This window comes from Quercus robur, chromosome 2, assembly GCF_932294415.1.
Source record: "Quercus robur chromosome 2, dhQueRobu3.1, whole genome shotgun sequence".
Classification (NCBI taxonomy): Eukaryota; Viridiplantae; Streptophyta; class Magnoliopsida; order Fagales; family Fagaceae; genus Quercus; species Quercus robur.
In genome coordinates this window covers 11,081,311-11,138,528 of record NC_065535.1, presented here as the reverse complement: position 1 = coordinate 11,138,528, position 57,218 = coordinate 11,081,311, and the positions used below count along the sequence as shown (strand labels likewise).

Sequence of the window (57,218 nt, the reverse complement as noted above, 5' to 3'; positions counted from 1 at the left end):
TTGCCAATAATTTTTTCTTTTTTATTATTTATGAAAATGGTAATTTTGAAAAGGATATTGATATTAATTATCCAATTATTTAATTTATACATAATTGAACGTTAAGTAAGACCTACAAAGATTGTAGGTACGTATCATTCTATAAAGGTATTTTAGGAAGTTTGATTGGAATATAATTCCATTCTATTATTTTATTATGCTGTATCATATTGTGAGATATAGATTTAGAGTTATATTTCTATGTTATTACCAAATATTTACATAGAAATCATTATATTCCATTAAAGTTGATTGTATTCCTTGCAATACTTACTCTAGTTGCTTCTATTCTCAAATAATCATTATTACAATGCACCAAATATGCACTTAAATATCTAGAGGTGCCTAAAGCAAAATGGATTGAGTTATTATTTTTGTGTCAGTTGTGTGCAATCTATGATTTAGCAAATAAAAATGACAAACAACATTCTGAAATGAATTTTTGACTTATATTCTATGTATCCTTTTATATATATTGATTGCTATGTCAACTTTAGACTTTATATATATATATATATATAAACTTGAATAATAATTGGGATTAAGGCTTAGTTAAGTTTAGTTAATAACACTTGAATAATAACATTAACCAGGTAACAATAATATAATAAAGATCACCTTGTCTCAATCATTTTCTGAGAGGATGACATAAGATCTAAGCTAACCGATAAGCTTTTTGTTATAAACGCCTACTTTAACAACATGTACACTTGCGCTTCTAATCGCAATGACATTGCCCTTTTTTCTTGGATTTCATCATTGTGTCCATTTCTTCGCTAAATGCGGCATTCACATCGATCATTCACACCAATCAAATTGCTAGATTCCTTCAAATTATTCCATCATGTTAGTTCTTGATCCAAGTTGAAATTCCATATAGGAAAATTTTGGGAATGGTGGTGTGGCTCATAATGAAGAAATCCAATTGCCTAGGTATCTCTGGCATATAATAATTTGATGGAAAAAATGGAGATATGACTGGAGCTGTTTTAGGAGTGTCCTTTAATCCAACATGAGAAAAAAATCACTGATATTCTAATACTATACATTGGCTTTTCTATATTTTATTTTCTGTTTTGTTTTTTTAGACATGGTAAACATGAGCACGTAACTTCCACTAAGCACTGATCTTGATAGAATTTGGGTTGTACAGTCAGATATTTTCTTATTATCTAACTCGATCTACAATTTCCCAAGCAAATTATGTACATTAAGATCCTCTGTGAAGCCAATTACTTTGCTGCACAAAAAGTTTATAGTTCGTAAAACTTTGTTCTTGTTCAAAGTTCCTTGCAAGTTGCAACGACATATCTTAATTATATATGAAACTATGTAAGGGTTCGAGAGAAAACTTTTATAGATTGTGTATATTATGCCTCGATTAGCTTACTAGTTGCATGGCTTTTAATTTGTCGAGATAAGACTAATAAAGCTGAACTACTTGAGCTTGTGATTGACAATAAAAAGACGTCACGTAACAATAATAGGTGGTGCCTCATCGATTGAATGTTTGAACAAGAAGATTATGCCTAGCTAGAACAAGAGAGAGAGGCCTTATTGAGCATGAATATATGGTCACTAATGTGTCTCCCACTCCCACTGATTCAACTTTGCCAGACCCACAGAACAACGATATTTGATGGTCTTGATAATAACCAACTAGGAATCTTCCTTGTCAGCTTTGGAAGATTTTTCTTTGTACATAGCATCTTTTTTTCTTAAAGATTCCAATGCTATCTTCTCAAAGAAAACGAGCAATTGATGATCAAGGCCCAGGGATAAACTTCACTTGGACTTTATATGGTATTGGTGGGCAGAGGGGTACCCCAGTCAAGGGGACCCTAGTTGCACAATCGTGCATTTTAATGGAGACTTTTATTACTCCCATGAACGTGGATGCCAAAAGTGAGAGTCTAGCTAATAAATGAAGAGAGAGATAGAGAGAGAGAGAGAGTTGGATAGTCAAAAATGGTCTCGATTGGAAAATGCAAGAGTGGTCCTGCCACTTTATATTCTTAGATCAACAAACAGACACTTAAAGATGATCATTGCCATTAGTTTGAGTGAAACTCTGCTAATTCTTTTTGTTCTTTCTTCTTTCTCGAGTCTCTTAATCAATCTACGTTGGCCACGTGTATATGAAGGTCATTATCAAGTTAATATCAAACAGTTTTGTTCTCCATTTTGGAAGAGGATTGTCGGTTATAGATAGATAAGAAAATTCGGCAAGTCTATGGAAAAAAAAAAAAATCAAAACTTTGTTCATAGTTATTGAGTTTGTACGCAATTTCGTATGTTTTAATTGGCGTATATAAAAATGGTGTCGCTTGTAAGTGTCATAGCTAGGCCATGTAAAAATGATAGCATAATAATAGCAATCTATGATCTATCACCTCAATAGCCAATGGCTTCTCTGTCAAATGATATTCTTTTATGTTTCTAAAGGAGTCTAAGGCTTGAATACTCACTCCCCATTTAAAATAAAAAGCACTTATCAACTCAATAATTTGAGATTTTTATTTTTTGTTTGTAAATATTTCTAACATTGTTCTTCGTACGCAAATATGAACAACGTATGTTAATTAGTAAATTTTATTTTTTATATTTAATAAACGAATAAAGGTGAGCAGTGTATGCGAGTGCTATCTTTTCCCATGAAAGCTCTGTAAAAGGTCAATTGGAAACAAAGCTCAAGTTTAACAATCTTCTATTTTTATTTTTGTTTTACCGGGTAAATTAATAGTATAATTTCTTTAATTTCCTTAGTGTTGTTGTCAACTATCGGTGAATTAATGAATATGTTCCCCTTGTTTTTGATAGAAAGCATTTTCTAAAAAATGACTCACTTTATGAAAAACGTATTCTTTTTTTTCTTTTTCTTTTTTAAAGCTTATTCGTTTCCATGATTGCAATCAATCATTTTTCTATGTGTGGTTGCTTTCATGAAAATGAGATATAAAAAAAAAAAAAAAATTATATGTTTTGCTTGCATAGATGTCAATAATATTTCATCTAGATTCTAGAGGGAAGCAACAAATATAAAGAACATTAGTATATTGTAGCGCAATGTATTTTGAAGGTGGCAACTTGTTTTAGAGCATTCATATTGGAAATGTTATGTGCCATATGTTGGTTTAATTTAGCATACAAGTCCAAAATAACCTCTGCATCCGGAATTGTAAAAGGCTACTATTGCAAAAATATTTGGAATTGTGCTACAGTGCAATTCTATGTTTAGAATTGCATTGTAACTCAATTCTAAAACAAAATATAATATTTTATTCGTTTCTCTCTCTCTCTCTCCCACTCAACTATTCCTTTCTTTCTTTTTCTTTTTTTTTTTTAATTTTTTTTTAATTTTTTTTATTCTCCCTTTCTTTCAACCTAATCAATACTCTCTCTCTCTCTCTCTCTCTCTCTCTCTCTCGTTCAAAGCATGCCACCGGAGTTGAGTTGGATTCGACGTGGTCACGAACTCACGACGTGGGTGCAACGGTGGAGATCGGCGAGGTCATGGCAAGATCAGTCCCTCTCTCACAGCGGTGACGACATGGGTTTCTGATCAGTGGCGTGGGTTTTTGATTTGGTGTCTTTGTGTTTCCTCGTGGTGGGTTTCTTTGATTTTTTTTTTTTCTCTTGGTGGTTTTTATGGTGGCAGTGTCTTGTGGTTGTGGTTGTTGGTGGTGGTTTTTGGCAATTTTTTGTATTTTTTTTCCTCTTGGTGGTTGTTTCTTGTGGTTGTTGTTGGTGGTGAGTTTGGTTGTGGTGGTGGTTGCTGGCCGGTGGCGTGGTGGTGGCAAGGTGGCCATTTTCATGTGGTTGTTCTTGCTATGGTTGGGGTTTGGGTTTGTTCACAGTGGAGAGAGAGAGACGGGGGAGGAAGGAAGAGAGAGAAAATTAGAGAGAGGATATATATTTTTTTGTTATATATTTTAGTGGATAATATATATTATTTTAATGAGTAGAATATGAAAATAAAAGTTGGGATGCTGGATGTATTATAAAATGGTATTATATAATTGATAAAGTAACTTTTTGAGATAGTAAAATAAGATATGATTGAATTTCTTGATGCAAATGTTCTAAGAGTGGGGTGTGCCACTACCAATCACTATGGTTTTAATTTTCTTTTTAGAAAATTAACGCATTTATGATGATAATTCAATTGACATGTCTCTTAGAAACTTGAAGAAAGGACTTCTCATATTACAAGCAATCGTTGATCTGTCTAGGCCTCAAGTATAAAGGGAAGCTCACATCCTAAGCAAGGACACACGTCTTAGACTAATTCTTTCTTTATTTCACGTGTATTTTATTATTTTAGATTCTGTGTTGTCTTGTTAATGCTTTAATGCTAGTAAGTAGTTATATTAATTACAGTTTATAGTTTTCCAGATAGATTTTTAACTATCAATTTTGTTTACTTGGATAATGATATTGATACTTGAAGTTTCATTTTTTTTTTTTTTTTTTTTTTTTTTTTTTTTTTTTTTAAGAACGAAGTTTCATAATCTAGTAGTTTAGATAATTCTGTTTTCTTAGTTGCGTGGCATAGTTAGAAACTTAGAATATCCTCTCCATTGATTTAGTTGCTACTTGGTATATATCTCAAATAATTGATGTAGTGTAGTTAATGTATTTACTATCGATATGAAAGAATCATCATCAATAAAAGAAAACTCATCTTCATTGAGACAAAATATACTCTTTTAAAAACAATGCCAAATTATAAAATCTTCTTAACAAAGGCCATCGATATGTAGTCTACAATCAAATTGAAGCTATATATAAATTAAATTGATCACAAATAAATTTCAAATAAACTTATGAACAAAGACTTTCATTTATGAAAACATACTCTAAGCAGGAAAACATTTTCTATTTTTGGGCTATTTTTGAGTCTCAAATTGGAAAAAGACACAAAATTTGAATTTCCACAGAAATTTAAGTTGGAAAGAAAAAGGATTTTAGCAAAAAATGTTGTTTGAAAAAAGTTTAAATAGTTGGTCAACAACCAATCAATGTCAATTAACAACAACCTAGCTATGGAGTATGGAGTTTATTTGTGGTGGTCTATTGATTAGGTAAAGTTTCAGAAATTGTTCTCTACTACTCAATGTGAAAAACACGTTCAACTCTGTCATTCTCGTTTTTCATTGACTATAAAAATACATTTTTGGTTCACTTGCACTTTCCGCCATACCAAATACCATGAGACATAAGAAATATTTTTCATCCAAATAAATGGAGAACCATAAAAGTTTATAGTGACAAAAAGAAAAAGCCATGAGATCGTTGGGCGTATGTCATGGTCACTTAAATATTCAAACCATTAATTATAGAAATCTTTTTTTTTTTTTTTTTTTTTGAGAGAGAGAGGGAGAGCTTAATCTGTGGATGTTGATCCTATATATATTTGAGATTTCAGACTTGCTATGATAATTATCTTGAAATTTTTTTTGACATTTTAGAAGGAATGATAACAAAAAAATAAAAATGCAACAGGCTATATGACTTAAACGAATATATTGAAAAATCAATAAAATGGATCTCAAATCAACCAAACATTGAAAAAAGGATCTTGTTAATAAGTACCCTAAGGGCATAGGTTAAATAGTAATAATTACTCAATTATGAGTTGTCAGGCATATGTTTCAAAAAAAAAAAAAACACATCACATTTGTCAATAATTAATTAATTTTCACACATAAATTCATTATGTTTAGGTATGATTTTTCTAAAATTTGTGCACAATTTCACTTTCTTTAAAAAAAATGTATAAAAAATATTTTTTTAGTATAGTATTAAATGTACCTTGACATGTATCCTAATGTTAGTAATACTACAGTTACTACTCGAGACATGAGCTTTGCCTAGGGATTTATGAAAGAATTTCTTTATCCATTTTTTTTTTTTTTTTTTTTTTTTTTGTGTGTGTAGGAAAGATTTTTATTTTATTTTATTTTTGAGAGGTACATAAGAAAAGACATTGGATCATATATTCGAGTGAATAGGTCAAAATATGCTGCTGATTGACAGATTAATTGGGCTGTATGCATTGGGGCTGGTTTTGTAGAAGTATTTTGAAATTTTCCAATTTGATAAAAAATTTGTAGTTATCAATAATTCCAAAAGTCATTTGGAACATCCAAATCAACTTGCTTTGCAATTACAAGTGGATTTTCCTAGCTAAACCGTCATGCAAGTCTTCCATACTTTTGGTATTAAATTAAAAAGGCATTGTAAAATTGATGTATATATTTTTTGGCTAAGTGTAAATGAATAATGTATATCATAGATATTTTCATAAACTGTAACGCTACAAGACAAGCATGAAATTAAGAACAATGCAAATGAGTAATTCAGTCAATTTTGACGACCCTTAAGTCTTAATGCCTTAATCATCACGAAAGATTTCCAGTCAAAAAGGAGGAATCGATCAACCTCAAAGGATATGCATTATGGGTCCTTTTTATTTTTTATTTTTCATAATACTATTGCACATGCAATTCATGAAATTACATGTACCTGTCTAATCAATGTTGTGTACATCTTCTCTCTTAACAAAAGCAAGTGAAAATTAATTTTCACCAAATATCTCTGCAAGTCTTAGCTCTTGTATGGTGTGCGAGTTGGGTGGAATCACTTTATGTGCCAAAAGAGCCAAACAAAAGGCAATAAAGAAAAGCACAAGTGGGTTTTATCTGCTAGCAAGTGAAAAAACGTGGAAAGAACCAAAGAACATAAAGCTAGAGAGATCTTTCCAAGGAATGGAAAAACTGGTTTAATCCGGTCGTGTCTTTGAGCTCAATCTCACTTCATAGTTCATTCACCAATGGTTAAAAAATAGGTTTTCACACTTTCTTTATTGACTTATTGTTGTATTTTTTATGTCTAAAAGCAATAGGGTTTTGGAAAAGAGGGTCATGAAAATTAGTTCCTTTAGTAATACTCAAATAATTAAGTACTGCGACTGATATGGTTATTCACTATATTATGAAAGTTTGCAAGAGAATCTCTACCCTATTAGAAAACAAGAGGAAAACAAGAAATACAAAAAAATATTCCTTCTTTGTTGTTATAATTGTGCTATCATATAAAATCTTCGGGAAGGAGATTGCTACATTATAATTCTGTAGCACTAGCACTATGAGTCAATATGCTTATTGTTTATCATTGATCTAAGTGTTAAGTGGGTCACATCACATGTAACAATACACTATAGTCAAAAGAAGGGCACAATGTTGAGAAGGGCATTTCTTTAGTTCACGCAAGTATCAAAAGATTAAAAATGCAAAGGTTCAATTTAAGGCCATCAACAGAAACGCGTTTTTATTTATTAAAAAAAAAAAACAGAAAACCTTTTTTTTTAAAAATTTATAGTCAAATGAAGGGCACAATATTGAGAAGGGCATTTCTTTAGTTAACGCAAGTATCAAAAGATTAAAAATGCAAACATTTAATTTAAGGCCACCAACAGACACGTTTTTTTATTTATTAAAAAAAAAACAGAAACACGTTCTTTTTAGATATATATATATATATATTATGGTTAAATGAAGGGCACAATATTCCCTTCAAATCCGTATCAAAAGATTCAAAATGCAAACGTCCAATTTAAAAGCACCAACAGAAACGCGTTTTTATTTATTATCAAAAAAGAAAAAAGAAAAAAAAGAAGCACATTTCTATTTTATGTATATTTTCCTTGTATGATTATTTATGTTGCATGATTGGCACCTACTATCTCCGATTTCCCATGCGAGAAGTTCGACTTCAACCTGCCTCCCCCTAAAAGATAAAAGATTAAAAGAAAAAACAGAAACACGTTTTATTTATTTATTTTATATTAACTTTTCCTTGTAATTAATTATGTTACATGATTGGCACCAACCACTGTCTCCCATCTATATATATATATATATATATATAAAATCGAAACTTTTACTAGCTCCATAGTTTTCTACGTCAACATTTTTTTTTAAAATTTTTAAATCTGGTTTTTTTTTTCTTTTTATTAAATATATATACTCTCCGTGTATGAATAATCTCCTCTTTTTAAAGCAAACCTTTTAAGTTTTTTTTTTTTTTTTTTTTTTTTCATCACTCTCTCTCTCTCACAATGGCTGACACCACTGGCAACGCCACCGCCACTGCCACCGCTACCACAGTGCGCCACCACCTCATGAAAACACCATGGCTGCTGCTCCGCCGCCGCTACAGGAAATCTCTGTTCCAAAGACGGAGACGAAATGCTGGGGCGACGAAGAAGATGACGAGCCTTTGGAGGACACAGCTACTTCGTCAACTTCGCAGTAGGACAAAGTCGCCGCCGAACTCAATGTTGATACCACGTATACATCGGCGAGTACTTTCGAGGACTTGAATCTGTCAAAAGAACTGTCGAAGGGTTTATATATTGAGATGAAATTCCAGAAGCCAAGTAAAATTCAAGCTATTAGTTTGCCCATGATTTTGATTCCTCCCTATAAGGATTTGATAGCCCAGGCGCATAATAGTTTTTCTATCAATTTAAGGATTTCGTTTTTAATTAGGTTTTTCTGTTAATTTAAGGATTTCAATTCTTAACCCTTTTTTCTCTCTATTCATTTTTGTTTAAGTCAGGGAAACATTCATAGAAAATCAAATTCTACAAGTTTTGTAAGAAAGTAGAGATAGTTTCCTATATGACAAAAGCTCGACCTTCCTCTCCCTTAAAAGGAAAAAAAAATGTTGTATGCATATGTAGGTCCCTGAGGACAATAATTATCTCAATTTCACATATAATTCAAATTTTATTTATCATATATATTACCATGTTACTTAAAATATGAAGCTAAATATATATATATATATGTGTGTGTGTGTGGGGGGGGGGGGGGGGGGGTAAAAGACCCGGGGGCCCATGTCAATGTCTGCATTGGGCCAAGGGCCCAGCTAAAGGGAAAACCCCTCCTTGGCCATGGGGAGAATCCTCCTCGGCATAGATGTAGTCAAGGATAAAGGAGACACCCTACCACTAGTAATGACACTTCAAATCGTTCCACGGAACAGAAAAAGTACTAAAAGTAGAAAAGGACAACAGAGAAAAGGGAAATGTCTAAGAGAAAGGCTGCTATCATTACGTTCAGTGCCTTGTGCCTAACATGGTCATGCCTTTCTGCCTTTACAACCACTCCCAACAACTAAAGGGAATGGCGGATAGGACAAGTACCTACCCTAGGGACCCTATTCAGGGAGAAGGAAATGACTATAAAGAGGGAGTAGAAGGAAACAGGATGTTGGGGGCGGAGACCCCCCAACACACCAGAGGCACCAGAAAAAGCTCATCGGATCGTGCCAAGGACCAAATTCTCTCTGGTAAACTCAGTCCATGGAGAACACCATGATAACCTGCGCCTATACGCCAAGGCCTAGCTCTTTGGCCCACTCTCTACAAATTCATTGTACCGGGCTCATTGGTCTAAGGTCCAATGCATCTTGGGCCTGGCCTGAAAAACGTGGCCCTACAATTGGCGCCGTCTATGGGGAGAGCTTGTGTGTTAGCAAGTGCAACGGCTAATCACAGTGGGATCAAGCTCCTGTTAGTAAGAGTCCCTCAGGAAGACCATTGCGGCGGTGGTACAAGCTAGACGAAAGTCTCCCCATTATTTCCTAAAACACACCGTCATTGTCATAACTCAGCTTCCACTTAGGTCCACACTTCGAAGCGTTAATTACGCGGGAAGGGTTGCTGAGCGAAACATGGTCCCAAGGGCTTCTGACGTTAGATATGTGCCCTGTGCACTTGACAATGGGCTAATTCTCGCGGGCCTAATAGTCCAGTTTGCTGAATCCCCTCTAGAGAAAGAAGCTGAGGGCCACTCCAACAGCCTATGGGGAAACTAGTCACTCCAACAGTCTAAGTGCTAGACAGAACCAAGGTCTTACATGGTCCTCGGACTCAAACCTATGGGGAAACTAGTCACTCCAAAAGCCTAAGTGCTAGACATAACCAAGGTCTTGCATGGTCCTCGGACTCAAACCTATGGGGAAACTAGTCACTCCAAAAGCCTAAGTGCTAGACAGAACCAAGGTCTTGCGTGGTCCTCGGACTCAAACCTATGGGGAAACTAGTCACTCCAACAGCCTAAGTGCTGGACAGAACCAAGGTCTTGCATGGTCCTCGGACTGAAACCTATGGGGAAACTAGTCACTCCAACAGCCTAAGTGCTAGACAGAACCAAGGTCTTGCATGGTCCTCGGACTTAAACCTATGGGGAAACTAGTCACTCCAAAAGTCTAAGTGCTAGACAGAACCAAGGTCTTGCATGGTCCTCGGACTCAAACCTATGGGGAAACTAGTCACTCCAAAAGTCTAAGTGCTAGACAGAACCAAGGTCTTGCATGGTCCTCGGACTCAAACCTATGGGGAAACTAGTCACTCCATGAGCCTAAGTGCTAGACAGAACTAAGGTCTTGCATGGTCCTCGGACTCAAACCTATGGGGAAACTAGTCACTCCAAAAGCCTAAGTGCTAGACAGAACCAAGGTCTTGCATGGTCCTCGGACTCAAACCTATGGGGAAACTAGTCACTCCAACAGCCTAAGTACTAGACAGAACCAAGATCTTGCATGGTTCTCGGACTCAAACCTATAGGGAAACTAGTCACTCCAAAAGCCTAAGTGCTGGACAGAACCAAGGTCTTGCATGGTCCTCGGACTCAAACCTATGGGGAAACTAGTCACTCCAACAGCCTAAGTGCTAGACAGAACCAAGGTCTTGCATGGTCCTCGGACTTAAACCTATGGGGAAACTAGTCACTCCAAAAGTCTAAGTGCTAGACAGAACCAAGGTCTTGCATGGTCCTCGGACTCAAACCTATGGGGAAACTAGTCACTCCATGAGCCTAAGTGCTAGACAGAACTAAGGTCTTGCATGGTCCTCGGACTCAAACCTATGGGGAAACTAGTCACTCCAAAAGCCTAAGTGCTAGACAGAACCAAGGTCTTGCATGGTCCTCGGACTCAAACCTATGGGGAAACTAGTCACTCCAACAGCCTAAGTACTAGACAGAACCAAGATCTTGCATGGTTCTCGGACTCAAACCTATAGGGAAACTAGTCACTCCAAAAGCCTAAGTGCTGGACAGAACCAAGGTCTTGCATGGTCCTCGGACTCAAACCTATGGGGAAACTAGTCACTCCAACAGCCTAAGTGCTAGACAGAACCAAGGTCTTGCATGGTCCTCGGACTTAAACCTATGGGGAAACTAGTCACTCCAAAAGTCTAAGTGCTAGACAGAACCAAGGTCTTGCATGGTCCTCGGACTCAAACCTATGGGGAAACTAGTCACTCCATGAGCCTAAGTGCTAGATAGAACTAAGGTCTTGCATGGTCCTCGGACTCAAACCTATGGGGAAACTAGTCACTCCAAAAACCTAAGTACTAGACGGGACGAAAGTCTTGCGTGATCCTCAGACCTCAAGCTTTGTGGAAACTAACACGCGATGGTACCTTTCTAAACGTTCAAGCTAAGTTCAATCATGCCTCGGTCCTCGAACCAGACGCCTAAAGCAGGTTAAAGCTATAAATATCATCAGAAACATGGAAAAGAACCCTATTACCTGGTGATCCCCTCGGACAGCTTACTTTAGGTTACACGCCCTCGGGCGGTCACTCTGTTCGCAACACAGAACATGTGGATGTTTTTCCCGGTTAGTCTTATATAATCAACCTACTTAAAGTCGGCGTTGCTGTACCCGTCAGTTTCGATAGGTTCAAAGTGACGACTCTCTACCATCAATGGCATCAGTTCTAAGTACTATTCGAAAGAAAAGACACCAGCACATCCATTCATAAAACAATTATTGCAGGAAAGAAAGGGTACGCAAAATGAAATAAAAACACCTTTTTATTAAATAAATGAAAAGTACAATGTATATAAAAAGACTTAGACAAGCCTATATCAGAAGCTAACTATAAAAAAAAAGGTACACGGGAACGATAAATCCTCAATCTAGCTCCAGCAGCAATAGAGCAAGTACGGATGGCACCGGCAGTGGAAGAGAAGAAGAAGTAGAGGCGCTCGATCCACGACCTTGCTCTAGTAGCAACCAAGCAAGTCTGGATGGTACCAACGGTGGAAGAGAAGAAGAAGCAGGAACGCCAAATCCCCATACTTGCTCTAGCAGCAATTAAGCAAGTATTGCTCTAGCAGCAATCGAGCAAGTATGGATGGTACCGGCGATGGGAAACCCAAACCCTCGCATGCGTGACACACGATGCCGGATGAAAGTCCCAATGGTGTCGCACCAAAAATCTAATACGACCTACATCTACTTCAGATTTTGGCTGAAGGAAGAGAGACTCCTTTCTTGTCCAGTCGAGGGGGAGAAATATCTTTAGTCTTTGCCTCCCTTGTCCTGACTAGGTCATTCTGAATCTCGGAGACACCCGAGACTTCTGAAGAGGGTTTAGTTCCTTCACCCTCACCCTAACCTTGACCATTTCACTCCCTAAATCTCAGTCACTCTCACAGTGGGAACTTTGGGAGCATTTGGGGAGTTAGAAACCTGAAAAAACTCAAGGATCTGCGAATAAAGGAGAATGATTTCTCCATGTGTCTAATATAGGGGGTAAGCCCGGTGGCAATCAATTCGCCCAAATCTCCAAGAAGGAATTACAAGCGAGATAAATCTCGCTCAATTTCCAAAGTAGCCTTCAGCCATTGGATTTGCGTCGCCTTGTGAAGAGATCCTAATAAAAGCGCGCCTCATACACTGAAATGACAGGAACGCGGCTTGGATAGACTAAGAGAATGTCTCACAGCCAGGAGCGTGCCTCAGGCAAGCGAAGAGGCTCTGGCATTAATGAAGGGCAAGACTTGGCAGGCCGTGACTGAGGCTCGATGTCACCAAAACCCTCCTCTCTATCCGAGGAGTCGGATAGCAGAATTTTGAGGGGCTATTGTGGGGGGTAAAAGACCCGGGGGCCCATGTCAATGTCTGCATTGGGCCACGGGCCCAGCCTAAGGGAAAACCCTCCTCGGCCATGGGGAGAATCCTCCTCGGCATAGATGTAATCGAGGATAGAGGAGACACCCATCCACTGATAATGACACTTCAAATCGTTCCACGGAACAGGAAAAGTACTAAAAACAGAAAAGGATAACAGAGAAAAGGGAAATGTCTGAGGGAAAGGCTGCCATAATTACGTTCAGTGCCTTGTGCCTGACATGGCCATGCCTTTCTGCTTTTACAACCACTCCCAACAACTGAAGGGAATGGCGGATGGGACAAGTACCTACCCTAGGGACCCCATTCAAGGAGAAGGAAACGACCATAAAAAGGGAGTAGAGGGAAACAGGATGTTGGGAGTGGAGACCCCCCAACACACCAGAGGCACCAGAAAAGCTCCTTGGATCGTGCCGAGGACCAAATTCTCTCTGGTAAACTCGGTCCATGGAGAACATCGTAATAACCTGCGCCCATACGCCAAGGCCTAGCTCTTTGGCCCACTCTCTACAAATTCATTGTACTAGGCTCACTGGTCTAAGGTCCCATGCATCTTGGGTCTGGCCTGAAAAACGTGATCCTACAATATATATATATATATATATATAGTTTTAATAATGAAATTAGGATTATAAACTAGCAGAACCAAGCTAGGTATTAAAATTTTGTATTTTTTACATAATCCAATATCAAATTTACATAAATATATTTTTTTAGACAAATATATGTATAAAAATATAATATTATATATAGTTAAATTGAGTTTTATGTTTATAAGCTTATTTACAAACATATTATTATGTTTGAGTTTGACTCGTTTATCAGTCGAGCCTAAATTTCAAAATTTCCAATAATGAGGAAGAAGTAAAACTTTGAAACTTCACGAGCAAGTTATGACTATAAAGGCTGGGAGAGGTAAGCCGAGGAAGAGTATTTCCTCAGCTAAATGAAAAAGAGGTTAGAAAGTGAGTTTTGTCGTCCAGGATGACGCTCCAGGAAGTTTTATTAATAAGGATATGCACTGCAAATGTACAGGACAAATGGGAGCCAAGAAATATCTAAGAAAAAGCTACTACCACCACATTGAATGCTCTCCAGCTAACTCTCTTGCCATATTTTTGTGGAGAAGACCCTAAACAGTGCTGCCTTGATCGCCCTAACTCACAGAGGGCCTATAAGGGTGTCCGATGGGACAAACACTCAAGTAGTGGCTTAAACGATCGACAAGTGGAAGGTCAAGATCATTCAAATAGAGATATATAATGTAAGAGACCCCTGAGGAAAAAGGGATCAAGAAAATCAAGAAAGAAATATTGTAGCAATCAAAAACTGAACTTGTAATTAAACTTGAGAGGAATATATAAGAACTGATCTCCTCGGACTATGCCGATTACGATTTTTCTAAGATTAAACTAGTCAATCTTCATTTTCTTGTCATCTGAATCCACTTTACATGTTGTCCGATTCATTAAAACCCAGTTTTCTAACTCACTCTCTACAAATTCATTGTATTGGGCTTTTGGGGCCTAAGTTCATTCATCCTTTGGGCTAGGGACTCAAATAAGGTCCTTACACTCTTTTATGTAAATCAGGAATAAGGACTTGTCCAAATACAAAAAAAAATAAAATAAAATAAATTCTAACACACACACATATATATATATATATATATATATATATATAGATCTAAAGTTACTTGAAAAGAAAAAGAAAAAGAAAAATACTCACAAAAAATTCTAACACATTGACGCTGCAACATCTCAACACTTTGCCTCCACAAGTCATTGTTTTGCCACCTCAACTCACTGGTTGTACTGTAGGACTCAACAAAAGTACCGCTGTTGAAATCTCTCTGAGTCTTTGTTGGTATATATGTTTTGAGTGTTTATGGTTAATTTAGGAGTTTTTGTTTGTTGTTTTATTGTTTATTCTCTTACTGTTATAGATGACACGTAGTTGATATTTGTAGTATATTGTGTTTTATTATATTTAAAATATAAACGAGCGGTTAGCAACTAGCATTTTTTTTATGATCTACAATTTTTATTTTATTTTTAAATTTGATATTTTTTATGGTTTATTTGATGTTTATATTTGATAACAACGGTTTGAGTAATTCTACTAAGTTTGTTTTTTTTTTTTTTCAAAATAAGTTATTGGTATTTGCTTGTTTATTACATTATATAATTATATTTGATCAAATAGCATGTATAATTTCTTTATTGATACAAATTTACACCTCAATTGTTTGGTTTTTTCTAACTGCACATATAAAAATTACTAAAAAAAATTAGTTTAGAATCAATTATAAATTTCCAAAAGCCTTATAAGTTAACAATTTTTTTAATATACAATTAACTTGGCCCTCCAAAAAAAAAAAAAATTCTGACTTCGCCCCTAAATGAAGGAATCTTACTCTATTGGGCGAGGAACATTCTTAATTTGTATTGTTGCATCCAAGCAATGATCCACTCGGATGAATCAATGAGGGGATTAATTCAGCTTGTAATACTTGTTTACCTAATATAAAGCAAAACCATCTAGACCCAGAGGTTCAAAGGTTCAAACTCCAAAGCCTAGAATTGAGTGTCTAGACATAGACGTTAGACCTAGAAATTTCAACAAATTCTGTATAAATGTGAGATTCATACAAGGATCCCCGACACTGAGGCTGACTTGACATGAGCACTAAATGCGATCCAAAAACTGCATTGGCCATGCTGAATAGATAACAACGCACGTAACAACTATGGAAAACACTCGGTTCTGGTTGTTCCGAAAGTGCTCAACATTGTGTTAAGGCGTGAGGGAAAAGAATTTGACGCATTGATCAATTGGGTTGATTTGATTCCTATTGTCACTCCAGCTTTTCTAACATCTTAATCATGGATGTTTGACATGATTTATTACAGGTAACTTGGGTCAACTTGCAATTGATAATGAAGGGTTAACTCGTAAACATTAATCTATGTAGTACTCCACGTTATTAATTAAAGCGTGACAAAATTATTAATGCTAATTATTATAAGCCATTATGAATCCAGAAACCCCTGCTTTGACTGAGAAACATGCACATACAAACCTGATCCCAAACCAAGCTAAAGAAAATCCTCTAGACCCACTTTACCAACTAAAAATCTGGATGTTTGTGGTTCAACAAAATTGTCACACTTCTTCATCTAATATTCTTATTTCTGTCTATTTGAGAGGGTGAAGTTCGTTAATCCAATACTTTTTAATATTCGATCATCTTTAACAGATGAGCTTCGATTATGTGAGAGATGTGGATGTTGAAGTTTAGATAAAGAAAAAACCCCATATCTTATTAAGAATTGACCTTTCTCCTACATAATATACAAGACGTTAAAATGTCACTAGTCACTTCAACTCAAAGTTGCTACCTGTAAATGTAAAGCATCCTTTAGTCCTAGAATTTAAAGTTCAAAGAAACCGACACACGTAGAGAGAGCTACCACCTCGTGGTTTTAGTTTTATTGAAACAACTCAAACAAGTCTGCATCGTGGCCTATATGATAGGAACCCAAGAAATGCAAGGGACACATCTATTTTCATACCCAAATTCACATCCTGCTCATATGTTAACTCTCAAGTAAATTTCAACACTTTCTTATAGGTCTATTATATGTACTTGAAAAAACTGAATTCTAATCAAGAGTTAATAGATGCATGATGTAGATTTACGTGTGAAAATGAGTGCGTCTCTAGAATTTCTTTAAAACCCCCAATGGGTAGTATAAATTTGAACCACAATGTATGTATTAGTGTGACACGTTACCTTGATGCACATGTAATGTTGGTGTCATAATATACGCAATTCATTCGACTTTCATGGTACTACCAAATCAACAATGGTGTTTCTTTTTTCCTTATAAAAAAAGAGATTTTATTTTAGCTGTATCACTCAAGGGATAGATATCCTTCACACATTCCCACTAGGTCACTTTATTCTTTTTCCATTAAAGGCTGAATTAGTATATGAAATGAAAGTCCCCTATATTGTTTACTCAAATACTCGTTAACAAAATAAAGAAAGTCCACCATACATGCTCTCCTTTGGTCTTTTGCCCTACCATTGTGAACATCGGTCACCGGATCTTCTTTTTTTTTTTAATTTTTTCCGGCCCCAAAATCCAGATAAAGACTAAAAGTAAGTGAATTATATAGAAATCCCATGTTCTTTAATCATTCTTTTTTTTAATTAATAAAAAACTTTCAGTAGTTATCAACAAAAAAAATGTATATGTATTTCTATGTAGGAAAAAGCTGAATAAAAAATCTTATTATTTATAAGTAGAAGTCTACGATTATGTACAATAATTTTTCTATTTCATAAAGTTAAGAATTATTTAAAGATTTCCATTACGAAAGAAATGTTAAACTGAGTCAAAGGAGTCAATCCTGGACTCCTCGACCAGAGCCTGGGTTTGAAGATTCTCTCGTGCATATAAAATCTACACACTAGCTGTCAGGCTTGTACTTATGCAACCCTAAAGAGCATGAAGCTCAGCAAATGCAATTAACACCACAACTGGCTTGGTCAGGGTGGTGTCCGGCCTGTTCATACAGGCCGGGTCAGACCCAGTCCTTCTCTTCTGAAACCCCATCATCTTCTTCTTTTTTTTCTTTTTTTCTTTTCCTTTCTTTCTAAGTGTAAATATTATGACAAAGCAGGCTGTCAGATATGGAAGAACTTTTTATTAAGATCAAACTTCAAAGGCTTAAAATATATTCTTCTTGGACAGGGCCTCTTCTTTTGAATATTAGAATGATGGTGGTCTCAATTGAGGGGGGGCAACATGTCTCTTAAAGTGAAGGGATAGATATCTGAAACAAAGTTACAATTTAATTAACTTTAGCAGTGGGAAACCTTAGTGGAAACACTTCATTAGCTTTCTTAAGAGGATAATCAACATCTCACAAAACAATTGATAATGACCCTTTAATTCAATTTACTAAGATGAGATCCAACATCAAATATCTTTTTATTCATATAATAAAAGAAAAAGGCCTACAAAAGATGGATTCCTCCTGTTGGCTACTACTTTTTTTTCCCCCATGCGGTCCTGTAGCAAAGTAGTGTACATTTTTTTTTCGCTTTCCTAAAAAATATAGGGAGGACCATATTCTAAAAGAAGGCTATCTTAACTGTCTGATGATTGAATTTATTTTAAAGTTTACTTTTATTTTTTTGGATGAATTATAATTATTGATCTTTTGAATGACCGTAATAGTTTTATTCAGTAAAAGTTTTGATTGTATAATTAATCATATAAATTCTTTCAAACGGTTTGTAAGAGTCTAGTTAGTAATATAGTAATATTGTTGCAAAAAATCTTGTAGTTTTGTGGGATTACTCGATTCTTTTGAGTCTAAAGTTCAAATTCTGCTTCTTATACTTATTACAAGAAGGAAAAAAAAAAAAAAAAAATTAAAACTAAGTAGTAGTGTCTGATTCTTCTAGATAAGAATTTGGATTAGAATCCTTTACCAAAACAAAATCTTTCAACTTATACTTATCATAAGAAGAATAAAAACTAAGTAGTAGTGTTTGATTCTTTGAAATAAGAATTTGGATCAGAAGCCTTTACCCCCAAAAAAAAAAAAAAAAAAAAAAAATCACTGAAATTTTTAGATTTAGACCCTACACAACTTGTGCAGCAAATTTTATCAAGTTGTGAATTATTCCATGTAGACGGTGCAAACAAATATCTTAACCATATTTAAATTCCAAATTAATAAAAAAAAACTGTAAATATATACATACAAAATTTAAATAAAAAAATAAAAAAACTAGGAACGCAATCTACTTAGAAAATTCACTAAAAAAGAAACAATTAAAAATAATTTACTTACAAAACCTTTGAAAGTAGTATAATATAATCTCTACTAAAGCAAAACCTTCTATATGAATCTTCTCCATGGACAAATAGCAAAACCTCCAACACTCCAAGGAATTCCTCGCAGATTTGTTGTAGTGGTGAACTCACTAAAATCGAAATCTAGGGTTTCAAGAAAGAAGGTTTAAGGCTCAAAGTATCAAAAACTAATTAACACTCAACTTTTTTTATAATCAAAGTACAAGAGTGATTTTTTCTTTCCTGTTTAGGCTCAAGAAGAATGGTTCAAGATATGATTTTATCAGCTTCTCCAAATAAATAAATAAATGAGTGTATTAGCTTTGGTATGGAAGCCTTTCTTAGAGATAAAAAAAATCCTTGCATCACATTATTTATATAAGTGCACTATATAGGATAAAAGACTAATAGGAATCCTTCTAGCAAAATATATACAGATCGCAACTCCTAACGATTTTTCTCGAGTGAGAGTCAAGCTAACAAATTTGTTCGAGTGAAAATCCAATTCTTAGTGTTTTCAATCGCAACTCTTAACAATTTTTTTATTAAACTTTGATGCCATGAAATTAGCCAATACTTACAACCTAATAACAAAATGCAATCCAATCCCATAATAAAAGCAGGTATCCGCCACCAATGGTTAATCATTATTGGATGGTTGAGAATGGTGGAAATGTGTGGAACCCGAAAGGCTAGGGCCTAGTGTTATAATTATTGTACATAAGATAAAAGGGTAAAGCTATACTGATTACCAAATACTAATATTATAATCTCTTTAAGACTATAACAAAGAAAAAAATACAAGAAGGAAAAATACAAAGCCCCATATAGTGTAAGGTGGGGGGATCATGCAGTGGGGTTGAAGGACTTGAAGGCTTTGATAGGGTATGAGAACGCATGGGTTGTACCCACCACCACCGCTCGTGCGCTCAATCTATCAATGGCGGCTTTAGCCTCTCCTCATCAATTATCATCATGAATGGCATGGTGCCAAAATAGATCCTGTTAGATAATAGTAGTCCCTCTCTCACTCTCTTTCTCTCTCACTTACTCATTCACTTTTTTCACAATTTTTAACCTAGTGCGATTGGGGGTTGTCTTGTCAGCCAAGGAGGGTGGAATAGAGAAGAATGTGGGAGACAACCCAAAAACATTTGAAGGGCTATCAACAGTTGACATAACGTCTTTTTAGGGCCACTCTGTGGGCCACACTCTTCCATACACACATACTCACTAACTTGCATACCCTTTTCCTCTCTCACTTTTCCACTATATTTATAGCTCCTAATCTTTCCCTACCTCTTCATCACTTCAACAGACAACTTCTTTCTTCACTTCCCAAGTCTATATTCTGTAACTCTTTTGATTTCATCTCTGTGTTTGTTTGTGTTTTTTTTTGGCGGCTTCAATGGCCGATTCTAGTTCTGCTTCCCCAAGGAGAATGTGGTGCTCTATACCCGAAAGACTCCAGCTGCATGGGGCTATGCTGGCCTTGCAGTTTGGCTATGCTGGGTTCCATGTGGTTTCAAGGGCCGCCCTAAACATGGGCATTAGCAAATTGGTGTTCCCAGTCTATAGGAACGTCATCGCTTTGCTTTTGCTCCTTCCCTTTGCTTATTTTCTAGAGAAGTAAATCACTCGTCACAAACCCATTTGCCTTATTCTCTTTTTTTTTTTTTTTTTTTTTTTTTTTTTTTTCTTTTTTATTTATTTATTTTTTTTTAAATTACTTCATGATCTATGTGTATAAATTATAACAAATTCTCCTAATCCTTTGACCAGGAAGGAGAGGCCTCCAATTTCTCTAAACTTTCTCGTTCAATTCTTCCTCCTCGCACTTGTTGGGTACGTATGATACATTAATAAAATAAAATAAAATAAAAAAGACTTTGTCAGTTTTTAAAGATAATTACTCATTGTTACACACTTTTGCATGACAGAATCACAGCAAACCAAGGATTCTACTTGCTGGGATTAGACAACACATCTCCAACTTTTGCATCAGCAATTCAAAACTCAGTCCCAGCCATTACCTTTCTCATGGCAGCTTTACTCAGGTAAGTTCACACTCTCTCTCTCTCTCTCTCTCTAAAAAGTTAGAGACATTCACACATGCACGCGCACATGCATGCTTGATTCTTTATAATGATAAAAAAAAACACGTGAAATATTTTAATCATATAACACATCTTTGTTTGCGTAAATGCAGGATTGAGAAAGTGAGGCTAGACCGAAAAGATGGTATCGCAAAAGTGGCTGGAACAATATTCTGTGTAGCCGGAGCCACAGTGATTACTCTATACAAAGGTCCAACCATTTACAGCCCAAAGCCACCAGTAGTACTACATAGCATAACACCTGCACCTTATGTTTCAACACTAGGAGATGAAGCTGGAAAGAGCTGGACCCTGGGTTGCATCTACCTTATTGGCCATTGCTTGACATGGTCCGGGTGGCTCGTGTTGCAAGCCCCAGTCCTTAAGAAGTACCCCGCTCGCTTGTCGGTTACCTCCTATACTTGTTTCTTCGGTCTCATACAGTTTGTGATTATTGCTCTGATTGCTGAGAGAGACCCACAGGCTTGGATTTTTCACTCTGGTGGAGAGCTCTTCACTATCGTCTATGCGGTCAGTGACTCCCTATAACTCAAGTTTACTCTTTTCCTTCTTATAACAAGTGGGGAGAGAGATGTAATCTCAACCAAAATTCTCCTATACCTAGTCAACACCCAATTTCACAATATGTTAATATGTACGATTTTGAGTTGTGGACATTTTTTACCTACTCTTGATTAATGACCCATCACTTTGAGTCAAATCACTCAATTCCACAAATAAAAAGTTGAAATTTGTGAAAATGGGTGTGTAGTAATGTTGAACAACTAAAGTCTTAAAGTGTGTCTTAGCCTATCTCCTAAAACTTAGAAGTGTACATGTTTGGGTTATTTTTTTTATTAAAAAAAGTGTTTATTTGGTTTTTTACTTTTTTCCTAGGTACAACTATGTATATTGGGTACTTAGAGACACCTAACTTAACATATTTCAATTAACTTTTTTAAGGTTTATGTTAAGTACAGTTTTTTAAAAATGCATTTTTTATAAGAATATAACTAAACTTGTACTCAAATTATTTTGCAAGGAAAGGAAAAAAAAAAAAAAAAAAAAAAAAAAAAAAAAACAAAGGAAATAAGCTAATGCACACTTCAAAGTTTCATTTAACTGAAGAAACATGCCCCTCTACCTGTATCTTCTTGTGTTGCTTGCTGTTGTTTATTGTGGGAAAGTGATCAAGCTAGAATTGCCAGCCTAACTCAAACTTTAGCCAAAACCAAGCCTATCTTTAAATTGATGACAAATTCCACTCTCACGCAGTAGAGCGTGATGCATACCCTAAAGTAAGTTCAACGACATAAACTCTGCTTTGATCTATTACATGCTCAAAGTTCATCTACGAGAGCTGTATGTGAGAAAGTGGGTGTGTTCCATTTTCTTCTTTACATGAAAAGGGCTTGTCAAGAGTCAAGACCTAAGAGGAGAGGAGCCCCTACACTTTGGGGTCGACTTCGTTAAAAGGTCTGTCAAGTCTTGTTCCTCTGAGTTAAAAGGGCGACTTTTTTTTCTTTTTTTCCTTTTTTTTTTTTTTTTTTGGTTGAGAATCCGAGTTAAAAGGGTGACTTTGTTCATGTGCGAAGCCAGTTTCAGATTGTGTTATGTCTTTTTTTATTAGGTAAACTGTTTGTGTTATGTCACACCAAGTTTTATTGGACACATACTTGATAACTTTATTTGTTTATATATGTTCTAAACTTCGCTTTAGTTGTTGTATAGTACAAAAGTGGTTATGCAATAATGTTAGGGGTGGTGGGTATGGAAAATGAAATGAGTAAAGAAAAGTTTGTGTGGAAATAATATTTGCAGGGAGTGGTAGCATCAGGCGTAGCCTTCGCTGTACAAATATGGTGCATTGACAGAGGAGGCCCCGTCTTTGTTGCTGTGTATCAACCTGTTCAGACTCTTGTTGTCGCTATCATGGCCTCCCTTGCTTTGGGTGAAGAATTCTACTTGGGCGGGTGGGTCCCCTCATCTTCCAACTTCACCTTTCTCTTTCTCTTTCATATTTACTTTCTTCTTGTCTGCAAAGGAATCTTATCAATCATGCATTATAAAGTCCCTAGCCCTAGGATTACATATTTTAAGAAAAATATATGGAGAGAGAGAGAGTTTAAAGATACAATTTTTAGATACTAAATTACGATTGGTAAATAATAAAATAGCGATAATAAAGAGCCCGTGAAAAATGGAATTGGACATATTTCCCTTTAATCACAAATTATTGAGATATATAGAGTGTTTTTGAAGGAAATTTGACTGCATATACTCGCAACTTTGACAAATGGGAATCACCAAATTATATTTTGCTGTGTTTGGTAGCATGAAATTGGATGCAATTGTAGGACTCAAAATTTTATTTTTTGGTACATGAGGGCTTCAATTCCATTCAAACATGAATGAATGTTATGAGGACAAGGTGAGGCCTAAAAAAAACAAGAACATGCATTTGAGCAGAACATCAAGTTTCATAATTTTATACATCTTATGGAATATACTTGTTAATTTTGTGTAATTAATGTACAGGGTCATTGGGGCAATATTGATCATTTTGGGATTGTACGGTGTCCTGTGGGGTAAAAGTGAAGAAAAGAAGTTTGCACAGCAGGAAAAACCTTTGATTCAGTCCACACCAGAGCATGGGAACAACAGGACAACAAGCCACATCAAGTCATCCCTTGCTCAGCCACTGCTCCCACCTTCATCAGAAAATGTTTGACCATCATGTTCCTGACTTTTAACTACAGCTTTGCCTGGAGAGAGAGGCAAAAAAAGAAGAAAGAAGAAGAAGAAAGTACTACTCTATATCTGAAAGTTTGTGTGTGTATGGATTTTTTTTTTTTTTTTTCCTTTTCTTTTTTGAATGGTTTTCTTAGTAGGAGAGAGAGAGAGAAAAAAAAGAGAGAGACTTCAGGGGGATGAATATGATGATCGTTGTCACCCATGTAGGGCCACAGGGCCTGAAATTCCATATGCTTTATATGTTAATTTATGGTTTGATTTACTAAAAAAAGGGTATCCACATTATGAACCTAAATACCTAATGCAGATCATTATGGCATGGAAGTGAAAGGACCCACAAAGTTCTCCCAATTGTACGATCGTCACTTTTTTGTTGCTAAAGTTGGCCAAGCATGCCGATTTTTATTTGCCATCATAACCATACTCATTTGGTATTATATCGGTCGGAAAGGAATCATCCAAAATTTCTCAAACTGCAGATTTTGTTTTTATCATGGTGATATGTAATGAGATGTTTGTAAAATATGTAGCACATCATTAACTGAGGCATCACTAAGAGACCACTAAAGTCCAAATTCTGCTCAGTGTCCAATCTCATAATTCGATCTGGAAGGGGGTGCAAGAATTAACATGCAAAAATTTAGATATGAAGCAAGCCAACCTGCATAAGACGATCAACTATATGCTTGTCTATATATATATATATATATATATATGACCATTGTCTAACTCTCAAGAGCTTCTGATTTAGACCACTATGCTCACAATGAATCATTAATTTGTTAGATTGAATGCCACTATTGCAAGAATAAGTGCAGTAGCATAACTCTCTTTCGCAATATTTTTCACAATTTTTACTCTGTAATTTGATTGTATATACAGTGTGATATTATTTAGCTTTTAAATAACATGGCATTGATACAATACACGAATTACAATAAACATTAAGCAATCACTACCTTTTTTGCAAACTAGAAAATTCTCCTATGACAACATTGGTCAACCTATTCGTAAACACATCTGTAAATACAACAAACTTTTGTTCTTTGATGGAAGAAGGTGTAAGTTGGATTTCATTGATTGAATTTTTATTTGGAGGAACAATTTTAATTATTGGAAGATTCCAAATGAAGAAAAAGTGAGACTTATGTCTAATAAGTTGGAAAGTGTGACACAATTGAATGGTGGAATGACATACAAAATGATAGATTACATTGAGATAAGCATGATATTCATCGTTGGTAAAGAATAAAAAAAATATTGGTTGAACTGTTTATTATATAAATGTAAATTCTTATGAAAAATATTACATTGAAAAGTATCATTAGCTAACCACAAAATCAAAATTATTATTCAATAAATTATATTAATCAATCCCAAGTTCAATCAACAAGGGAGGGAAGAGATTAGGGAGTTGACGAATATGAAGCCAAGTTGTAAAGAAAATATTGAAGAGTCTGAAAAAGATAAGTCTTATAATCACAAGTTGAACAATTTTGTGCAAAAAAAAATAATTTGCCAGAAAATTATATTGAAATCAAAGAGGAAATGATGGATGTTCCAGAGACAAAATATCGTGGGCTGGCAGAAATTTTTGTGAAAATTGTCAACGATTTTGATGAAATTGGATCAACTTATGGTAAATCTCAAGATCTTATTATTTTTAGTCAAAAGCAACACACCAAAGTTTATTGATTTTATTATGGCATAAATGTTTGATTGGATTGACAATTCCTACTTGGTAAATCTTGTAAATAGCCAAAAGACCAAGGGAAAAGCTCAAATTGCTTTGTTGTTTCATTTAATGGGTTGCAAGTATGGGGAAAAAAACAAAAGGGTTTAGGTACTCGAAGTATTTATTCTTGTGGCATGGAAGATGTTAGATCTCAAATATTAACTCAAAAATAAGTCTTTTTTCAAGTTTAGGGGTTTGATGTGGGACAAAAATATGCAGTTTTTTGTATTTTAATTAATTTTTTAAAATATTTTGTGTAATTTTTGGAATTTTCTAGATTAGAAATTTTTTATTAAAAAAAATCGTTTTTAGGAATATTTTGGTTAAAATAGAGTTGTTATATGGTAAGGTATCAATTATGATCTATTTAGGATTTTTTTTTTCTTGTGATATTTTTCATATTTTAAAACCTAATTTGTGGTTAACATGAATTAGAATTTTCTTGGGTTTTCTAACGGTCCTAGGTTTTTTATATTATAAAATAGTGCTTATAGGCTTATAGCTCCTTGGGCATTCAGAATATTCAAATTTTGATCAATAAAATTTTAAGTGAGGATTCTCCTTTTCTTTTTTGGTGGATTTCAGGAATTGTGCTTATGAATTAAAAGAATCCCTTGTGAAGTCAAAGGTTATTTGCTTGAGATAAACTTGTTATATACGTTTCTTATAACTTTTGGCCTATGTCATCTTCAAATGGAGGGTAACATTTTCATAGATACATTGCACAAATCACAACTTACTGGTAAAAAATATTGCATAAAAAGGGTTGCAAGTTGATCTTGTATCTTTCAAGTCTTAATTCACCAAGGACAGTATCAACTAGTCAAGAGCAGTGAAAAATAAAGCTCTATAAAGTTAGGGTATATTTCCTAAAAGTATCTGGAATTCTTGATCCATTACACTTCCAATATATACATGCTATGCGAGTGTCCCAATCTTTGCCCAATGACATCAGGATGCTGACAAAATGCTCTGTAAAAAACAGTCAAATAGAGATGAAGATCACATCCATCACCGAAGAGTGTAAATCATTGCTCTCCATAATTATCAGATGAGTACTTTCTTTAAAGCAATTTTTTTTAGCAGTAAAATTTTCTTTTTTGCCTATTTTAATGATGTGAATGGCATCATTTTATCACATTAGTAACTTTCCTCTTTTCTCTTTTATTTTTTTTCCCCTTTCCCTTTCAAATTCCCATGACTTCATTTACTGATTTACTTAATAATGATCGTTGAAAAAAAGATTTGTCCCTAATTAAATGACATGTCAACTATTAATCCTTAAAAAACATGTCGATAATCATGCATTGTCGGGAGTCTCTTGGAAGGCGAGCATTAATAGAGATTAATTTGGATTTTTCAGGTTTGTCGCTATATCTTTAGTAAAAGAAATGATGTTTCAAATTCAACATAAAGTGCTGCATTTATGTAAACATTAATTGACAATGACACAATTTTTTCTTTGTAAACTTATATTTGTCGGTATATTCCATCCTTGTTAGTTGTTAGCTTTATCGTAGCAAATATAATCTTGTCAATTTAATCTGTCAAGGTAGATGGGTGCATCAATCTCGGCTTTATGAGTTCATTTTCTTTCATTCTTCTTAATTTCGTTGGGGGTGAGGGGCACCTAGCTAGCTAGTAGCTACACGAAGAAGCAAGTAGTCCAGGAAAAGATATAACAAACACAGCCCGTACATTGGTTGTCTCAGTGGTGAAAGGGCGCAGCAGAACAAGTAGCTAACCCAAATGTTCTAAGTTCAACCCCTAATCGGAGATTTATCCAATCTCAACCAATGCATGGGTGTGTACGAGTGGCTCATGCATCTAGGATTTATGTGGAAATGGTGAATTCAAAAGGTCTTGCCTTAAAAAGGTTTCATGTCATTAAAAAAAGTAAACATAAATTCATACATATAATATCTAAAAACTCAAGTGTAGTATTTTTTTATTATTACGCTTCTTTTGAGCTATATAAGCGTAGTTTTTTAGTCCATATCGGTCTATTTTAGTCCACTATAGTCTGTTCGGTTTATCTAGGTCTATTTCTGTCCATATCGGTCCACTTTAGTTTAATTCGGTTTATTTCAATCTAGTGCAGTCCATTTAGTCCACATCAGTCCATTTCAATCTACCTTGATCGACTTCTATCCATCTCTGTCTAGAAATCTATAAATTATAAAATCCTAACTATAAAGTAATTTACATTTTTTCCCTTTTATTCTGTATTTAATTTTTTCACCATAAGTTGAATACTTTGCTTTTGTTTGTTTTTTAGAATTCCATTTTCAATAGGAAGTATAAGATATAAAAACTGATTTTTGGCATATGTTATGTCGTACTTTAAAGCAACAGATTTTTTTGTGCATGACCTGCTATCTAATTGTTAGTCTCTCGCTCTCAAAAAGCTAAATCCTTTGTTTTGTTCAATTATTCAGGTGATTGATTTTTCTAGATAAGCTTTGGCATTGGGAATTTTTTTATACAAATAAAGTAGAGTCACACTCATAAGTTGTTGTTTAGTAAGTGATTTTATTTATTTAATATTGTTGGTAATGATCAATTTAGATGTTGAACTATGAGGTTTTGCTAATTAAGGTTGTTTTTTTTAATCCTTTTGGATGGAGAAATTTATAGTTTTTGTAGAGAAATTAGAATAGTTATTTTTAAAGTACTGTATAGTGGCACTTAATCAGAAAAACAAAAACAATAGTGAATCAAACAAATAATTGTAAGTGACATATTTTGGCTTTTGTAATTGGATTTTGATTATTTTCTTTTTTTAATAATTTTTTCACACATCACATGAGTCTGCCCACTAATTTTCATAATAAAAATGCACTTATAAATGATATTTTTTCTATTTCTTTTTTGAAACATACAATACAAGAAAGAAAGTATTTAAAATAATTAGATATGTGAAAAATAAGAAAGAGGGTCAGTTTTTTTTTTTTTTTTGGGTCTTCTTAATTTGTGAGAAGCAAATTGAGCCTTTAGTTTTAAAACAACACAATTCCAAATTGGAAATCCTTCATCAATTATCATCACCCCCTTTTTACTCCATCAAACACGAGCTCTGAGCCACGGGCTCAATTCTCACATGTCCATCTCTAGGACTAGGACTAGTACCCCTGCCCTTAAAACTCCGAGCCACCAACAAAAACACCAAAAAATTAAGCACATTAATCACTGTTAATATCCAATAAAAGTAATCAAGCCTACTCTTATTTAGATTATTTCTAAGCCACCCTCTATCTTCCCCACCAGTTGCACTAGTAATAATCTTCACCAAGGCAGTACTTAACCAGCTTCCAATCCCAATTTCACTAAGACACATTGCACTACTAATACTTCGTGTCCCATCAGTAGCTTCATCGTAAAAGAACTCCAATTGTCCCACGTAAGTAAACACTTCGGCACTCCCCATGAGAAAGAACTGAGGAAGCAACAAAAACACACTCATTGTCGAAGGGTTAGCATTGTCACGACGTTTCTTTTCAACCAAGGCAGCTGAACCCATTGCAAAGATTGAAACAAAGAGTCCAACACCCATTCTTTGCAAGGATGTGAGGCCTCGGGGGTGACCATTGTGTTTGCGAAGAATTGGGACGACGAGTTTTTCGTAGATGGGGACGAGGATGAGGGCGTTGACGGCGCTGAAGACGGGAATGGAGCCTGGTGGGATTGTGAAGTGGTGGCCTAAGTTACGGTCCATGGTCCTGGCTTGGCTGATGAAGAAGGTTGAGAGTTGGGAAAATGAGAGGGAGAGAGCTATTGTTGATGCCCATATAATCTTCTGTCTCACTTTTCCTGCTCCACTCGATACTCCACCAATAAAAACTTACCACGTGTTAACATAATTAATTAAATACTATTATTAATTAATAATGGTAATATTAATAAGTCAATAATTATAGTATTTAATTAATTATGTTAACATGTGGCAAGCTTTTATTGGTGGAGTATAGAGTGGAGCAGGAAAAGTGAGACAGAAGATTTGGTGTCATATTGGGAGGACTCTGATGAGGCATTTGTACTCTTCCACTTGGGTTACTGTGCAGAGCCTCCACCGGTTGTTTGTGCTGGATTCTAGGTCTATCACCACTGCTGCTTTATCCAAAAAGCTTCAAAAACAAAACAGCAACAGATGCATTAATTACTCTTTGTTGGGAATAACACACATTTCTTATTTCATACTCAGTGTACATACATTGCTACATGAATATTAAAATTGTGTTTTAAAAGCACAATTTCAAAATAAAGTGAAGTGAGTACGAATAAAGAGTGTGTAATAAGATTTTTTATATTATTAAATTGTACGTAAAATAAAGAAAAGTTTGACTACACCCACCTTTATATGAGAGTATGATTATAAATATTTGATACATCTCCAATTTTTAATTGTCACTTTATTTTCACACTTAATTTCACAATTTGTTAACTCATGTGATTGTAAGTGGTTGATGAAAAGTGATAGATTGTACAAGTCAATAATAGGCAAAAAATGCCGACTACTTACAGTTACACAAATTAACAAATTGTGCAAATGTGTGTGTTTCTAGAACTATTTGTGTTTAATTGCATTTTGCCTCGTGAAGGTCAAATTCAATCCTCACTATATCATAAAATGGGGGCAATGTCTCTTATAGATAAGTAATAGACAGAATGCCCCCTATATTGATGGAAAATTATGAACTTTCAAATTAATTTCTCATGTTCAGAGTTTGTTAATTTCCTGTTAAAATTTTGTGATAGATGGAAATAGTGAAAGGTGGAGGTCATTTTACCTAGCTATTAAAAACCAATGAATAATATGTTCAATTTTATAGTTTAGCGTAGAATTTAACTTGACCACATAATTTAGCGTAGAATTTACAAGTTATTGAAGTAATAAGTTGTGATTAATTTGAAAGTAATGTTTCATTAATCATAAGTTATTATCTTAAAATTTTGTGAAAATGTATATCGAGGAGAAATAAAAAGAATAAAAGAAGAAGAAGCAGCAGCATATGTTTGAATGTTGTCGGAGAAACAGGATCGAGTTAGAGAAATCTGGCCCACATTGAATAAGACTACGACTCAAGCCTATCCAATGAAGTCAAGGCTAGCCCATGATAAACCAAATTCAAAGGATCAAGGTCGTAGATTTTAACTCACCTGTATTGTGCAGTGTGAGGTAGTTTGCTAGCACCCAAGATATCAGACTCCTTGGTCTTGACCTCATAAAGATCATATTCACTTCCCACATCAACCCCTCTAAAATGGTTCATCAAAGAAGCCACAATGACCTGAAGAAACCTTGTAAAAGGACTTCCCATTGGCTTCTTGTACCGATAATATCTAAAACCTGCAGCCAGTACAAAAATGGAGTCGACCATAGTCGCTGTGGGAACTCCAAAACCCCAAGTCCAACCTTTCTCTTCTTGTATATACACCAACAGAGTGATACCAAGAAGTGCACCCATGTTTATGGCGAAGAAGAACCAGTTGAAGAAGGCGTATTTCCTTTGGACTTCTTTTTCATCATCCTCATCGAATTGGTCAGCACCAAAGGATGAGACACAAGGCTTTATACCACCAGTTCCGAGTGCTATGAGGGCAAGCGCACTGTAGAGGAATAGTGTTTGTTCATCTGAGGCTGGAGCTCGGCTGCATGGTGGTACTGTGCTACGTGTGCATGTAGGTGGACGTAGGCTGTTTATGGAGGCCGAGAGTGTCAACAAAACCATTCCCTGATATATGAGTAAGATGATAAATTAGAAAGGGGTAAATATTGTTGCACACAATTTTATACACAACTAAAAAGGTAATTGAATTCCAAATCATGACTTCAATTATAAGAGAGTTTTAATTTATAGCGTTCGCTCATGATAATAGCTCTTTATCAGCAGATCAAGATACTAATTGAATTTTGGTGTAAGTGGAGATTGAACCCAGATCTCTTATTCAAGCATCAGAGATGATAACTCTTTATCAACAGACCAAGACACCAATCAATTTTTAGTATAGGCGGGGATTAAACCCAGATATCTTATTCAAGTATCAAAAACTTTACTAGTTAAGTTAACCAAAATCTACGGTAACTTTTTCCATTGTATGTAATAGTTTGTGCATTAAAGTGAATGTAATAAATAGACATGGCAAAACGGGCAGATCAGTTCGGGTTCGGGTCGGGTCAATCGGATTGCGGGTCAAATGGGTCACGGGTCAAAAACAAGTCATTTTAATCGGGTTAAAAACGGGTTCGGGTCAATCGGGTTGCGTGTTGGGTCGGGTTGACCCGTATTTTTCACATGAATTTTTATTTTTATTTTTTTTACTTTTTATAAAGAAAACAATATGTATTTGCCACTTGGAAAGTTATTCAACATATTACTTGATGTAAAATGCATTATTTTGAATTCAATACTTAATCATGAATGAACTTAGTTAAACTTATTAATACTTATTCAATAATTTTAAAATTATACAAATCCTAACATTGCTATCTAAAACAAAATAACACAAAGATAAGTAAAACAAATACACAAGTTTTATTTTTACACAATATCAACATTCCAAAATAAATAAATAAAAAATTGCAAATGACTTATTGGATAACTCATTTGATAAAGAATACAAACATATAAGAAAGTTACAGTTTTGAAAATTAATTTTATAATCTATTATCAATTGTGGTTGGCACTCTATTTCAATTTGAGATATACATTAAAGTTTGATTGTTTACTTATTTATACACGGTTTATTTTATGAAGATCATATCATTGTTAAGCAGCACACACTCTAGGAAATATCATAATTTATTTTGAAAAGCTGTTTATTTTGAACATAAATTGTTAAAAAATAGGTCTAAGCATTCATAATTTATGCTAATTTGATACTTTGGCTTTACTATTTTCACACTTGTGAATGTGTCTCACACATATCTACAATTTTAAATCTGTTTTTAACTCTACTATAACCAAATTATCTTGGTATGTACTTTACTATTTGATATCTAAAAATCTTTACTCATTACAGAATGCTTAACCATTTATCTTTCAATTAATTTGCATGCAGTTATGTAAATGTATCAATTGTTTCCTTAAAACTCACAATAAACAATTAAACCAATATTGTCTTAATTTCACTATTTTTTTACCCAAAAAAAAAAAAAAGTTTTAAAAAAATGGTTCGGGTTCGGGTTCGGGTCGGGTTGACCCGCAAAAAACACGGATCGGGTCACGGGTCAACCCATTTCTGCTTCGGGTAAAAAAAATCAGGTTCGGGTCGGATCGGGTAAGAAAATTTTGACCCGTTTTGCTATGTCTAGTAATAAATACCTCTCGATTGGAAGACAGCAAATAATCTCAAAGAGTAAAGTTGGATCTACTATCATCTATTGATTGTAGGCCTGTGGTACAGACGTAATATCATATATGGGCTTTGGACTATCCAGTCCAGCATTAATTATAGCTAAAGGCCTTTGTTAAGCACTTGACCCGTATTTCATTTAGCAGAATAGAATTCTTGTTTTTTTTTTTTTTTTTTTTTTCCTTACAAAAACATTCTAAGAAATGACTCTCTTTTTTTTGTGTGATTGCAAACCTGCAATCTTGAAAATGAGTTCTAAATTTTTATTATTATTTTTATTATTTTTTCCTTGCACGTTAAATCATTAATATTTTGTATAATTTTATCATTATATAAACAAAACTAAAAAAAAAAAAAAAAAAATCCCAAAAATCAGATTCTGTATTAAAAATTAAGTTGGAAAGAGATTCACTTGAGCAAAAGAATGCCATTTAGAAAAGAAGAAAAAAAAGTCAATAATGTCGCAACAACGGTCAACAGTTAGCCAATAAAAAGAGAATAAAAAAAAAAAAAGTTACCATTAAGAGAATTGTTTATGGTGTGGAGTTTATTTGTGGCTATTTGTAATATGTAGCATTCTTAAAAAACATTATTTATTTTTAATTTGTAGTGAAATAGGAGATCTAAGGTTTAAATAATGTTTACATTAAAAACTAATAAGTGTCTTAGTCTAATAATAAAAAACAATTATCATGAAACATACATCATAAGTTGAAATTATTTAATTAGGGCCCATTTGGTAAGAGATTTCTACCAAGGTTGTTGTTGTTTTATAAAAATACGTATGAGTGAAAAAATATATAAAAATACATGTAATCTTATTTAAATACTGAACACCGTTGAAAAACAGTAACAAACAACTCCTAATATCTATAAATACTACTGTGCCTAACACTAACAAATTCGCAGTGATCGAGCCCAAGAAAAGCCCATTATTGGCTCGTGGGTCTAGCCAGTACCCACTAACTGGCAATAAGCCCATGATAGGTTATATAACTTGTCACAATCTAGGATGGAAAGCACTAGGATTTACAGCTTTGTTTATCTACTTACCACAGCATAGATGCAGGAGAAGATGATGATGGTTTTGAAGCGGCCCAAATAAGCATCAGCCATGAAAGCTCCAAAGATTGTTAAAACATAAGCAGCTCCAATCCAATCAGTCACATGAGTAGCAGCAGTAGGAATCGACTGGTGCATCTCAAATATCAAATAAGTCACCATGTTCACCGCAATTGCGAAAAAGGCTAACCTCTCAGCCACCTCGTTCACTGTAATCAAACACACAATTCACCCTTTGTCACATCTATACAAAACGATAATACTTGTTGCACACAAACTGTTTTACACCGCATATGAATAGAAGATTATAAACGCGCATAAAATCATAACAAAAATTGCTTAGCTAGTGATTGTAAAAAACCTATGAAAAACGAAGAGGCCTTCCATATATCCTCCAGTTTTTAGCTTATTGGCAGTCCTCCCTTGAAAATCGACACATCCATTGCTTACCAAACTCGTTGAAAGGCTTTCTTCCTACAAAATGGACATGTTAATTAGTAGAGGAAACTTTTGACTGATTTGGTTGCATAGATGACCTTTATTCTAGTAAATTTACCACTTCAAATTTTTCCATAGAGGGCTGAATAAAGGACATGTCATATGTGTGACCACCTGGTTTGCCGCTCTCCATTGATCCAGGCTCAGTGTTTGAGTTTCCTTGGTAGATATTGTGCCTTCTGCAAGAAATCCAACAATGAAATGAAAAGAAAAGCCAGTAACTCGTACGTAGTTTTTGTTGTTGTTACGTTTGACCGGTATGCTTTGGAAGTTTCCACCAAGTCCCTAAATGAAAAGAAGGCTCTAACATATGTTACAAAAGTTTCAAAACAGCTTTTTATATATAACAAATTAAGGTGAGCTTTTTTGGGGGTCAAAATAGCTAAAAATGCATTGAGGTTAATGCTCTAACAAATGTCTCCAAATAAGACAAGTTGTTGATGATTACAATGATTGAGTGTGATTAATTTAAACATGAAACTATATACTGGAACTCTTCAAACTGCCGACCCAAAATTTTGATACTAGTAGGCCGGACAAGTTTCTGGTTGTATTGGTCAATAACAGTCTTTGTGGAATAGATTAGAATATGTCTTCTTCATGTTAGACAAACAGTACTCTATCTGTCACTTTCCACCATTATTTCACTAAATTTGAATAATAATGAATGAGTACATTTCTAAAACACACAGACGTGCATGCATTTTTAGCCATGATCTGAAGTTCAAAGATTGAGCTATGAAATCTGTTGATCTATGACACAAGTTTTAGATGGAACTTACATATAGAAAGGATCTTCATCAGTGCAAAGTCTACGGTGTGATTGTAAATGATGTGCTCTGAAACGATGATCACAAAGTGCCCGTTTGGATAGCACGTCTCACTGCGTCCGCGTTTTCCTCTTTGTTTTTTTTTTTTTTTTTTTTTTTTTCAGCCGCATATTGTTGACTTTTCAGCCATGAACAGTGACTTATATACTGTTCATGGGTCCCACAAACTCCACTTTTTATCAACTTTTTCATTAAAAATGGGTCCCACGGCACTATTCACACATTTAAAAATTATTTTGCTACAGTGTTTTCAGTTTCAGTTTTCAGTTTCAGCAAAAATAAGTTCAATCCAAACGGACCCAAAATGTAATCTTTTAGAATATTAGACCCTGGTTTTCAAAAGAAGCATTATCTGTATATGGTATTTAATTACGTTTAGTTAGCAGCCTTATTCCCAATTATGGTATTAAATTAAAATATATCTATAGTATTTAGCGTTATACGGCCCTCAATTATGGAATTTATTTATGATACATTCCTATAATATTTTAAGATAATCCTCAATAAATACTAGCTTAAATGGTGACATTTTTTTTTTTTTGGTAACAATCTCCAGAACTTTGCCACAGCTTGCCATGTGAGCTAGTTGTGCTTGGTGGAAAAAAAATATATATGGATTCACATGAGCAAGTTATAGTAAAAGTTGTAAAAATTGTTATGGTAGTAGACTTTTTGAAATTACGGAGTTAAAGTTGTAAAAATTGTTATGTCTTACCTAGCAAATCTGCATTGTGGCTCCCTTCACCATCAGTATTTTAGAGTCGTAACCTGCAAATAAAGATTAGGACTCTGCACGGGTGGCAATTAAGACACATTTTAGCACAAGAAGTGATGATGTTCATGATGTCCACTACTAATTAAGTTGTACTAAGACCACCAAAAATGGCACAACTTTATGTCACAACTCGTCACATGGCGAGTTGTGACTGGTGAAGGAGTGTTTGTGGGCCATGTGAGGACACATCTTCACCAATTACAACTCGCCACGTGGCGAGTTATGACACAAGGTTGTGTTGTGACGAGTTGTGACTGGTGAAGGAGTGTTTGTGGGCCATGTGAGGACACATCTTCACCAATTACAACTCGCCACGTGGCGAGTTATGACACAAGGTTGTGTCATTTTCGGTGGTCTCAGCATTTTCCCTACTAATTTAATATCTACTTATACAATGATTATGAGAATCCCTAAGTTGGTAGACCCAAAAAGACACTCAATCCTTCCCAAAATCTCTAGCTCAAGGGGCAGCCTCTCTCTCTCTCTCTGAGCATTTGGAGCAAAGTCTTAGAAGCATTCCTAAATATAGGGTAAACAACTTCCAAGATGACTCTTCTCTGTTTAAGAGGCTTTGGTCGAGAGGGTTTCATGACAAGATAGGCAAAGAAAGATGAATACCAATAGAATAGACTATAGAGTTGATTTTGCAAAGCCCACTTTCAATTGGGTAGATTATGACGAGGGATAGTCAAATCAAGGGCAATTTGGTAGGACAAAACAATCTAATTAAATGGTCAAGGTCTTATGAGCTTCGCTCCACTCCACTATGCCCATAAGGCCCCCAACTTAATGTCCTAATAACAAATATGAGTCAAATCCAAAACCATTATGTGATGGGGCCTAGGTTAAACAATCCTCTGAGTTTGAGAAGCAAGGCTCTGGCATAGCTCTAATGATTTTTAAGAGTTGAAAGAGATTTTTTTTTACTTGGGCATCCTAGACATCTACAAGTCTGTTTGAGTATATCATATTCCTTATTGAGTGATCTCATAAGGGATCCAATGTCAGTCCCATTATCATCCCAAAACTTATGGACATGCCATTTTAATCAGCCAACTTAAGCCTCTAGCACAAATCTTGTTGGTTTTGCATAAGTTAGCCTAGATAATAGACTTTCTTTTTGAGGAATTTTGATTATTGAGATATTTTGTTGAGACCCAAACCTTTTGCAAGGAGGGTCTTGTTACGAAAACTGGACCTTTGATTCTTGGACCTCCATAAAACCTTTGGTGTGGACCGTGTGTTGATGGTATCCCATCCAATAAAGTGTAGTTTCTTTGTTTAGTGTCCCTCTAAAAGAAGTTTCTACTGAGTTTATCATTCTCTTTGCACATTGTACGTTTCTATTGAGTTTATCTTCTCTTTGCACATTGTACGTGGGAAAAGGATACATTCAATAATGTGTATGGATAAGACTGGTGACCAAACTAATAAGATTGATTTAGCCTGCCATGGAAAGTGTTTTGGCTTACCAACCAAAAGAGCCTATTCTTGATTTTTTTTTGACAACAAAATCAGTCCTTTTTGCAATGTTATAATCCTTATTCTTTTATTTTAAAAATCGGACGTTGCAATATGCTATTAGAGGATATAATTATTGGGTTTTGCACCGAAACCTTTGAATTTATATCTAAAATTTTATTGTTCAATTTCATATGTAATTAATGAATTTTCAAACAATTTTATGTGGGAGAAATTGTCTTAAAAAGTAGAGTTCATTTGCACATTGAATTTGGTTTAGAGTCTTTTGGACTCTTTGTTCATATAGCTAGCACATATCTCTCTCTCTCATTGTCTCAACCAATTCATTGTTGTTTTCATTGGTATTGACCTGCGCCAACTAAGCCACACGACACTAAGCGCGTAAAATTACCTTCATTACAATCCGTCAACTACCCTTCTACAGTACGACTCATTGGATTTAATTAAAATCCGACCCTTCTTTTTTTTTTTTTTTGAGAGGTAAAATCCGACCCTTCTAGTGCAATACAATGCAAAATGACTCACCAACAGCAACCGCATTGCACTGAGAACACTCCTATGAAAGGATATATGGCATTTATAAAACTCAAGTAATTACTAGTCAAAATTAATTAAGTTGCTCAAGAATTAATGAAACAAAATTATATCACAAAACTTACACCCAATATATATATATAGAAAAATCATGCTTCAATAATTCGGATGAAAGATACAGAATAATTGCATATTCTTTTCAAATAGTGAATATTCTATGCTTCTTAAACAAATCACATGCAGTTTGGGACTTTGGTTATTTGACTTACAGTTAGCCATAAGTGTACCGACTGAGACAGACGCAGCAACTCGCCAACTCCTATATGTGCCATCAACAAGTACTTTCATTTGTTTCTATAAAAAAAAAAGGTACTTTCAAGTTTCATCAATCTCTAACAAAAGTTACAGAACGTTGCCTTGTCTTGTCCACAGCTACTTCATTCAGCTTCTATTTTTCTCAGTTCTACCATGGTAAAAAACCAGTATATTCTTAACAAAACATGAATATTCCTTAGTGCCCATCGCATATGCTATAAATTATGAAACAAAAATTTATACTTTAGTTGGGTTTAGAAATTTGTGGGTGTGTGTTTTTTTGTGGCTAATTGGATTTTGGATTGGAAGATGGTGATGGTGATGGGAGTAGTGAGTTGGGACTATAGTGTTCTTGTTCCTCTCTTTCTTGTGTTTTTTATTTTGAGTGATTTAGAGCTTTGTAATGGTGGAATAACTAGTAGTTATGTGAGAAATGATGACTTATCTCTGGATATGCCAATAGATAGTGATGTGTTCAGAGTTCCTCCTGGTTACAATGCTCCCCAACAGGTATGTTTCTTAGTCTTTCACCTCCTCGGATTCAAATTCATCTGTCTATATTATCAAATATTAATCATTCGAATGAATCGAATTTTACAACTTCCTATAATTTCTATGATTATTGTCATGTTGGTTTTCAAAACTGAAAGCTCACTTAATTCAATCTAGTACCATATAATGAATTTAATTGAACTTCAAAGTTTTCTAATTTTGGAGAATTTGGGTGTGAAGGTCCATATAACACAAGGGGATCATGAGGGTAAGGGTGTGATTGTCTCTTGGATTACCCCAGATGAACCTGGTTCAAGTACAGTGCTTTACTGGGCTGAAAATAGCCAGCTCAAAAGCCAGGCTAATGGATTTTTTCTTACCTACAAATTCTTTAATTACACTTCTGGTTTCATTCATCACTGCACCATTAACAATCTGGAGGTGTGTACTTTCCCTAAGTTCTTTTTTCTTTTTTTTTCTTTTTTTTTTTCATGTTCAAGATATGATAGGCCTTGGCAACTTAATTTTATGAATTCTGTAGTTTGACACCAAGTATTACTATGAGGTCGGGGTTGGGAATACGACAAGGAAGTTTTGGTTTAGAACTCCTCCTAGAGTTGGCCCTGATGTTCCTTATACTTTTGGCCTGATAGGTAATTCTATTACATGCTCTCATTTTACTGTCTTCTTGAAGTACTTTTCTAGCTATTTTTGGGAACTAATGAATGTGTGCTTAGCATTGTTGGAGTACTTTTCTTGCTATTTTTAAAGTGAATATTACTTTCCTCTTAATAGAAAAATATAGTACTTCAAAAGTACTCAATGTCTGTTATATCCAGGGTTAAACCTTGGTCTCCTAGGTTTCATTAAAGGAACAAATTTTATAGTGTTCAACCTGACATGTATGTTAATGTAAGAAATTAGTAACTCTAATATAGATTTACTCACTCAATCATTTTATATCCAGGGTTAAACTTTGGTCCTAGTGTTTCATTAAAGGAATAAATTTTATAGTGTTCAACCTGACATGTTTGTTAATGCAAGAAATTAGTTACTCTAATATAGATTTACTCACTCAATCATTTTGAGCAGGGGATCTTGGTCAAACTCATGATTCAAATAGGACACTCACCCATTATGAATTAAACCCAACAAAAGGGCAAACAGTATTGTTTGTTGGAGACCTCTCTTATGCAGATGATTATCCATTACATGACAACAACAGGTGGGATACATGGGGAAGGTTCATAGAGAGAAATGCTGCTTATCAACCTTGGATATGGACTGCAGGAAATCATGAGATCGATTTTGTTCCTGAATTGGTATGCATCTATGCCAGCTTTTGATTCTTCTTGACAGACTTGTATGTCTCTGGTTTGATCATCCTTGACTGCTTGTATTTTGTGTGCAAAGCTTGGTGCTTGCTATTTCTCTTTAATATAACTAACTAATCTTTTTGTTCAAAAGGATACGGTACTTGGTTATAATATCCTTAGTGTAGTGACAGATGCTTTTGCAAAGAGTTGTGATAATTTGGTTTATGAAATAATGGCGATTTTGTTGCAGGGTGAACCTAAACCATTTAAACCTTATACAAATCGTTATCATGTACCATATAAAGCATCAGAGAGTACGTCTCCTTTTTGGTACTCCATCAAGAGAGCTTCAGCATATATCATTGTTATGTCTTCCTACTCAGCTTTTGGTAAATATTTTTACTTTTCTGTTATTATTTTTACTGTCGATGTGAGGTTCTTGTCAAACAAGCGAGACAGTTAAAACTATTGACATTTGACATGAAAAATTAAGCTCATGTTTTCTGCTGCTTCAATTCTAGGCGGTTATAACATATCACTGTGTGAAAGCAACTTGTAAATTTTTTGGTGAGCTCCTGTCTGGATATTAGCTTGGCACAGGGATAATGATTTGGAGTGGTTAACTTGCTGATTTGATAGATTAAAGGGAAGTGAGACTGTCACACTAATAGTTCACAATACATACCACCATATCTAGATACTAGCAAAATTGATTCAAGAAGGGGTCATATAAGCTTTGTCAATAAGTGAAGTCTACCCGGTCCCAAACCCACCATGTTCTACTGTTTTACATTATTTTGTGCTGTAGAGAAGGGCTTTGAGGGCTGTGAGTCTTTATTGACAAGGGTATAGTAAAGTTGCTTGTATCAGGCAGGGATATATGAAAGTGTGCAAGTGTCTGAAACTTTATCAAACTCTGTCCATCAAAAGGTTTTTTATTGAGGAAAATAAAAGAATGAAACTTTTATCTGCAGGGAAATACACTCCTCAATACAAATGGCTTGTGAAGGAACTGCCCAAAGTGAACAGGACTGAGACACCGTGGCTTATTGTTTTTATGCATTGTCCATTATATAGTAGTTATGTACATCATTACATGGAAGGGGAAACCATGAGAGTGATTTATGAAGAATGGTTTGTGCAGTATAAAGTTGACGTTGTCTTTGCTGGTCATGTTCATGCCTATGAACGATCTGTAAGTGCAAAATCTCCTTTACACTATAGTTGCTTTATTCTTTTGAAAATCCCTTCACATTGTGCAGAGGTGTCTTCTATTGAATCTTTTAAATCAGAAAAAGCACAATCTTTCTTTTCTACTAAAGTTCCATTTTTTGCCCTGTCTTTTCCTTTGTAATCAGTAAGAGCCACTGATGATTCTTCTATATACCTACTAAAGACAAGGTATAAAGGTCCTCCTAGCAATATTTTATTCAATCAAGTTTATGATTCAAGAGATTAAGTTAATTATTGTATAGAATATTTTTCCTAGTTGAGGCCTCTATACAGTTGAGAACCCACTCTATGTTACATTCAATATTCTGAGAACCTTCCTCATATAGTGTTAACAATTGCATACATGTCCTGCTTCAGATAGATTTCTATAGTATACTTTTCTTTTAGATTTAAAGAGTTGACATAATTTGGGGAAGATAAGTCAATGCATGTTCTGAAATATTTACAGATTACATTGACTTTTTACTTGGATGATTAAGATAAAACATGTTTCTTGAAGTACACCTTTTTTTTTTTAAATTATAAAAAAATAATAATAAAAAAAAAAGGAAATAAAATATGTAACTATACTATTCTAACAATTACAATTTGTTTGGAAATGCAGGAACGGATATCAAATGTCGCATACAACATTGTAAATGGCTTGTGCACTCCCATTAGCGACCAATCTGCCCCAGTTTATATAACCATTGGAGATGGAGGAAATCTAGAAGGATTGGCGACCGAGTACGTATAGTAAATAGAGGATTTGTCTTCTAGGAAATAATTTCTTTACTACTATTAAGATGTTGTTGTACTGATTGAAATTTACCTCTACTAATTGGATTTTTCAACACTGTAGGATGACAGAGCCCCAGCCAAGCTACTCAGCTTACCGTGAAGCTAGCTTTGGGCATGGAATTTTAGATATAAAGAACAGAACTCATATGTATTTTGGTTGGCATCGTAATCAAGATGGTTATGCTGTAGAAGCTGACTCTGTATGGTTACTAAACAGATATTGGAATCCCTCAGAAAGATCATCTGTAGCTGCATTACGATAAGGGTCATTTTCTTGTCTGTAATAAGCTACTGATACCATGTAAAATGCACATTTCTCCTCTTTCATAGTCTTGCCTTCTTTTTGCTTTGCTATCTGGTGTCACTATGGTGAGAACATGTGTAGAACTACTTTAAAAACTATTGAAAAGTTTGCAGGTAAGTTAGAGTTAATTGTGAATAACAGTGATATTGTTTGGAATATTTGTCAACTGTTGTAGATACTATTTGATTATATATATATATATATATATATATGTATGGATTAAAATTAAATTATTATGGATGTAAAATTTGCAGTTTGAACTTTGAACGTTGGTTTAGAGGTAAACCCTGCAGGGCAATCAGGTTTTTATCCGCTCCAAGAATTGTTGTTGAAATATATCTGCACTGTTTCAGTTCTTAATTTTCTGTAGCATCTTTGACTAAGAACCAAACAATATAATCCGCTGTCACATTATTCTGGGATGTTAATGGTCTAATTTTGACGCTGTGTTTTGATTGCTTTTATATCAACTAATCGTAGATCCACGCGTTGCGCATGATAATTTTTTAAATAAAATACTATTTTAGTCCCTAGACTTTATAAAGAGTTTTTTTTTTTTTTTGTATTATTTATATATATATATAAAACCGAAACTTTTGAAACTCCCACAATTTACCACGTCAGCATAATTTAAAAAAAAAAAAAAAAAAAAAAAAAAAAAAACGTAATTGAATTTTTTAAAACCTGACTCTGCCTTTCGCGCTTTCCCTTTCACGATACTGTGCCTTCTCTTCCAGCTCCTCCTCAATCAAACCCACGGCAAGCCAATCAGACCCACGGCAAGCCAACAGTCAGGCCCACGGCAAGCCAATCAGTCCCACGGCAAGCCAACAGCAAAGCATCATCACATCGCATCTGAAAACCCACCATACCCACCAACAGACATCTTCTTCCTCAAAATCGTCCCCTTCCTCAGAACACCCACTATGAACACTATAAAAACAATACAAACCTCAATATTTTAACATTTGAATTATTCTTTTGACATTCTCACGCTACAATCTCCTTCCCCCAAAACCCAAAACTCAGATCATTTAAATATTATCCACAAAAAAAAAAAAAAAAAAAAAACACCCATAGAGAAAAATGGAAGTCGATACCAGATAGCTACTGTCACCTCCATCTTCTTCGCCAAGACTCCTTTCTTTTTTTTTTGCTCAAGCTCCTTTCTTTTTGCTTTGTTTCTTTTTCCTTTCGTTCTTTTGTCTTCTCAACCTTATTTTGTTTTGTGTGCCTTTGCCTGACAAAGCCTGTGAAGCTTTCAAATTCAACTTTATATGCCTCTGCCACACGTCCATCAAGTGTTAACTTCGTGCACTTGCATTATTTATTTTATCATTTATATTATTTTATATTTAGTATTGATTGTTTATTTTATTATTTATATTATTTTATATTAAGTATTGATTGTTTATTTTATTAATAGTGCTATCTCTTTTAACTGTTCTTTTGATAGTAGTGATTTTATTTGTACATAGCCGTGTATATGTTTTGTGGTTTACAACACCACTATTAATGTTTTATAATTTTAATTTACATTTAGCCTTTTGTTTTGTTTCTCTCTTTGTATTAATATGAGACTTTTTTGTTTGTTTGTTTGTTTGTTTGTGTTTGGATATAATTTAAGCTTATGAGTTGTAGTTTTGTTGTTGGATGGGTTAACATATTTGCTATTGTTGTGGTTCATCATGATTAATTAGAAATATTGAATAATTTGTTCTTTAAATTTGTCTTTCATACATTTATTAAATAATTGAGAATGTTAAACCTTCATACCCAATAACTTTCCCCGTGCATCACACGGGTTAGCGACTAGTTATGTTTAATTGTTGATTTGATTGCACTATAAAGTTTTTAATGTCCTCTATTTTATTTCTTACTTCTCTTTACCACCATTTTATTTTCCAAATAACAGTTATTAATTGACATTTGATTTCATTTCTTTTTTTCTTCCTTCATTTATTCTTTATTACTTTGTATGTTCCCTTGCTAGTTGTAAATTTTGTTGTAGAGGCAAAGACTCCAAATCATGTAATGGGTCTTGGGCCCCACCCGGAACGATTAGCAATGCCCGAGGAGAGGAAATGGTTGCTAAAGGGATTTCCAACTTAGCTCTCGTAGACAAGGGGGCATTTGGAGGGTGGTCCGAGGAGGAATGCCTCCTCAGACGTGATGAATATAGCTCAAACATGCATTATGGCTACTAGAAGGACCCCCCCAATAGGCATTAGCAGTAGGGACGCACCCCACAAACCCGCAAGAAAGAAGGAAACGCAAAATATCCAAGGAGAGGCTACTGCTACCGCATTAAATGCGTTGCAACTACTTTTTTAGCCGCATTAATGTGAAGAGGACCTGTAAACAATGCTACCTTGGCCACCACAACTCACAGAAGGCTAAAAGGGGGTGTCCGATGGGACAAGCACTCAAGTAAAGATCCAGATGATCGACAAGTGTAGGACCACGATGGCTTCAAGAAGACTATATAAGATGGGGAGTCCCTGAGGAGAGGGACGGAGAAAAAAGAAAGAGAATACTGTAGCAGTATAAACGGCCATAATATTCAAACAGAGATCACTATATATTCATATACCCTCCTCGGGCTGAAAATCTATGGACATTAACATGTATTATTTGAGTTCAATCGTTGTATGGTCCAATACCAACCGTTATCCAATTCGCTAAGACCTAGTTCTACGGCCCACTCTCTACAAATTCATTGTTTCTGGGCTCCTTGGACCAAGACCCCATACTTCTTAGGCTTCGGCTCTGAATTGCAACCCTACAATTGGCGCCGTCTGTGGGGAGAACTTGTGCCTCAGCAAGTGCAACGGTTAAATATGGTGGGATCAGGTCCGCACCGAACGAAGCCTGCATACTCCTAACGACATAACAACTTTCTTAACCTCGAACGGGAAAGAGATCAAGACGAGCGACGAGAGGGTAGTGTACATACCACCCATACGAGCAAAAGCCGTTCGAGGGGCAAAAGTCATGTATCCCAAAAGCAAGACGATAACAGAGCTCTACAGCAGGAGATTGACGACTTGAAGAGGAAGTTGCGTCGAGCGCAGCGGAGGCGTCCCCCCTCCAGCCCGGACACCAGCGATAAAGAGGACGACAAATACAGGCGAAGGTCGAGAACTCCACCAAGTGAAACATTCTCCTATGAGGAAGAGCAACATCACAAACGCAGTCACAGAAGTTCGTCCTATAAGGGCCTAGTGAACGACGCCATGAGCAAAGCCCTGGATCGAATCTCCCAGTCACCCTTCACACGCAAGATAGAGGGGGCTGAACTTTCACCATATATAATGGTCGGACGGACCCTATAAAGCACGTAAATCAGTTCAACTAGAGGATGGCCGTCCATTCCAAAGGCGAAGCTTTGATGTGCAAAGTATTTCCATCTAGTCTGGGACCGATGGCGATGAGAGATGGTTTGACGGCCTCAGGCCGAACTCCATAAATTCCTTTAAGCAGCTAACCCAGGCCTTTGGCTCTCACTTCATCACGAGTAGCAGGGTTCCTCGACCCTTGGATTCCCTTCTGTCTTTATCCATGCTAGAAGGGGAGACCTTAAAGGCCTACTCGGATAGGTATTGGGAGATGTACAATGAGATAGAGGGCTGCCGTCAGTACCTTCAAGAGAGGCCTGCCAACCGAGTACGGTTTAAGAAAATCCCTGACTGGGAAACCAGTCACCAGCCTGCGCCAACTCATGGACCGAATCGACAAATACAAGAAGGTTGAAGAGGACCAACAGTTGGGTAAAGGTAAAGCGAAGGTTGTCCCTCAAGAGAGGAGGGACTTCAGGTCAGACCGATTTAGCAACAACAACCGACCGATGAGAGATTAGACAGAGCAACCCGGATCTGCCAGTGCGCAGGCAGTCCACGCCGTGTTTCGAGATCCGATACATCAGGTTTTGGAGAAAATCAGGAATGAGCCGTTCTTCAAATGGCCAAATAGGATGGCAGTAGACCCCACGAAGCGTAACCAGAATCTATATTGTCAGTACCACCAAGAACCGGGGCATACCACCGAAGACTGCAGAAACTTGAAGAACCACTTGGATCAGCTGGTCCGAAAGAGAAAATTAGGTCATCTCCTACACCACTCCAGTGGCTGACAAGGACAGACAAATGTTAAGACACGGAAGGACACCTTGAGACCGCCTATAGGCACGATAAATGTCATTCTCGACGTCCTAGGAAGGACCGGCTCTCATCCTTCCACAGTAATGTCTATAGCTTGGCTTCTCGCTGAAAGTGACGATCGGGAGTCTAAGAAAGCCAAAAGGATGGCCTTACCCATGCTGGGCTTCTCGGACGAAGATAAGGTCGGAACCATCCAACCCCACGATGATGCTCTAATCGTCACGCTCAAGATTGGGGGATATGATGTGAAGAGAGTGTTAGTCGATCAGGGCAGCGCTGTGGGAGTAATGTACCCCGACCTATACAAGGGGCTAAATCTGAAACCCGAAAATTTAACGGCATACGACTCCCCTCTAGAAAGTTTCGAAGGGAAGACCGTTACTCCAAGTGGCCAAATCAGACTACCCATACAAACAGGCTCGGACATAATGGAGGTGGACTTCATAGTGGTAGACATATATTCACCCTACACAGCCATTGTAGCTAGGCCTTGCCCTCAACCTCTATTGAGAGCGGCTTATAGCAATCAACTTCCCCGGCAATGCCCGGTGGGGGATCAGCCGAGGAGGCAAATTACGAGGATCTGGAAAAGGTTCCTGTGGGCATTGATTCGGAAAGGTTCTTTTAAGTCGGCTTGGAACTACCTCCCCAAGAGAAAGAAAAACTAATTGATTTTTTCAGGAAAAATGTGGTCGTGTTTGCACGGGATACTTATGAGGCCCCGAGGGTTGATCCGGACTTCATATGCCACCACCTTAACATTAATCCGTCCGTTACGCCCAAGAAGCAACCCCTTCGGCGTCCGTCGAAAGACCATGCTAATGCGGTTAAGGAGGAGGTGATGAAACTTAAGAAAGCAGAGGCTATCAAAGAAGTTTTTTACCCTGAGTGGCTGGCCAATACCGTAGTGGTGAAGAAGAAGAGCGGAAAATGGTGAGTCTGTGTAGACTTCACGGACCTGAATAAGGCCTGTCCAAAAGATCCTTTCCCTATGCTTCGGATAGATCGATTGGTAGACGCAACCGCAGGACATCCTCGAATGAGCTTCTTAGACGCCTTTCAAGGATACCATCAGATACACCTGGTTGTAGACGACCAAGAAAAGACAATTTTTGTCACCCCCATCGGAAACTACCACTATAAGGTGATACCTTTTGGTTTGAAGAACGCCGGTTTCACCTACCAGAGAATGATGACCAGAATGTTTGAGTCGTAGATGGGTAAGAACATTGAAGTCTACATAGATGACATGGTGGTAAAGAGTAGATTGGTGTCCGAACATGTGAGAGACCTCGACGACATCTTTGAAATCCTAAGAAGACACAAGCTGTGTCTCAACGCGTCTAAGTGTTCATTCGGAGTGGGCTCAAGAAAGTTCTTAGGCTATATGGTGACCCACAGAGGTATCGAAGTCAGCCCCGATCAAATCAGAGCTATCCACAACATGCAGCCACCTCGAAATCCCAAGGAGGTCCAAAAGCTTACCGGCATGATTGCCGCTTTGAACCGTTTTATTTCTCGTTCGGCGGATAGGTGTAGACCTTTTTTTCTCTTGTTGAATAAATGGAAAGGATTCGAATGGACCGAAGAATGCGCATCGGCCTTCCAACAACTTAAAGAGTACCTACCTCGGCCACCAATCATGTCTAGCCTCGAGGCCGATGAAGTTTTGTTCGCTTACATTGTTGTGGCTCATCACGCAGTAAGCTTAGTGTTGATACGAATGGACAATGGTGTGCAACGACCGGTCTATTACGTAAGCAAGTCACTACATGAGGCTGAGATTCGCTACCTTCCGCTGGAAAAGGCCATCCTAGCAGTGGTTCAAGCTACATGAAAGCTCCCCCATTATTTCCAGGCACACACAATTATTGTTCTAACCCAACTCCCGCTCAGGTCCATACTCCGAAGCGCTAATTACACAGGGAGAATCGCTAAATAGGGGACGATTCTGGGCGCTTTTGACATTAAGTACATGCTTCGCACCGCCGTAAAAGGCCAAGTCCTTGCGGATCTGGTGGCTGAATTTGCTGAACCCTCACTAGAAGAGGAAGAAGGAATGTGAAGCATGGATGAAAAATCGGTTGGCGCGATCTCTCTGCAAGGGCCCACCTGTTGGAAAGAATACGTTGATGGCGCCGCAAATTAAAGGGGCTCTGGGGTAGGACTGGTCCTGATTTCCCCCGAGGGGATTACCATTGAAAAGTCGCTAAGACTGGGCTTCTCGGCCACGAATAATGAAGCGGAATATGAAGCCCTGCTGGAAGGAATGTCTATGGTCCAGAAATTGGGTGGGAAATCCGTAAACATGTTCTCAGACTCAAGACTTATTGTGGGTCAAGTAAATGGGGAATTGGAGGTAAGAGATGAAAGAATGCAAGAGTACTTAGACCAAGCTAAACGTCTGCAATCACATTTTGATTCTTTTAGCCTACTGCACATATTCAGGAGTGGAAACACACACGCCGATTCCCTGGCCACACTGGCCACCTCCTCGGCTCAATGTTTACCTCGGGTCATACTTATGGAAGATTTACAAAGGCCATCAGTGATGAAGATAGAAGTGATCCATGTCCATAATGTCAAAGTGGGGCCTAGCTGGATGGACCTTTTGGTACTGTTTCTAAAAAAGGACACTTTACCCGAGGAGAAGTGCGAAGCCGACAAGATTAGAAGAAAAGCTTCTCGGTTCTGGCTATCCGAGGACTTGAAACTATATAAACGCTCATTTTTAGGACCATACCTACTCTACTTGCACCCTGAGGCCACAGAACTCATCTTGGAGGAATTGCATGAAGGAATTTGCGAAAGCCATACAGAAGGCAAGTCTTTGTCCAATAGGGCCATAATCCAAGGCTACTGGTAGCCAAACATGCAGAAAGAGGTGCACGAATACGTGAAGAAATGTGACTAGTGCCAGAGGTTTGCGCCAAATATACATCAACCAGGGGGGATCCTCAATCCACTGTCCAGCCCTTGGCCGTTTGCTCAGTGGGGCTTGAATATCATAGGGCCATTTCCTAAAGCAGCAGGGAACAAGAGATATCTGCTTGTCGGCACTGATTACTTCACTAAATGGGTCGAAATCGAACCTCTGGCAAATATCAGAGACGTGGATGCCAAGAAGTTCGTCTGGAGAAACATTGTCACCAGGTTCGGAGTTCCTCATACCCTAATCTCGGACAATGGTCTTCAGTTCGATAGTAAGGCTTTCAGAAGGTACTACGGCGAATTGGGAATTGTGAATAGATACTCCACCCCGGCCTACCCCTAGGGGAATGGGTAGGCCGAAGCCGTTAACAAGGTCATAGTAAATGGGCTGAAGAAAAGGCTAGACGATGCGAAGGGAAGATGGGTGGAAGAGCTGCCACATGTCCTATGGACGTATCAAACCACACCCTGCAAATCAACAAGGGAGACCCCCTTTTCGATGACCTATGGGGCCGAGGCTGTCATTCCACTAGAAACAAACTTTCCGACACTGAAAACCAGCTCATTCTGTCCTAGTGGCAACAATGAGCTGCTGGAGAAGAGTTTAGACTTTATCGAGGAAAGAAGGGAAAGGGCAATGGTCCAACTCACCTACTACCAACACAAGCTTAAGCAAGGTTATGATGCTAAGGTAAAGCTAAGGCCGCTAGCACCTGGGGACTTAGTATTGAGGAAAGTTCTGGGCACTGCAAAAAACCCTGCATGGGGAAAGCTCGGACCAAATTGGGAAGGACCATATCATATCACTTCAGTGGCCGGCATAGGGGCATACTTTTTAGAAGATTTGGATGAGCATGTAATACCATGCCCTTGAAATGTAAACAACCTAAAAATGTACTAATATTAATGAAAGTTTCCATTCTTGATAAATCCTTCTATTACGAAAAGCCTTCGTGCTTCTTATTTCTCATTTAATCAATCCAAGTATTAAACAGAACCTAAGTCCCGCGTGGCTCCTCGGACTGCAGGCTTAAGGGAAATTAATCACTTCATACATTTCCCCAAGTATTAAACAGAACCTAAGTCCTGCGTGGCTCCTCGGATCACAGGTTAAGGGGAAATTAATCACTTCATACTTTTACCCAAGTGTTAAACATAACCTAAGTCCTGTGTGGCTCCTTGGATCACAGGCTCAGGGGAAATTAATCACTTCGTACATTTCCCCAAGTATTAAACAGAATCTAAGTCTCGCGTGGCTCCTCGGACCATAGACTCAGGGGAAATTAATCACTTCGTACATTTCCCCAAGTATTAAACAGAACCTAAGTCCTGCGTGGCTCCTCAGACCACAGGCTAAGGGGAAATTAATCACTTCGTACTTTTATCCAAGTGTTAAACAGAACCTAAGTCTTGCGTAGCTCCTCGAACCACAGGCTCAGGGGAAATTAATCACTTCGTACATTTCCCCAAATATTAAACAGAACCTAAGTCCCACGTGGCTCCTCGGACCACAGGCTCAGGGAAAATTAATCACTTCGTACATTTCCCTAAGTATTAAACAGAACCTAAGTCCTGCGTGGTTTCTCGGACCACAGGATCAGGGGAAATTAATCACTTCGTACATTTCCCTAAGTATTACAAAACCTAAGTCCTGCGTGGCTCCTTGGACCACAGACTCAGGGGAAATTAATCACTTTGTACTTTTACCCAAGTATTAAACAGAACCTAAGTCCCGCATGGCTCCTCGGACCATAAGCTCAGGGGAAATTAATCACTTCGTACATTTCCCTAAGTATTAAACAGAACCTAAGTCCTGCATGACTTCTCGAACCACAGGCTAAGGGGAAATTAATCACTTCATATATTTACCCAAGTATTAAACAAAATCTAAGTCCTGCGTGGCTCCTCGGCCCACAAGCTCAGGGGAAATTAATCACTTTGTACTTTTACGCAAGTATTAAACAGAACCTAAGTCCTGCATGACTCCTCTGGACCATAGGCTTAGGGGAAATTAATTACTTAGGTAGAATGCAAGACACAAGTGAAGAATCTTTTTCTCTTGTTCATACAACTACGAATAATGAATTACCATTAGAAATCTAGCAGCACAGTCCAGACTCATTCATGATGACAATAAAGTTAAAACAGTAAAAATAAAGACCAACGAAAAGGAAATCATGTCATTCATTAAACTTAAAGAGAAGTTATCTTATAGGCATTGGCAAAAGCCAAGGAAATGAAAAACAAAACGAAACAACAACAAAAGAAAACCCTACACCTAAAGTTCTAAGCTTTGTCTTTGTTTGGACTTTTTGCGGGGTCATCAGTCTCAGGACGATTATCTCCAACTTTGGATTTAGATTCGGCATCCTTGGCCCGCGAGACAACATCTCTGATCGTGAGGGTGTCCTCGGATGTCCTCAGATGACTTGTCCTTTGTTGGTGGCTGAGCCTCCTCGTCCACTCCTTTCCCCCCAAGAACGGTGGCCTAGGCAGAAAGGAGCTTCTCAGGAGGATTCGAATCAGGAATCTCTCGAATATCCTCTGGGAAGAAGATACTCCCGATCCTCTTGAGCTCGGAGTCTGCAAGAACTCCCGCCCGGTCCATTGCTACTCCCTAGGACTCGGTGCAGTAGTCCCTGCAAACCACAGTCACCTCCTCGGTCAGCTTGGCCTCGGTATCCTTCACCCCACGCTCGTAAGAGGCTGCCACCGCCGCCTCAGCTGCCTCCCTGGCCACCCGAGCCACCTCCTTAGCCTGCTGCAGCTACGTCTTGAGGTTTAGGACTGCTTGTTTCTCGGTGGCCAAGTTTATCTCCGTTAAGTGTAGCTGCTAGCGCATGTCCTCAGCCTGCCTCGTCGTGGTCTTAAGACCCGCTTCAGCGTTGTCCCGGGCCTTAATGGCCTCTTTGACCTTCTCATTTAGGCTCTCTTTCTCCAGCCTAAGGGCTCCAACAGCTTTCTCAGCTACGAGGCGAGATTGAACCTCAGCGTTCACTTCCTTTCGGGAGTTCTTCACCCACTCCTCAGCCACGTAGATTTGCTGGGTAACCTGTATGAAGGTAGTGGAAGAATCATCAAAACGTAGATGACAAATAAACGAACATCGGGAATCTGAACAATGGAAAGTTTTTGTTTTACCATGGCGAGATCCCTTTTCAACGACATGAAGAGGTTCGGTTGCCTCGTAGTCCTGAGCCCGTCCATGTCACGAGGCAAGAGGAGGGGCTGCTGCAAAGCCTTGGCCAGATAGGGCGCTTGCCCCTGTTGGGACTCCCAAAAGGTCGTGTCCCGAGGGATGGGAGCGCCATCCAATTCGAGCCTAGGAGACCAGGTGCACTGTCCCCTCCTAAGTGCAGCCTAATTTCGGCTGTCTATGGTGTTTGTCCTTTTATCCTTAGGCTCCTTGCCTTTCTTTAGTTGTTTGGCCTTTTGAGGCCCAACCTCACCCTCCTTCAGTTCATCGACTGGCCTTTTTCTCCTCAAGTTTGGAATGGGTTATAGTTTGGAGTCAATGGGAGAAGGAGGTAGAGGAGGAAGACTGGCAGGAACTTGCTTCTTAAGGGCATCCTTGGAAGATTGCCCTTTGTTCCTGTTGGACATAAGTCCCCTCAGACTAGATCTTGGCTTTAGATCCATGCCTTCCTCTTCAATTTCTTGGCTTGTATCGATCCAAGCAACAACTAGTTTCGGGGAGTGGGTTGCTGAGAAGCAATCAAGATCCGAGCCGGAGTCTGAAAGCTCTACGGGCCTTGTTGACACCTCACCCTCTTCGTTGAAATGGAAGTGATAGATTTCAGTTTCGAGGGATGAGTGCGTAGAGTCAATTCCCTCCCCTGGAACGGCTACCTCCTAGGGAACGCGATGAGCGGGCGGCTAGACTGGTGGCAAGTCTCTCCGAGCTAAGAATCTCGGTTTAGAAATGTCAATACGAGCTAATTGGGGACTCCCAGCCCTTATCGCCTGGCCCACGTCCACGAATGCACAAGATAGAGGCTCGTAGTCCAAAATGAGGTGAGCGGCCCGCAACTACCCGTCCTCGCTCACAAAGATCTCCGACCTTAAGAGGTAGTTGAGAGCTTGGACGTTGACCAGGCTGATCCTCGGGGTGGTGTGTACTTTGTCTGCAAAACATCCAAAGAAAAGGTTACGTCAGTCCGAGAGAACAAGTGATCAAAACTAAGACCAAAACAAGTAAGAGGAAGGCTCAAAAGACTAAGATCCCCGCCGAGGGACCTAATCCTAGAGTGTCCCACCTGGTGTTCCTGCCCTAACTGGGCAGCGAAGACCGTCGTGCCATTCCCCAGAGACGACCAGATAATCATCCTTCAAGCCTTTGTTGGACTTGGGAAGGCAAGATATCAGTCCCACCTTGTCGGACCTGGATTTCAGGTAATACGTCTCGAAAAGGCAGTGGCACTCGTACAAGTGAACAACATCGTGCCATGAGAGGCCGAGGTTCATCTGGTCATTCAGAGCATCTACGCACCCTAGAATTCGAAACATATTAGCGACGCATTGGTGGGGGGCCAACCTATGGCCACGCAAGTAATCTCTAGTTATCCTACCCATAGGAATCGTCATCCCTCCTTCTATGAAAGCGATCATAGGAATGACAACCAGCCCCGTTTCTTTGTTGGTTAGGATTTTTTACTCTAAACCCACTCCTTGCAGGATATGGTACCTGGCCCTAAAACCCTCCATACTGGCCGGAGAATCTACTGGGTTCTTAAACTTACCCATCCAGATAACCCTAAAGGGCACGGAGAAAGGTTTATAAATGAAAGAAGGCCGAGGAGAACAAAAAAATAAGGGGGGGGGGGGGGCAAGGGAATATGGGGAAATGAAAACTTATGGGAGTATGTGATAGTTTTTAGACCCCTTAAACAATTGATTAAACTTAGGTAATTAGCCAAGTTGTTACTTAGTCCAATTAAACAAGTCTAGGTTATCACAATAATAAAGATCAAATCATGCAAAGCAGCGGAAAATAAATAACACAAGATATGATCACCCAGGAAACCAAACCGGTAAAAACCTGGGGAGGATTTGACCTAGCTATCCTCAAGGTAAACTTGAATCCACTATCTTGAAAGAATCGAAATTCATACAATAAGACTTACAAGCCCCCACGCTCGACTTCTTATTGCTACCAACCAGTAGAACTTACTGACATGACCATGTGCAAGCTCCGAATCCACGGACTCCTTCTTTCTTGGATTCACCACCAGATACAAGCACACCCGCTTGTGTTTTCTTTAAACTTCAATGGCAGCAACTGAATTGATCATAAAGGCTAGATCAATCTTCTCCTTGAAAACCCTAAGTTTGTGTAAAGGAAAGCTCCTCTAGATCTCACAAGAGATTTACACAAACCGCAATTATGAGTAACCCTAAAACGTGGCTAGGATTTGCCTTTTATACTTAGGACAAATAAGAAACCCTAAAAACGTTTTAAAACACTTAGGGCTGAGTTGGACGAATCTGCAGAAAAACATTCTGCCTGAGCTTCGATCGATCGAGCCAGGCCGAAAGGCACAATCCTTTCCCGCTTTAACTCGATTCCAACTTTACATAGATGCACAACTTTGACCTAGACTTAAACACTTCTAAACACATTGTTTTGATCATGGTTTGCCAACAATACAAATTAGAGTTCTAAATACATAAAATCCTAAGACTTTAGAACCTAACAGACTGAATGCTAAATCTCTCAAACCTTCAAAAGATCCGCAGGGAATCCTTACAGGAACAACTATGGAACTCAGGGACTTGGAGTATTTCGTGAGAGAAGACACTGAAATGCTCTAGAACGCTTGAATGTCTTTTCTAAAAAAGGGGAAAGTAATTTCCCTCAGGAGCCTTATATAGCGAGGGGAAATAAACGGGACTACTCCCGCTCAAAATTTTAGAAGAATATCTGCCGTTGATTTAACGCCCCACTGTTGGATGCGAGGGGACATAAAGCCGCCTAGTGCAATTAATGGTGCCTCGTGGGCTACGAAACATCAGTAGTAGTAATGAGGCGCGTGAGACGGTGCTCCCACACGTGTGAATCAAAGAATTGGAGTGACTTATCCATTAAATATCAAAATTCCACTTTTTTCTCTTCGGATAAGAGGAAAAAACCGGAATTTTGAGGGGTTATTGTAGGGACAAAGACTCCAAATCATGTAATGGGCCTTGGGCCCCACCCGGAACGATTAGCAATATCCGAGGAGAGGAAATGGTTGCTAAAGGGATTTCCAACTTAGCTCTTGTAGATAAGGGGCATTTATAGCTCAAACATGCACTCTGGCTACTAGAAGGACCCCCCCCCAATAGGCATTAGCAGTAGGGACGCGCCCCACAGACCCACAGGAAAGAAGGAAACGCAAAATATCCAAGAAGAGGCTACTGCTACCGCATTAAATGCATTGCAGCTTCTTTTCTGGCCACATTAATGTGGAGAGGACCTGTGAACAGTGCTACCTTGGCCACCACAACTCACAGAAGACTGAAATGGGGTGTCCGATGGGATAAGCACTCAAGTAAGAATCCAGATAATCAACAAGTGTAGGACCACGATGGCTTCAAGAAGACTATATAAGATGGGGAATCCCCATGAGGAGAGGGATGGAGAAAAAAGAAAGAGAATATTGTAACAGTATAAACGGCCATAATATTCAAACAGAGATCACTATATATTCATTTACCCTCCTTGGGTTGAAAATCTATGGACGTTAACATGTATTATTTAAGTTCAATCGTTGTAGTGTCCAATACTAACCGTTATCCAATTCGCTAAGACCTAGTTCTACGGCCCACTCTCTACAAATTCATTATTTCTGGGCTCCTTGGACCAATACCCCATACCTCTTGGGCTTGGGCTCCGAATTGCGACCCTACATTTGTGGTTATTAATAAGAAATAGATATCATGGATGACTTAAATAGTTATAGATGTAGTTATGTTAGTGGTATGTCAAAGGTTTTTTTTTTTTTTTAATGGGGGATGTGGCTGAATTTAAATGTTAAATAAAATGATATGAGAAAAAAAAATAAAATAAAATACATAACAATAAACACTAACTTATCCAAATAATTCTATGTAATATAATAATAGTACATTCTTATATACTATTTTTAATTATTTGTAATGCTATATGATAATATATAACAATCAAAGTCATAAAATAAAAATAAAAATAAAAAAACTTAAAACACAAAAGTAAATCCCATCAACCAAAATAGAGTTCTAAAGAATACAAAACTTTATCAAGCTAAAATAAAGATGCAAGAAAAATAAAAATAAAAATCCACCAAAAAATTGAAGGAGAAAGAGTGGGAAATAACCACCTTTTTGTGAGAGAAAATTATGTAAAGAATGGAAGAGTGAATGACAAATTTATACTAAGAGGATGATAATAAAAAGAAACAAAATAAAGGAAGATAAAAGGAGAGAGGAAGAATGATATCAAGGTAGAATGTTTGGGGAGATGAAAAGGTAAAGAGAAAGAGAAAGGTTGGAAAAAGTATAAATGTTAAAAAAAATGAGTACAATTTGATGAGCACAATAAAAAATTACATTTTTTATTTTTTAAAACAAAAAGAGAGAGAAAATATAAATAATTTAATGATAAAGAGGATGTGGTTGAATTTCAATATTGAGTTAAATA

The 57,218-nt window shown here is 37.0% G+C and overlaps 2 protein-coding genes and 1 pseudogene across 2 annotated transcripts; 2 read left to right on the top strand and 1 right to left on the bottom strand.

Annotated features, from left to right (window-relative positions):
* The first annotated feature begins 20,209 nt into the window (after positions 1-20,209).
* LOC126712335 (protein WALLS ARE THIN 1) lies at positions 20,210-24,056 on the top strand. The gene is made up of 6 exons (XM_050411631.1): positions 20,210-20,540; positions 20,694-20,756; positions 20,852-20,968; positions 21,121-21,538; positions 22,829-22,980; positions 23,546-24,056. Exons 1-6 carry the CDS (start codon positions 20,320-20,322, stop codon positions 23,736-23,738), a joined length of 1,164 nt encoding a protein of 387 aa, XP_050267588.1. The 5' UTR covers positions 20,210-20,319; the 3' UTR covers positions 23,739-24,056.
* A 4,495-nt stretch (positions 24,057-28,551) lies between these two features.
* On the bottom strand, positions 28,552-34,542 carry LOC126694732 (protein NRT1/ PTR FAMILY 8.1-like; annotated as a pseudogene).
* A 3,788-nt stretch (positions 34,543-38,330) lies between these two features.
* On the top strand, positions 38,331-42,628 carry LOC126712334 (purple acid phosphatase 2-like). Its single transcript, XM_050411630.1, has 8 exons — positions 38,331-38,855; positions 39,078-39,278; positions 39,379-39,490; positions 39,930-40,159; positions 40,404-40,542; positions 41,128-41,348; positions 41,991-42,112; positions 42,228-42,628. The coding sequence occupies exons 1-8, from the start codon at positions 38,655-38,657 to the stop codon at positions 42,427-42,429; spliced, it is 1,428 nt and encodes a 475-aa protein (XP_050267587.1). The 5' UTR covers positions 38,331-38,654; the 3' UTR covers positions 42,430-42,628.
* Positions 42,629-57,218: the final 14,590 nt, after the last annotated feature.

What these genes read in the sequence shown, in the direction of transcription:
- LOC126712335 (XM_050411631.1), top strand. Translation starts at nt 20,320, where the DNA reads ATGGCCGATTCTAGTTCTGCTTCCCCAAGGAGAATGTGGTGCTCTATA. An exon ending in CTCATGGCAGCTTTACTCAG is followed by an intron (nt 20,969 to 21,120) that starts GTAAGTTCACAC and finishes GCGTAAATGCAG; the next exon opens with GATTGAGAAAGTGAGGCTAG. An exon ending in GAAGAATTCTACTTGGGCGG is followed by an intron (nt 22,981 to 23,545) that starts GTGGGTCCCCTC and finishes ATTAATGTACAG; the next exon opens with GGTCATTGGGGCAATATTGA.
- LOC126712334 (XM_050411630.1), top strand. Translation starts at nt 38,655, where the DNA reads ATGGTGATGGTGATGGGAGTAGTGAGTTGGGACTATAGTGTTCTTGTT. An exon ending in GTCTTCCTACTCAGCTTTTG is followed by an intron (nt 40,543 to 41,127) that starts GTAAATATTTTT and finishes TTTTATCTGCAG; the next exon opens with GGAAATACACTCCTCAATAC. An exon ending in CTAGAAGGATTGGCGACCGA is followed by an intron (nt 42,113 to 42,227) that starts GTACGTATAGTA and finishes TCAACACTGTAG; the next exon opens with GATGACAGAGCCCCAGCCAA.